The following is a 72089-nucleotide window of genomic DNA, read 5'->3' as shown; positions in this document are numbered from 1 at the left end:
GAGGGGCTTGTGCGTGGCTTACATTAAATTAATTTATGTTGCCACTCATTTCTATGTTTAACGCAGTCGAATATGAAGTAGTAGTAGATGGGTTCCATTTCTTTTTAGGTAACTTAGCAAAGGTGTCGCATAGTGACCAGAGTCGTTTTTCTTTCATTATATAATATTTTGTATTTGTTCATTAAAACTAATACTTAGCTTGAATTGAATTTGGAAGTGCACAATGTATTTAACGATATGATTTTATGTTATAACTGATAGTTGTTTTTGTCAGTTATGTCGGAAGAATTGCATATAGGTGAATCCATATTGCGTTTTGTCGTTGCCATATGTTTGTATGTTGCAGAAATTCGCTGCTATTTAGTTCTGCCTTGTGATTTGAATAGTTAGGAAATAAATGTAAAATAGGACATGTTTTAATATGCAATTTTTAAGGTAGATCATTGTAGTCGTATTCAACTCCCTACAAGCCAGGGATGTATACATTGTCACGATTTCCTCTTTGTATCTATCTCTTCTTTTAATGAATCCAGCTGCTTAAGTTGCTCAAAAATGATTTCCTAGATATATTTTTACGACAATCAGGCAAAGTGCAAATAGTTAAATGCAAATGCTTATTTAATCATATTAATGATTTCCACGAATAATCCTATATATTTGTTTCCTTAATTTTGCTAATGTACCTTTAACTTGCTCATGTTAAATGCCATATGTAATGTTATCTTAGGAAGATACATTGGTCTGAACTATTTGTCTGATAAGATCTGTTTGGGACCAGTTGTTGGTCATATCTCTTGATTGTAATAAACAGAATTCTCTAATGGCCTTTCACTATTATAGTGTGACCTAATTGTTGAAGGATGTAATTTTAGATTGTGCGATACTCATTTTTGTATTGACTGTAACAGTCGCAGGACAAATAGGGGCAGCGTTTGTCATAAAGCTTCGATCGTTCAATTATTCTGACAATAGACACAAACCATTTCCAATGATATTGGCTCATGGGATGCGCTGCCTTGCATCAGTATTTATTGCAATTTGGTGAAATGTTTGCCAACTACCAGCTTAAATCCATAGCAAGTAGTGACAGGATGCACATGTTTTGTATTATGGTGTAGCATTAGCACACTTTGTTGCAGCATTTCAGCATTTTATTCGAGCATTTACATATTTTATTTGCATCAATTGCACATTTTGTTGCAGCATTTGCATATTTTGTTGCAGCATTTGTACATTTGGTTGCAGCATTTTAAACATTTTATTTGCAGCATTTGTACATATTGTTACAGTATTTGCACATTTTGATGCAGCATTTAAACATTTTGTTGCAGCATTTAAACATTTTATTTGCAGCATTTGCACATTTTGTTGCAGCATTTGCACATTTTGTTGCAGCATTTGCACATTTCGTTGCAGCATTTAAACAATTTATTTGCAGCATTTGCACATTTTGTTGCAGCATTTGCATATTTTGTGGCAGCATTTTAACATTTTGTTTGCATTCGGATATCCAACGTTGTACTTGTTTTCAAAGGTTAGTATATATAGTATATCTGATTGTTATCAAATACTTAGGCTGATTTCTTCTCTTGCATATAACTGTAGTTTGAATGTAATAATTTGAATGTTAGGTTAATTTTAAATAACAATAAGTATCTGGTGGGTTACATGACTTTTTTCTACTTTTCTTTGAATGGTTACGCCTTTAAAAGGCTCTTTGTGATGTTCTTGTCAGAAATCCAATTCCCAATAAAACAATAATAGGGATTGCATTCCTCCTACTAATAACGTCATATTACTCATTATATATTTTAACTTGTATTAAAGAAATATTTATCGAACAAATCTACATACATTATACTAAATAACTCGTTTTGTAAACTATTATCAGTTATTTAAGGATTGTTAGCGGCCAGCATGTAAGCATCGGTGTACTTTATCAATATATAAAAGCTTTGTTTCAATATTTGTGTTTAGTATGTCAGACCCTAGGTCATAACGGTTATGCCCATGGGAACAAACTAAACCTTCGCTTGACAGAGGACTTATGGAAACTCATCCATACAGTTTACAATTTTGTTCTCAGGAATTATGTAAACATCAGCAAACTATTTTCAACGATATATGATCGTGCAATGCACTCCCATGCTGCAGTAGTTATTGTGTTTTAGAAAATTGTTTGCCATCTTCCAGCTGTAATCTCGACTTTATTCAAAGCATATATTGACACCGTGCCCAATTCATGTTTGTTTTTGTCGAAGAATTGAAATTCTTTTGATTTTGTTTGGATATTTACCGCATTGTATTTTATAAAGGTTAAAACATTTTATATCTATGCTATTTTTAATTAGATGTTTAAATATGTTTCTTGCAGATAACAGTAATTGTGCTAAATGTTGTTTATATTGCTAAACCTTTGTTAAAATATTGACTTTGTATATTCTGCCATATTCTATGATGGTAATTTGATGTTAAGCTACTACTTTTCGCTTGACGCATCGCCGTCTACATCTTTGTATTAAATGTATCTATTCCAGTCTTTGGCTTTTGGCACTTATGCTAGCTTCTTCATGAAAACTACTATGAACATTTGGTATTTGGTCTACCGAACGTATGCTTGCGGTTTCTATTGCATTTATACAAATATATATTGTGAGCTTAGGCCACACTCAATAAATATAAGGTTTTGGGATTCACAACCGACTCAAAAAATACTCTCCAACCGACCTTTATTTCATGTAAGACAAAGTAATTTATGAATGTTCTACTTATTTGGAATAATTTATAGCATCCATGTCATATGTTGATATCCTTTTTATACATAAGAATTTACAATATAATACTCGTAACCTTTAAGACATATACCTTTGACAAATTTATTATCTTTTCCAATATCAATTGTCTGTTGGGTCATAGATCTCTCGAATGTTTGAACGCTTCTATGACATTTTTGTCGTTCCTGTATTCATCCCAATTCCGTTTTTGCTCACTTTCATTGCTATAGGCAATTTCATGCCAACTTGATTCTATGTTTAGCCTCAGACGGTTTTTGATATTTGAAACCAAAAATATCCTTACAGTTTCCAAACTTAAACAAGTCTAGAAAACTGCATATACGACGCTTATATTTTAATGACACTACGAGTAGTATAGACATATTTCATCAATCATACATTATAAACGATTAGCGTGTCTGCTATGAGAACCAGCATATGTTTTGCTTTTAAGTTTTACATTTCCCGGTAGTTTTTTTGTGCAGATTATATCACTCTGCTCTTCAATGTCGTTCAACCCGGCCATTTTCCGAATTGTCCGCTGTGAAAGGTTCATTAGTATTTCGTCCACAGAGTTCATGGTTGTGTATGCTGTATTCCTTATACACAATGATTCTTAAAAAAGGATACCACTGAAATTGATGTTAAATGGCTTGACAATGTTTCGCCTATCATTACCGCTCTGTAATGTTTGCAAGGACCTCTTGCCCACAATGCAATTAATGTAAGCCTATTTATTTTACAACGAATGTAAAACAAGTTATTACAACACTGTATTAATCATTCTCATTAGCAAGGTGTTACGCGAGAGTGTGGTCTTGTGTTGGCGGAGAAAAACGGAGTTCCCGGGGAAACTCACCTGTCAGGCTTTTAGGTCACAAACTAAAATCACATGCGCAAGGCCGAGAATCTATCCCAGGTCATAGTTGAGAAGCGAGTGCGCTAACCACTGTGCTAACAGGACAACCAAATGTAATTGATTATTACTTTAATTTGTGATTATTCACAGTTCTATTAAAATAGACAATATTATATCATTCATTTTCTATAAGCGTATATTGAATAACTATTAGCACATCTTCAGCCGAAATGCCATTTGCTGATTCATCTGTAAACTGTTTTAAAGCATATATTCCAAATCCTTCCGGAAGAGGGTTCAATGAAATCAGACCTACTGAAACTCAGAATATATTTAATTAAATATATATAATTTCTATGTTTTGAAGGTACATCTTGTGTCTTAAACAGTACCTTGATTACAGTTAAGCCTACTGCGCTTGTTCCTGTAGTTTCCATTGTTTGTTCGATTGTTGTTGTTAAGGTTTTCAAATTAATGATCAAGTGTGCTGTCTGCAAGTGTTGGACACTGTGACTGATTTGATCATCGTTGACTGTTTGGAAGACAGACTCAGACATTACCCGACCTTTCGTTACCACTGGAGTAAGTAAACAAAACAGTTGTTGCTGTTTAAATGCGGGTCTTTTGTTTATCCTTTAGTTATCGCTATGTCTTAGAAGATAATACTGGACCTGTTTAAACACCGAACACCGAACAATTCGTGAATGCGACACTGTGAAAAACGTGTTAAGGATGGCTGTAGATTTGTAAAACACTTTGCGCTACTGTGTAATGTCGTTTGGTCTTTGTACATGTATGATCTTATGTTAGTTAAAAATTAAGAATAAAACAACTTGTGAATTAATTATTGGCGAATTTGAATGATTATCGAGAGCCATTTCGATTTTGAAATAAAAATAAATAAATATCTCTTTTTTTTCAAACTAAGTTTTGCTTTATCACTTGAGTATGGAATTGCCACCTTATTGGATGTACATCATATAAGGTGGTAATTCCATACTCTAGAGATAAAGCTATGTTGTAGCTGTACCACTGACTCAGAGCACGCCATATAAATAGTTTGCTGTTTGTAAATGCCTTTGCCTAAGTTCTAGTTAATTGTTTAACTTCATGTCTCCCATGTAGTTTCCATCATATTATTACTTTTTACAACATAGCATATTCATTTTAAACTTTAGTATATAACCACCGAATGGTCTTTTTAATTTGTAAGTTCTACTATATTGTTAGTAGTCAGTAATGCCTATCCAGGACAAAATGCACCCATTGACCCGTTCTTATTCTATATAAATGATGCAATCCTGTTCGAAGTCAATTTTTAGGCGCAGTCAAGCGCGACGTGTTATCATAGCTTATGACGCTTGATATGGTTAGGGTTAGGGTAAGCGTTAGGGTTATGGATGTGGGGGCCATTGTTTATAATTCATATAAATTGTTTTATGTACATGAAGGCAATTGATATGTATGTAACCCGTTGTTTGTTTTCAGTACTGTTTCTTCAATAATGTACAGTCTAATATGAACAAGTTTGTGATTCGCGTTAACGTCAACGCACTTACAATGTAGCCTTATTATATAATGAACAGTATCGTATTAACTAGTTTGGGGTTTTAGGTCCGCAACCTTTCAACAGCAGAACTATATTTGTAGCAGATTTTTGACAGCGTAGTGAATTAATCCTATGCTATAATCATTGTATCTTTACACCTGTATTTACCCGTGTCTTGTCGATTAAATATGCGGGATCCAAAATTTGTATTCAATAACCATGACGTAATATGTGCGCCAAATATTTTATTTTGAGTACAGACACTATTCGGTTCGTGTTAAATTGCTGCTTATGGGATAGAATAAAGGTAAGGTCCACTTTTTAATTGACTGTTCTTTCTACTATAGATTGATTAGATATTAATACACACATATACATGCAGGTCTTAGCGAATGCTAGTTGAGTAGAATGACTGAAATTTCATTTGAATCTCCCTCTCGCTGGTAGAAAAGTACGCCATTGGTCGTACATAATGTTTCGTATAGAAAACCGCTTCGTTGCTTTTGTGGTATGTGTATAGTATTATCATATTTGAAGCAACCTTATTTCAAATGATAGTTTGATAAAATTTACGACCATGCTTGATTCAATTGTTTTCGAATACTTCATTGTTTTTTAAAGCGAAATAGCATTGAACATGATACGATTTATCTGTGTTATACATATACATGGGACATGCCAGTAAATAAGAATAAAACGTACCACGGCAGTCCTTATTCCTCTAAAATGTATTTATACCAGTAATTAGCGCAAAAGAAAAAACATCACATTAATTACTAGTGATATACGCTCCCAATTATTCTTACATATCCGTATTAAGAGGACAATATTGTATGTCTTAAAATTGTCAAAATCACTCCAATCTGTTCACGATAATTTTAGTAAATTAAATTTTGTTGTTCAGCTTACATTATTAACACAGAATATCCCATAATTTATTTCTATTCTATTATTTATTTCCTCAATTTCACCGGCCTTTTGCTAACATGATACAGAATACAGGTAAACTTATTTAAAGTATGTTATTGTTAGCCGATATGGTAAATATGCATAGTTGTGCGACTGAGTCATATATACATATTGAACGTGCTTGGTTGAATAAAACTAGGCCAATATTATACTTTAACCTTAGGGCTTTAAACTGGCGCAATATTTGAATGGTTTTGTGATATTGAAACTTAAAAAGGCGAAATGTGATTATGCATATTAATCTTGTAAGCGTGCAATTATGTGTCCGTCCATACATTTAATTAAATGTAATATACCTTGCTTACCTAATGCTTCATTTGAATTTTATTCAAACGTTCGTTTGGTTGTTATTGGGTGGTTTAATTGTATTTCACTCATTATATACTAAGGTCATTGTATAACTCTAGTGCAGTAAATAAGTATATTCATCCAGTTCAAAAATATATTAATGCTCTATAATTTGAAACTATTTGTTCTGTTCCGCACAAGGAAAGGCTCATTTAAAACCCAAGTTTCTTTCATTGTCAGTGATTATTTTATTGGTCAGTATTATTTAGATAATAAAATTAATGTGCACTGGTAAATGTTTGTCGCCTGAGTAAAAGACAGTTTATTGACTAAGGGTTCAATTGTTAATAAATAGACTATAACTAATATGAGGTTTACATACTTTATTTTCACACTTTTAATGCAGTATACACAATTGAATAACGTTTTGGCAATATTGATATTTTTCATACATTTAAAAGTTTGATATCATACAACTTATTTACAATAGGTAGAATACGCACTTTTTACAATGTATGCCATTTTGCAGTTCTTTTATAATTGTACAGTACAATCAACGGAGTTATAATAATGACAAATGTTTATATTTTAAATGCTAACAACACAACACAGTCGGGAATTACTCAATGTCACTAGCATTTATCCAGCTATTAAACGTTTTAGGGTAATACTTCCACTTCAAGTATTGTTTATTACGTCCTTTGCCTCGGCGTTTTAACACGTTTTCCACTTTCCATGTCTGATCAGCATCCACGTGTACTTTCTGCAACTCACTTTCATAAAATGTTCCTTTAATATCATCGCCCTGCAGATCTTGTAGTCTGTAGATTGGTAGTATGCCTCTGTGGTACCTTGTATATACGCGAAATATCTCTCCTGAATACGTCTGATCGTAAGCTCGAGTAAACACCGTTTTCAGATGACTGATGCGTACGTAGGTGCCGATTTTAAATTTAAAAGGCTTCAGATTCGGCATTAGTTTCTTTCATTTAGGGTTTTGTGCAAAGTATGTTGCTAGTCTCACTTCTTCCTGGTTATTTTCCTTGACGTCGGCGGGTTGCATATCAATGGTTCTATGATAGGTATTGTTGTAACTATCGGCGATGTTTTGCAATACGGATATATAATTGTAATTGTCCTTGTGATTAAAGTAGCGATAGAGTTTCTGTTTGATAGTTAAAATTGCTCGCTCCGATGTTGAGGCCTTGGTTTCGTTCTGTGTTGGAAAGTAATGCACGTCAAACTTGCGCATGAGGTCCTGGACACGTTTTGCTTTAAACTCTTGTCCTGAAAATGCATACAGCGAAGTATAAGTTTTAGAATAGACCTTTTTAATGGATAATATTTGCACAATGTTAAAATGTTCACAAATGTTAACTTTTATATATACATAGGTATTCTGTTAATAACGTACCTTTATCCGTGATCAATTTTGCTGGATCTCGACCAGAGTTTTGAAATATGTCTGCAAACGCATCTGTCACTTCCTCAACCGTTTTCTGTCGCAAAGGTCGAAGCCATACGTACTTGGAGAACGTATCTATGACTAGCAGAATATACTTGTAATCGTCGTTCCATTTTTCAAACTTAACCATATCGACGAGGTCAGCCATCCATAAATCGTCTTTCCCCGCGCTTATAACATGATTTCTTTGAAAGCGCCGTCGCACGGGTTTTTGAAGACTGTACGATTCTTGGTCATGCAAAAATTGCCGTATTCTGTGCATGCCTAGTTTGTATTTACCCTCTCTTTGTACCGCTTTGTATAATTTCTGGGGACCGGCAAAACTAGCTGCGTTTGATGGATCGTAATAAATAGTCTTTAAATATTCCTTCCAAGGAGCCATGTCTGCACTGGTCGAGTTCATATATATAAATGAAGTTAAATACTTTAAGACTTCATATCTATTAGTCCTCAAAATCACTACTTTCATCGTCACTCTCTTCTCCGCTGTCATCCGAAAGTTCGAATAGGTCTTGAAACTCATGCTGATATTTCCTAAGGACTCTTTTTACTGCAGAAGTATTCCCATCTTGAAAGCATTTAATCCCGGTAACTACTTCTTCTGCCATTGTTAACGATTTATATCAAACCAGCAAATTGCAACTCTATGGAAAATCTCCTTAGTTGCTGAGGTAATTGCTATGGCAATCACGTGTCTAAAATTAGGAACATTCCTATATGTATAAATGCCGCTGTATCAAAACATGAGTTTGCAATAGTGGCTGAACATAGACTTGACCTGTTTCTAAAATCAGCTTATGTAACACTTTCTTGGACACTTGTGCCGATAATCGTTTTAATCCGTAACTGAAAAAGCGCGCAGACTATCAGATTAAGAGCGCTCTTTTAAGCCCGTTGTATGGTTTATGTTAGTGTTATAAAGTAATTGAAAAAGAAGTGCAAGTAGCTTCATGCAAGCAAATTTACCTCATTGTACACCACTTTAAAGTATTTTACCCACAACAATATTCGTTGATGTCAGAAACACAAACATGGCAATAACTATTGTGGGTTCAAATAATCTCGCAAACCATTATCATACATCTACTTAAAACTTATGATGTAGAGGAAAATTCCGAGGAAAAGTCATGAACACTTTCTATCCCACTGTAAAATAAACCGTCCTGAAAGTCACGTGGGTTTGCTGGAGAAGGTTTTGAACAGGGACTTGCGTTAGAGGGGCGTTACTTAGGGGCACAACTTTTTGGACATGATCCATCGAGTGGGCATGACATTAATATGTTTAAAATGTGGGAAGTGGGGTTTAGGGGTACTCCCCCTAGAATATTTGCAATATTTTTAGTCTGAATTGGTGCATTATGGCGTTATTTAGTACTTTTTTCTGAGAAATATAGACAAAAAAATTAACCTTTAAGTTTACTTGCGGGCCAACTGGGGGGACACAGGCCCTACAGCCCCCCCGCCCCACTGAACTACCCGCCCATGGTCCACTTGTAAATAAAATAAATGAACATTTTTTTCTTGCTTGGGTATATAAGTAAAATAAAAAACTGACAGTGGCAGTATAAATCTGGGTCCGGGAGCCCAGCTCAGATACACCCAACTGCAATTGACTAAATAATATGGTGATTTATAACCCATTTAGGAACATTGATCGTTAAAATAAAATAAAAGATGAAGTTAATTTTAGTTTTTATTGTGAAATAAAGAGAGAGTACTCGGACTTACAACCGGGAATTTACAGGAAGTAGGCGAAGATGTTATCTCCCTTGCTTGATTCGACGGAAATAAACGAAAGAAAATCGTGACATTGACCTACGAACAAGGTCAGTACATGAAAAGTTGATATTTCCTTTACGTGTCAAATACATATGGCAAGTTATTTTAAATTGCCACTGAACATAAAAAATACCACCCATACTTGACAACCTACACTGTTATGTCCTTATATACAGAATTCCCTTGTGAATAAACACTTTCTTTATCTTTCACCTTAGAGGTAGGGACATGGGTCTTGCGCACGACACGTCGTCTTGGTATGTGGAACACATGTAGCAAGTGATTTTAAAATCTGTCCATACAAGGGAAAGTAGCAGCCCTGACACGACAACCTAAACTCTATGTCCTTATATGCAGCACTCCATTGTGAATTAACACTAAGTGTGACCTTGACCTTTGAGGTAGGGACGTCGTCTTGGTATGTGGAACACATGTGGCAAGTTATTTTAAAATTTGTCCATACAAGGGAAAGTTACAGCCCGGACACGACAACCTATACTCTATGTCCTTATATGCAGCACTCAATTGTGAATAAACACTATGTGTGACCTTGACCTTTGAGGCAGGGACACGGGTCTTGCACGTGACACGTCGTCTTGGTATGTGGAACACATGTGGCAAGTTATTTTAAAATCTGTCCATACAAGAGAAAGTTACAGCCCGGACACAACAACCTATACTCTATGTCCTTATATGCAGCACTCCATTGTGAATAAACACTAAGTTTGACCTTGACCTTTGAGGTAGGGACACGGGTCTTGCACGCGACACGTCGTCTTGGTATGTGGAACACATGTGGCAAGTTATTTTAAAATCTGTCCATACAAGGGAACGTTACAGCCCGGACACGACAACCTATACTCTATGTCCTTATATGCAGCACTCAATTGTAAATAAACACTAAGGTTGACCTTGACCTTTGAGGCAGGGACACGGGTCTTGCACGCGACACGTCGTCTTGGTATGTGAAACACATGTGGCAAGTTATTTTAAAATCTGTCCAAAAAGAGAAAGTTACAGCCCGGACACGACAACCTATAATCTATGTCCTTATATGCAGCACTCCATTGTAAATAAACACTAAGTGTGACCTTGACCTTTGAGGTAGGGACACGGGTCTTGCACGCGACACGTCGTCTTGGTATGTGGAACACATATGGCAAGTTATTGTAAAATCTGTCCATACAAGAGAAAGTTACAGCCCTGACACGACAACCTATACTCTATATCCTTATATGCAGCACTCCATTGTGAATAAACACTAAGTGTGACCTTGACCTTTGAGGTAGGGACACAGGTCTTGCACGCGACACGTCGTCTTGGTATGTGGAACACATTTGGCAAGTTATTTTAAAATCTGTCCATACAAGGGAAAGTTACAGCCCGGACACGACAACCTATAATCTATGTCATTATATGCAGCACTCAATTGTGAAAAACACTAAGTGTGACCTTGACCTTTGAGGTAGGGACACGGGTCTTGCACGTGACACGTCGTCTTGGTATGTGGAACACATGTGGCAAGTTATTTTAAAATCTGTCCATACAAGGGAAAGTAACAGCCCTGACACGACAACCTATACTCTATGTCCTTATATGCAGCATCCATTGTGAATAAACACTAAGTGTGACCTTGACCTTTGAGGTAGGGACACGAGTCTTGCACACCACACGTCGTCTTGGTATGTGGAACACATGTGGCAAGTTATTTTAAAATCTGTCCATACAAGGGAAAGTTATAGAGCCGGACGGACCGACGGACGGACGGACAGACGGACGGACGGACGGTGCGATTTTAATATGCCCACCTTCGGGGGCATAAAAACACGTCTACATTGACAAATGTAAGAGATATTTAGTACGATTAAGAATCACATTGTGGGAATCACACGTCTGGACTTTTGGCAACGAATAGCCTCCATACGGAACAACCTGTGTAATTGTTTATCACTAGTAGAGTGCAGTAGATATTGCGAAACATGTATGGAAAGTATGGTCTTTTTCGCCACGTAACATTCTTGGGGTGTTCAAAATATGAGCGAAATACTTCTGAACTAACTTGTTTTGCTCATAAAGTAAATGCTTCGTGGTTAGCTGAGGTGCACCATTAGCTTGGGCAGGGATTCAAGATTCAAGATGCACAATATTCCTCATTCACAATGGTGCGTATAAAATTGATTGGATTAATGAACACGATCGTCATATGCGTTATATGTTTGCACACAAGCAACCATCCGAGCGGAATAAACACCAAATACATATTATTTTGGCGCCAACTGTTTTGAATATTTTGATGAAAAACTACAGAAACTAGTCCAGTTGTCGAAAGTTGAAACCTAAAATATCTCGCCATTGAAAGGTTTTACGGGTCGCTTAATCATGTTCAAGCTAAATTACGTACTTCAAAATTGCTGATAACTAACTAAGTTTCCAAACATTGTTTGAACATTTAAAACAAAATGAAATAGAAAATAAGACATTCATCTACTGAAAATATAATGACAACAACAGTGAGTACGTGAATCGAACTGGTTACCGATTCACTGAAATAATTGTTTGTGGTTTATTTGACGAAGACGTTGTTTTCGATCTACTTAAATAATCATCTTAAATAAAAAGAAACAGGACGAAATGCTTTCACGAGATGTGGCATTGTGTCAGATGCCGGCATGTTCGAAATACAAATATGTCTTGTATAAGCATATATATATATATGTTAAATGTCAGTCCGCGATAATCATTGTGTTTTTTAACTTCTTTAAACAACAGTTAAAAATTCAAACAAATAATGCACCAGTCAATTGTAACCACGGCCCCCCAAGGTCCGGTGGTATACCGGGGATAGCCGGGAAAATGGGCCGTGTTTTTACCTTTCAGGTGGCCCCGCAGTGCCGGTGAATGCGGTGGTTTTGTCTTCGCTTTAAATATAGCAGGGAATGGGACTTACCTAGGGTCCCTGGGTTGCGGGGGCATTTGGCGGGGATTTACCATCTGTTCGTCCCTGCAGGGCGGGGATTTTAGCCGGGGTTGGCTGGACCGAAAGTCAAAGTCCCCGCTATTCCCCGGACCTGGGGGGCGGCGGGCGGGGCTGTTTACAATTGACTGGTGCATAACTCTTATTTGTGACCTGGATTGCCCACGAAAGAAACAGAGATAAAATTTCTTCATAGAACATTCACTCCAGAAACGTGGACCTGTTTGTCCATTTACCGGGCCTTATTATCTTAGTAAGTACACATTTAAATAGAGATTGAGTGTAAATTATCTGATACATCAATATAGCTTTCCATAAGATTCGAATGTGAAAAAAAAAAAAAAAAAAAAAAATAAAGCAAGGAGATTTTTTTTAAAATACTAACATTTTACCTTGTCTTACATTTCTAGTTAAATCCGATCTCATTTCAATAGAATATTTACTCTTATAAAAAAAGAAACGTTTCTCTCTAAGAGTCTCTTAGTCTTTAAAGTCTTAAGTTTTTAATCGAGGACTTAGCGCATGATAGACCCAACTCTTTTTTTTATTAATTTAGTTTTGCAAACATATGTACGTTTTAAGCAGCTGCTCTCATTGTAGGTTTTTTGCATCATTCATGTTTTTAAAAACTACGTGTGTTTCTCTCGTTCGAAGTATGTTAGTCAATAGCCTTGTGCTTTTGAAACTTGGGTTGTGGGTGTAATTCGGGTAAGACTAAAGTGCGAAAAACCGCGAAAGCCGGGCTTTTCGTCAAAAGCCAGATATGAAAAATTAAACATGAACTTTTTAAGTTGATTACCTTAAGTGTTAGTTTTACATAATATATAAAATAGTTTTTCAATGTAAACGTTACAAAAATTATAAAGTTAACGGAGAGCGGCTTTTTAAAAAAGCCGGGCTGTTCGTGAAAAGCCATCGATGAAATATCATACATGTACTTTAAAAGTAGATTATCAGAGATAAAATTGACCTATTCGGTGAGCAGCGGACGCTTATACCAGCAGACAACTCTCACTCACACACTTGTAAATGATATTTTGAATGCCCTCGTACCAGTTTTACTCCATGATACATTGATGTGTCTATTATCAAAGAAATGTATATTTGACATCATCAATTGTTTAAACAAAGCAGTTCCGTACGCAAAGTATTTCAATTCTTTGCTGTTTCCCACATTGGAACAGCATAAACATTTACAAACTAAGCAAATTTAACTTTGATAAAACAACGTCCCATAATGGTTTAGTGATATATTTTGGTATTTAAAAGCAGTATTTATTTAACCATACCGATTACACACATTCAAATGGATAGAAATGGATAATATAGTACTAGGCCCATGAGAGTTTTTACTTCTACTTCCGTTCAAGGCGTTATGTAAATATTATAGAAACTCAATGGTGTCATTAGCAATTAACGTCAACTTTGAAACACATCGCAAATATTAAATATTTAAGCGTGAGATATTCAAATAAGAAGCATGCTGCCTTAAATACAATTTCTCATTTTTAATGATGTTATGACCTTGACATGTAAAGGATAACACAAAATGTTTTGAAATACATGTTCTGTATTTAAAAAAGCGTCTAGACTACTGAATCATTTATAATTCGTTAACACATTGTAAGTTTGTTTTAATTACTTCTACAACCAAATCAACTACATTTCAACTTTATCATATTCCATAGATCAGATATATTGCAAAATAAAACGCATATAATACAAAATCCTTCGATCAAAATCTACGACCGGTCAATTTGACTGTCCTAAGCTGAATGACTAAATTGACCAAAAACCCAATTTCCTGTGTTTCATATACCGCAACCTAGCTCTCAAAGAAAACAATACTCTTATTCGTAAATCAAGCTAAGAAAAATATACTTTCTTCCTAACTACTTCATTCACTCATTTTAAATGCTGTTGTTATGACCCTGGCTTACAAAATAACACTAACTGTTCTGAAATGCCGTAATAAATTAATAAATGTTATGATTGTCAACGTAATAAAAAGAACGGGGACTACATTTAAAAAGAAAACTGATAAATCTTATATTTATGCATATTATATTTTAAACAACAATACAAATAGTTCCAGGTAAACAAATAGCATATAAGTCCAAGACTTACAGATAGTCGTTCATGGACGGTCTTCGATATAACCATCTTTATAACTAAATTATTATATTTATCTGTATTACTTTTTTCAGATATATTTTTCGATTGTTTGTATTGTTGCATATATGTTTATTCATACAATTATTGTTAAATCACTTTCGGGTGGAAATAAAGAGTATATATAAGTTCCCAGATTGTTTAATAGCGATACAGTTATATATTTACACCTCAACTTCCATTCCTTAAATGAACTGCCTTCGGCAATTGCGTTCATCAATCGATGAACGCAACATCTTCGGATATGTTCGGATCGCAATTCATCGCATAACAATATACATGAAAACTATTGATCTTGTTATTTTTTGTATTGTATCAGCAGGTCCCGTAAAATATAAATCAACATTTTAGAAAGTGCTAAGTTATTATATTTTAAACGTTTTATTGCCAAAAGTGTTTCAATTTTACGTTTAAAAGTGATTTCATGTGGTTGATCTTTTCCCGCGTTATTATGACGTCATTTGAAAAAAAAAGATTTCGGTAACAGTTGGGTCGTCCTATTTACAAAATGGGTAAGAAAGGATTACTGAAAGGTAATCCGAAATGAAATGAAGTTTTTTTAACGTTTCTTAAATAAAATAATGAACTATTGGTGTAAATATGATGAATGAATTCATTCCTTAATTGGTTATTTTATTTGACAGAGTTTTGTTCATGTCATTAAAACGAACAGCCATAATTTGAAATACGACGTCAGTCATTTGCGTGACGAACGTATGGTGTTTGCAAGCTTACAAAAGTAGAAATGCTTTGCATGCAACATAATTAAACTAATCAATCGAACCGCAGTTTTTAAAAGTAAAGTGAGCTTCTTGTTAAAGATGGGCTAACGCATGGTTCAAGCTCCACTTCCATCGAAATATTTGAACAAGACAACTTCCTGTTATCCAATGACTCTGATTACGTGCATTCACGGCCTTACATTATGTAAAACGGACAACAATTGTCAAGCAGGACACTGGCGTTTAAATCAGGATTTAAACGGAAAGTCAAGTTATCAAAGGTAGAAACCATTCAAAAACGGTCTAAAATGGTTTATATATAACGAAATTATATATATGTTCTTTCTTATTCAAAAGCAAAGGGATGTACACACATAAACTTCTTGTTAAATGAGTCAGAACACGCAATCATTTCTAACTTGTGGGAACGAGCTTAACATGCTATGATTTTGTTTATTATTAAGTAAATTTTTGTTCAACCGTATCAAACTAAAGTCCCGTTCAGTCGTATTGCATCAATTTCCATATAATATCCAGACACGACGATGGGAAAGACCTCTATCCTTAATCGGTTGGAAACACAAGGTGCTGCCTGAAATAAAACACACACCACAGTGAAACACTGCCATATTTTAAAAGAAACAGGTGGAAGTAGAGGGTGCGGTACTGATTTTTTTTAAGCACGCAAAACACCAATCTTAAGCCGATGAATAATTGTGGTAAACGCCACTGACATGTGAGTTCAACTAGTAGTAGTTGAACCATTACGCGTGTACCATGCGAAGTATGTTAGAATATTGTAGCGTGTGAAAATGAATTGCCGTTAATTGCCGTTGTGTGTCATTGACTGTACCAATAGTATATGAAGGCCGCTAGTCGTAAGTTTTACTGCATGTATTGCCACACATGTGTATTAAATACAATGAAAACTACAGGGACGAGCCCAGTGGCCAAACATTCAAATATAAACCTTGTGTAGAACAAAGTATAAGGGCCCAAACGACACTGAACGAGAGGCGCATGCGCACCACACTCACATCACAATACCTGTATCAATACAGCATATGGGATTACCATCTTAGAACGGTTAAGCCTAAGCTGGTGTTTAATAAAAGCTGGCAATTATGGATTCATACGAATACATCATACCAAAATGGGTGAAAATATTCTTGCCACTTCTAGAACAGTAGCTACACCAACGTACAGAGATTGAAAGCATTTAATCCCGGTAACTACCCCTCCTGCCATTGTTTCGTAGATCTCCAGCGATGTTACCTTAACAGAGTTTGAAAAGGCAACCTGAAAATGCAGTTAAATGTTATTCGAAAAAGGAATATGAAAGAACGAGATCAATTATGTAATAAAAATTTGCCCTTAAAATGCGATGTTCAAACTATGGTACCAACTGGTAAGTTTTTAAACAACACATGCTGTCTGTTTTATCATACGCCAAATAAACTTAAAGCATCAGACACATATGAAATGAGAAACTATGCATATTGATGTTAGAAGCAAATTACATTAACATATTGAAAACAGAATAACATCTCTTCACTTATTCTATAAATTGTTGCCGGACTTCAACAGACACCGTGTCATATCAATTGCAACGTGTGACAGTTAATATTTTGCTATTCGAAATGAAAACATGTTCAACCGATATAATGCACCTGATGTCAAATGTGTTGTATTATACTAATGATTTTTGATTGTACTTGCATAACATGCACCACTTTGTAATTCTCTGATAAGTTCGGGCCGGAGACATTGTACTACCATAACGTTATGTTATGATATGTTAGAATTTAGAAGAATACAGAGTAAGCAGAATTTCTGTGATGTTGATCGGTAACGAAAGTGATCTACTTTAAAGGGTGTTGCTTTCGTCAAAAGTTTAATACCCATATTTGTTTACTAAAATGACGAATTGAAAATAACATTACCTCATGCATGGACCCCATGCATTTCCATCAGACCGGTATGCCGGATATACATCTGGTCCTCCCACGATCGTACCTGCTGCATACCTAACCGAGCAAATCAAAGTAAAATAGAGGTCAAGGCGTAAGTGTATTCATTATTAAACGTATATCTCACGGCCTGTAAACGCCAGCTCCACCACTTTACGGTGTCGACAGCTCTTTTTCTTTGCACCACCGTAAAGTGGTGGAGCTGGCGTTTACAGGCCGTGTATCTGTAGGGTAACCAAGTATCGCTTACAACGCTGTTATCGTGGTTGCGTACATATCCCTTTCGTTACATTGTACGAGGCAACTCATGTCTGTGCGTCATATATCGTTTTTACAGGCGTGCTTCAAATGTATATAGTACCTATATATATCTGAATGATGTTGTACACACCAAAAGATCATATGTACAAATACAAGAACAAGTAGCCTTTCTTATCATCTATAGTTTTTGACTTGCTACACCATTATAAATATACTTTTTTGTTTTGGAAAATATATTCAACCCATATCATCACATCACAGTTTTTTATATAACGTAATCGTATTAGCCTCATAAACATTTCTTCGGCGTTTGTAGGGCGTAAATAAATTCTGTTATCAAAATTACAGTGTCGTTTTTTCTTGGCGTATTTCGGTCATAAGACTTGATTGCCGCTTTTCAAACGGGTATATATGTTTCGGTCATACTATCATATGAACTCTTTTTACGCACTTAAATATATGTTCTTCATACTTTAAATTAGCGCGTTTATAATTAGTATAGTTCGCTCATACCGTTACTTTACGTCACTTACGTTTTTCCTAAGTTTAAATATAGTATGTTCATAGTCAAAGGTTACTTTGCTAGTTATATGAACAGGATATGGAATGTATTTAAGGTTTGATCGCATTCTTCTTTGCGTTAATGCTGAATGAACGCAGTAGCGTACGCGAGCAAATTCCAGGGTGCGCGCTAGCGCTTCTTGGTCATTTGCTCGGTTGCCAAAGGTAATAATGCCAAAAAAAGAAAGATGCTAATAGTCTCATGCAAATACATTTATCGTATGTTATCCCACTTAATTCGTTATAATGCATTAACGTCAGAAGCATTTGCATCGCAATAAGATTGACGGGTCAAAATATGAGACTCTCTTTTATGAGATTTCTTTCCCAAATCAAACATTCCCAACCATACTAATACATTAACTTAAAATGTACGTTGTGATGGAATATTCCGAGGAGAAATCAAGGACGCTTTCAACCCATTGTGAAACAAATCGTCCTGAAAATATAGGGCATTTTTTAAGAAAGTGAAACACATATTTATGGAGTCACAGAAATATCTGCTAAAAGCTATCTGAAGCCACTCCGTATGTTTTTGTCTAAGTGTGTTAGTCGAACGGATCGGATTATTAAATGATTTGTTTACACATATATACAATATTATTCGTTCATTGTTCACACTGAAAAGTGATTGGTTCACTAATAATGTCGACGAACACAACTTGTGTTTCTTTTGTGATTAACCTTAAGATCAACCTTCAATATTGCACATTCAAGTTTTCTGTCATCATGTTAACCAAACAGGATAATTAACTAATGCGTTATTGTCTGACAAAGATAACCCAGCTATATATTGATTTAGACTTGTGAAATGGGATAAGTGTGAGGTTGTGCACACAAACTAGTTTAGACCCCCAGTTAATTTACATTTTACTGAACGTTCCAAGGCGGTACTTAACATATCTTGATAAACACCCCTTGTTTTTAATATATTATATATGTAGTGTGTTGTTTGTGGAGTATGGTGCTGTTGTTCTATGTTTCTGGTTTGTTTATGTTTGTTTTTGTGTTCTATGTCTTTGGCGTTGGCCCTGTGCCATTAAACGGGGTTTATGTTTAAACTTTCGACTACTTTACTTTTTCTGTATTTTTTTTTCATATAAAAATTGAAGTGCATACCTCTAGTGTAACTGTTGTAGTAAAATGACGAGCCACATTGACATTATGACCACAAACAATGCGGCCAAGTTTAATCAGAATTAAATACTTAACATTTAACTGATTAGTTATATCGGGTGTACGGAGAAATTAAAACATATTTTGATATATGTGAATCATTTTTAGTTTACAATGAAATATTTTAATAACTTACCCTGTAGATTAACGACACGGTATGAGAGATCCGACACCGAAATGATGTCATAACTCATATCCTTCCTAAGAAAACACGTCTTAGTAGGTTTGTGATATCCGACCATGTTGCAATTACCTTACATGCATTTGCCAACACAGTTAATGACTGACATGCCCCGTAGAACTTCTGATGCAGTAGAAACATTTGCTCCCTTTTCTTCGATCAACGTTTTACCTTCAATTATCAATGCCGACGTATCAGAAATTCTTACGATAAGCACAAATAGTGTGAACAGCCCTGTCGGCATAATGATCTTTCACAGTAGACAGCAGTATAGTTCAATGCGTGGTCAGAAAAAAAGAAGTCTTTTTGGCCAAGTAAACCTCATTGGGCGTTCAAAATATAAGCGAACTACTACTGAACTAAAGCACAATGTCACCAGTCCTGTCGGCAGTATGGTGGGGTTTGGATAGTAGAATGCATTATATATCGCGAAACATGCATCGAAAGTAATCTTTTTGGCCAAGTAAGATTCATGGGGCGTTCAAGGTAATGCGAAGCAATGCAACAATACTATTCTACTTAAACACAAAGTTATTACTTCGTGCTTGGGTATGGGGCGTCATAAGCTTTGAAAGATTTTCAAGAGCATGGGTGCAAGGTGCAATTTCAATTCCCAAATTAGGTATTTTGATGAGAAAAAGTCCTTGATTAGTTACTTAGCACGATTATCATACATGCTTTATCGGTGCTAGTGCAAATAACCGTTGAAGCCAAATAAACACCGCCATAAATTGTTCTCACAATACGTTGTTGTTGTTGTTTGTTAAATTAAAACATATCACACAATTACTAGGCTTAACAGGTCACTGAATATTGTTCATGTTCTTATTGCCTTCGTATAGCTTTTGTCAGTATGATGTCCCGATGAAAATGCTCATCATGACATTATCTGAAACCCTCATTTTGTCGCAATAATCTGCGCTTTATGATGATTATAACAACGTTGGTCTCAGTATGCTCATACCTTATGTTAACAAAGGAATGGAAATACATAATTGATAAAGTTATTGGTATCTTTATTTTCATTTCTTATTTTAACTGACGTCTTTTGACCTTTTTCAAAATCTTTCAAGGCCAAAAAAGCATGCATGTAATATTAGTTTTCTGTATTTGTTTATATATTGTATATGTATTTGAAGGCAAATGTATTCAGGGATGCAAATAATTATACATTTTTAAAAATGAACTATTTGATAGAATACCACTTAAAACATTCCATTAATTGACGGCCAACATAAATAACAAAAACTTTATATTTTTGAACGCCCCCCCCCCCCATCCCCTCTGTTCCAGTTATACTCCATGGCACATTCATATTTCTACATGTATTATGAAATAATAAAAATAGAAAACAAACTATTTTTTGAATGCGATTGAAGGTTAAGTGTAAACAAACTTTTCCCGACAAAGGCGATGCTTCCTATGTTAAAAGAAATTACAAATTTAGGTTGCTTAACACTGTAAACAAATCATGTCGCCTATGAAATGGATACGAATGGGAAACACAAAGGTATCAAAGGAAATGGTCCCATCAGATAAAAAACCGACGCCAAAGGCATACTGTACTATTTAAATACCATGAAGTAAAAGCACCATAGTCTTTGTATTCATAGATTGAAAGTTCATGCATTCAACATAAATACATACAATGAAGTAGGTCAATATTACCCTCGATGATTGACGAGAAATAATATGGTTTCAAATATACATGGCAATCGGCGAGTCAATTCATAAAACGAAAGAACATTTAACATCTGAGCACACATTATGGCATTTCATAGTGGAAACATAAATGTGGTAAATTAGATTCTAAGGAAAATACATGCAAATTAGACCTTAATATGTCAACAGTTATCACGTTTTCAAAACATTTAATACTTTTTTAGATTTTCAAATATATTCAACATCATAATTACTTGTAAAATGCCAATACAAAATATCATTCATAAACATGTGTTAAGCTTCACGGAATCATCATTTCTCATTTCGACGTTATTCACATTCCTTGATATAACAAACTCTATGGTTAGCCTGATAATTTTTGATGTTGACAATGATATCTAGGCAAGTAGCTTTGTCTTACTTCGGAATACATTTAAAAAAGTAAGATCATCTTCTTAAATGTTTCCAGATAAACATGTATTATTAACAATATCTCTACCATTTTCAACACTTCATCTATGAGTTGATCATTTTAATTTGATGCGATCATACCTATACTTCTCAATATGAACACAATTTTAATAAAACTGAGAATCAAATTGAAAAGAATATATAAAAACAATGGCATAGAAGACTTGTTGAGACTACCACGAACATTTAACCAAAACAATATGTTAGACTTTGTTTAAAAAGTAACAGAACTTCAGAGTAATCTCCAACACTTTGTGATAACCATACACGATCTAATCCCAATGTACAATGTTTAGCACGGTTACCTTTGAAAGGACGAATTGTATGTAACATAAGCTAATCATGTTTTGTACCTTACGTCATAATATCTAGTATTCCTGTTTCTGCTAGGACCAAATCATTTCGTGTACTACATGTAGGTTTTACATATTGTTTATATTTAATATTATTTTGATATGAAACATCCTCATAGAGCTCTACACTTCAGACCCGTAAAAGGTGTGGTATATTCGTGGTGTTTGTATTTGTGCATTAAGTGTTTATATGTTTGTGTCTTTAGTTCATTGTCGTCTGTGTCTTTAGTTCATTGTCGTCTGTGTTCATTGTCGTCTGTGTCTTTAGTTCATTGTCGTCTGTGTCTTTAGTTCATTGTCGTCTGTGTCTTTAGTTCATTGTCGTCTGTGTATTTAGTTCATTGTCGTCTGTGTCTTTAGTTCATTGTCGTTTAGGCCCTTGTATTGTGCCCTTACACGGGGTTTAAATTTTGAATTATCGACCACTGGACTTGTCCCTGTAGTTTCAATGGTATAATTAATAAGTTTTTCATAGAGGTTACTTTATGCTTACGAGTAATATTAACAAAACAACTTAATTGCCTGTTGCGTTTCACCAGGTAGGGTGTTTGTGGCCTTCATAAGTGAACCTCCTGTCGTATAAACTATTCCCCAGTACATACAATGTTTTCAATAGCGGTACAATCGTTTAAAAATATAACGCCCTATGTAGTCTTCCACCTTTCTCTGAAAATTATACTTTTGTTATATGTGTATTGACATTCAGCTTCTATTGCCATTACCCGCACAGTTTATCAAGATTATGTTGAAGTGCCTCCGTATAATTGGCAACACTTACAATATCGTCTCTATAAATAAGTAAAAAATATTTCAACAATCCAGTACCGACTCCTTAGGTACTTTCTTCATTAAATTAAAAAAGCAACGTTAGTGTACAGAGTAACATGTATTATAATTGTTACCGTATTGAGATGTCGTGTTATAAAACGGTGTGGTAATAAGAAACACGCGTATTTGCGTATTTCATCTACTGTTCCCTTTTCCGTTTTCTGGTCCTTCAGGAATATTGAAAATAAAAGCCGATACAGGAGAGCCTTGACAGCGTTGCTAAGGCCGATGCAGGAGTGCATTGAAAGTGGTGATAAAGCCAATACAGATTAATAGGCGTTTCTCTGATGAATCCAAGCTGGCAGCAAAAAGAGTGGGTCTAAAGTAGGTCGCGATGTGTCTAGAAATCATGGACACAAACCAGCAGTTCACATTGTTTGTGCCCGTGTCAATTCCGGATAGATGTAGTGCTGGTGAAACGTTTTAGAACGCTCGTTCGAGTTGAACGCGCCTTAGGTTTCGGTCACGGCACTATGCTAGGTGATAACCTAGTCGGATACCCCAGTGCTTGATTTCGGTTCGCACTTTCATCAAACACATGCATAGAAAAGTTGTATGTAAAACTAAAGCCTTTTTAAATGATTGTGAGAAAAAAACTGTATTTCATTAATTATGCAGAAAACGTGTACGAGTATACATAAGGATTGCAATTCATTTTGAAGGCATATCATACTAGCAGCGTGATTATGGTTTATTTCAAAAGAGTGATTAATGCAGTAATAATTGAATGGTAAACAAAAGACAAATTCTCGACGTTAATATCTAAAATGCCCAAGCATCGTTGCATCCTTATCATGGATGGCCTTCCTTATATTGTTTTACTGAACCAAGATTTCACAAAATGTATAATCGTTGAGTGAGTGTGTCGGGTCGTAATGGACAAATATATAATAAGTCCGTGTGGGTGGTGTTCTATGAAAAAGCTATTCAGGATCATCGTGTTGCATAAAATTTAGCATAAAAAGCCTTAAAGCAACTGATTTCCGATATAAACAAACAACCCGATTCAAAACGGTATTGATTGGTAATCTCCATAACTTGCAGACAGCAGAATCTATAGAGCGATACAAATTGGATACGAATTGAGGAACATACATGATTTAATAATGTTCTTTTGAACTGACTGCACTATTCATGTTTGTCATAATGTCATGCGTTTCTTTCCAATCAGTGATCCGTTAAAGGTAGTCTAGACGAGTCAGATAGGGCGATCGAATCGACCGATTGGACTGAAGAGCAAAGCGATGACTATGTTTATATCCTTTTCGGGGAGCAGAATATAAATCTTTGGTATGCTTCCGGTGCGGATGTGAGTATCCACGTGCGCAAACCGGTCAGAAGGCTAGGCGAGAGTTGGAATGGGTAATCTGTAGTAAATGTTGGTATCTGACATCTATTTTGCGTAGCTTGTACTTTCAGATGTTATCAAATTAGATGAATTTGCAAATTTAGACCAATACGGACGTGCGTAGTCGTTTACTGATCACTGTCATGACGTGCAGTAATTTGAGGTCACCGTTGTCGTTCAATAGTTTCTAGGAGTATCACAGTTATTTAGAATGAATATTTTGATAACTTAATTTATTGATAAAATACATAACTATTCCATTCAGCTATTTTAAAATATCATCATTTAATTTTTAAATTGTTTCAATTGGCGCGTTGATGCGCGTCGCTCATCCTACATGAGGATTGGAAAATCGGAAACACGTTTCTTGCACTGAATGGTACAGAAATTACCGGTAAATATGGCCGTGCTTGAAATCAAACGTCCGACACCAACATGCCCTACGAGTCACCCGCAAAAATGAGACGCGTTTGCACTTCCCATGAACCAACTGTTTAAAATTGGTATGAAAGCTTCGAAGGCTCTCCCTTGAGAAGGATGCCGTACTGGCGATTTATTTGTAAATAAAGATCAATTTACTGGTCCAGTTTGATATATCAGAAGTATCCGCGTACCTAACCTCGGCATCCAGAACACTGCCAAAACTGGCCCGTGATCCAGCGTACCTAAAAGCATCGTGGACCACCCTTCAACAGTTCTAATAAAGTCCCCCGGTAATAATGCAATCATTCATAACCGATGCTGCAGGAAATTGCAGTGCTGCTTTATAATATCTGTAAATCAAACTAAGACTTGAACTGCTGTTTTATACGTTGTATGTTTGTTTTGCTTCCATACGATTCGAAGCTACTTCAAAGTTTCCTTGAACTATCATAAAAGGCCAGACATTCATTTAATTGTACTATTAGATAGAACTATTTCAAGAACTGCCAATCCTGTTTGTATTTTGGGAGACTAATATATCATGAAGCTATATCGTATTTGCCAAATCGATTTTCTTATATTTGTCTTATTCAAGAGGGATAGATAATAATAGAATATTACATGAAAACCAGTTGTCTAGAATTTGGCAATAAACATTTTGCCTGTATTTAGGAATTCTTTTCTCTTATGCTTATGAGATAATTGTCATTATAGTATTGCATGAACTTTCAACAATAATATTTCATGCTTTTCCTTATAATTTAAACATGCATAAGACAAGATTTTGCCTCTATTACAATGGTTTAGCACAATAATAAATCGTGCCGAGACATACCATTAATATGAGTGCATCGATGTAAGCAGCTAAATAGTTAGGCATGATTTCAATGTTTGCCGTTAAATACGACATTACACATGTTAGCTGGTGAACCTTTCTCCAAATTAAATTAAATATTGCAGAAGTGCAGCGCACTGCATGATTATAACAATGAAATTATAACAAAATAGAGCATAACGTTAGCGCTAAGTGGACTTTTCTGAATGCTATTGTCAGCAACTAAATCTTTATTGTTTTGTAAATGCACGAGCTCTATCAAGCATTAATATAAAAGGTTTGGAACGGTACAACTAATAAAGGGGTGAAACAAGTTCACCTTAATTATTGAAAAACGATGTAGTTTATCACGCTATAAAACGTAACACATTTCTGAACGTTCGGTCCAAGTTATAGAATTGCATTAAGGCGAAAAGTATAGTGATTTGATTTTAAAATAGGTATGTTGGCCATATTACATTTGTCAATGTTGGTGATGGTAAAACAATAAAGTAAATGAGTCAATGGTCAATGTTCAGTAAATAAGCAGGCAAGTGTTTTTACCCCAGCATTGTTATTGTAAACGCACGTATAACTCCCGCATGCATATTCAACTGGTAAAAAATGACTTTCTACATCAGCGCATCAATGAAAAACCAAGAACGTATTTTAGAAGCAAACCATGTTTCTTTCTGCTTGGGTGAAATTGTCTACGTTTATTAGAAAATAAGGATAATTAGGGCATCACACCAAGCGGGTGTTGTTGTTTTTATTTATTATTATTTACACATGTCAGTGAATCAAAGCATGGTTACACCATATTAGATCATTGGCTACCTTCCACATGTTAAGCATGGTTATACCATATTAGATCGTTGGCTACCTTCCACATGTTAAGCATGGTTTTACCATATTAGATCGTTGGCTACCTTCCACATGTTAAGCATGGTTTTACCATATTAGATCGTTGGCTACCTTCCACATGTTAAGCATGGTTATACCATATTAGATCGTTGGCTACCTTCCACATGTTAAGCATGGTTTTACCATATTAGATCGTTGGCTACCTTCCACATGTTAAGCATGGTTTTACCATATTAGATCGTTGGCTACCTTCCACATGTTAAGCATGGTTTTACCATATTAGATCGTTGGCTACCTTCCACATGTTAAGCATGGTTTTACCATATTAGATCACTGGCTACCTTCCACATGTTAAGCATGGTTATACCATATTAGATCGTTGGCTACCTTCCACATGTTAAGCATGGTTATACCATATTAGATCGTTGGCTACCTTCCACATGTTAAGCATGGTTTTACCATATTAGATCGTTGGCTACCTTCCACATGTTAAGCATGGTTTTACCATATTAGATCGTTGGCTACCTTCCACATGTTAAGCATGGTTTTACCATATTAGATCGTTGGCTACCTTCCACATGTTAAGCATGGTTATACCATATTAGATCACTGGCTACCTTCCACATGTTAAGCATGGTTATACCATATTAGATCACTGGCTACCTTCCACATGCTAAGTATGGTTATACCATATTAGATCACTGGCTACCTTCCACATGTTAAGTATGGTTATACCATATTAGATCACTGGCTACCTTCCACATGTTAAGCATGGTTATACCATATTAGATCACTGGCTACCTTCCACATGTTAAGCATGGTTATACCATATTAGATTACTGGCTACCTTCCACATGTTAAGCATGGTTATACCATATTAGTTCTGACCAGCGGATGTAGGTAGGGTAGGGTACCCGAACCAAATGAATTTTGCGGCCGTATAGTTTAAATAAGTATTTATTTATTTTGCTTTGTTAATGAACCATCACTTAGCAACCATTAACCAAAAGTATTCAATTAGAACTATGTTGTACGTGACCAATCTTCCATGGGAGGTGCAAGATCTATTTTAACACACTGTTCAGATGACCGGAAACGCATGTACAGGTATGCAAGAAAACGGTAGTGGCGCGTCTAACTTACACGTCGGCGGTCAGAGGTTCGAGTCCGACAGTCGGCACATCTGTTTTACGACCACTTACAAATATTGGTCCAATAAAGAAACACTGGAAAGTGAGTTATATCGCTTTTTGTGAACATATATCAGTAGTTTTATTCAGGGCATCTAGAATAATATGAGCTCGTTTCAAAAGAACGTATTTTGAAGTATTCCGTACTAGGATGGTAAAACTGCAACAAAAATGCAACACATTGTTTAAAAAAAAACTTACACGTGTAAAAAACTAATATTTGTTATCATATTCGGAAATGAAATTTGCACATGAAAAAGGAATACGAGTCTTTTCAAAGGCAATGGATACAAACTTTTGGAAACAAAGCAATAATTCTTGACATATTTTATTATTATTACAATATGATTAACAGACAAATAGCGAGAAAATATTTTTTCTGAATTTTTCAGTTAGACCATTTAAAAAATAAAAAAATTCATATATAAAATAATTTTGGTCATGCATGATCTAGGATGTCTTATATGTTAAAAGGCTTTTTGCAATTAATCTTATATTCAAGCAAATATTCCTAGTTTTAGGTGTTTATCCTAGCACTTTTTTATTTCCTCCAAAATCTCATTTCAATAATGTTTTCATGAAGATCAAAGATCCAACAACGCTTCCTCAACAACTATGTATAAATCAACACAAACGTAGGAACAAAACAATGTTTTCCTGATCCATAAATTGTGGGGTTTATTGTACCTCCAGGAGAAGAAATGTTGCTTCAAATAGTCCAAATAGTCCTTATTCGCTTTAAAATGTAGTTTAAAGCATCACTAATACATATAAAGAGCATTATTTCTTGGCAGTTTGAGTTTTTCTGTGCTGTTGTAGACATTTGGATGTGCAGAACTTGTTGTCACAATATTCAAACGGAACTTTTCCGGTCATGTCAGCTCCACACTGAAAACACCGGCTGAAATAGATATCAATATAGGAGTTAAACATCAGCTTCATAGGAACTTATTTTATTGCTCCTGATTTGGTCAAAAGTAATAGCCAATCGAAGTCTAAGTGTGACCTTGGCCTTTGTATCGTGTGCATGAATGCTATGCATGACACCCTGTTGCAGTACATTTCTGTGAAGTTTGATTGCAATTCGAAAAACAATGAAAAAGTTAAAGGTGTGAAACGAAAGTAGCGGACGGATGGATAGGTTGACCACCTTGAAATGTGTACTTTCATATACAACATAATGTTTTCAACTTAATAGTAGTTATGATAAGATTCACGCCAAGTTATTCAAAATGATTAAAATAATCGCAAATCGACTTAACCTGGTTTTCAATGATTGACAGGCTGATTCAGGCTGTGTTGTGAGAATTATGAGTATTTGTTGATAGCTGATTTGTTGCGTTCTGTGTGTATGTATAAGAACATGTCCAATTGGTAAGAGGATATACACAGAACTTAGTCACACTATGTCAAACCAAACTAAGATATTCAGTTTCAACAGGGTTTTTTTTATCTTAAGAAACAGTGTCATTGACCTAGTTTCTTTTTACTGAGTTTGTTCACAATTATTTTAAAGTCAAATGTAAAGTCAAATGAAAAATATTAAGTTTCAACCATTTTTCTTGACCTAAGGGGCAAAAGAAAGCATTACCAGGAACGGTCTCCATATACTCATCGTATATACCAAGTTTGGTAACAATGGGTCACCCTTAAACTAAAGATATTCGGTTTCACCCATTTTTCTATTTTTAGAAACAGTGACCTTGACCCTAGGAGGGCCCTTAGACCCAATCCCAGTAAAGTATCCATAACCTCCTCCTTACATACCAAGTTTAGTAACAATATATCAACACAATGAAAAGACATTCAGATTCATTTGACGCTGCTCGATAGATTTTACATATATGGAGCTATTTAAAGGCTTGTTAAAAGAAAAAGTGGTGGGGTTAAATATGTTAAAAGTGTTCAGATTAAATTGTTTGCCTGTAGTATATACATATATACATATTTCTAAAATACAATGACAGCTGTCATTGAATGTGATTAATACCCGAGAAAGCGGCCCTCATATGAAATGGTGGTAAATGGTGGGGGTGGGGGGGGGGACATTGTACATCGTACAACCAATTTCTGACTTTCACTTTCTTTCTTGAATTAGAACATTTTTATCAAGGGAGACGAATAAGGAATAACACAACAAATGTGCACAAGTGAACATCCTTTGATTTGCATTTGCTTATTTTTTTACATCAATGGGTGTGGGGGGCAATTTGGTAACGATTATTGGAATGATGTTTTAAATAGGGTTATGCCAATCTTTTATTACCAATAATCAATCATTATAATTTATTTAATAAATTAATTATAATTAAATTGGCATTTTCTTTTTTCACTACTAAGATGTTCTGAAGTAAAAACAAGAGCTGTCACAGTATGTGACGAATGCCCCCGAATGTGACATTGACCTACGAACAAGGTCAGTACATGAAACGTTGATCTTGCATTTACGTGTCAAATACATAATTATGGCAAGTTATTTTAAATTGCCTCTGAACATAAAAAATACCACCCATACTTGACAACCTACACTGTTATGTCCTTATATTCAGAATTCCCTTGTGAATAAACACTTAGTGTATCTTTCACCTTAGAGGTAGGGACATGGGTCTTGCACACAACACGTCGTCTTGGTATGTGGAACACATGTGGCAAGTTATTTTAAAATCTGTCCATACAAGGGAAAGTTACAGCCCGGACACGACAACCTATACCCTATGTCCTTGTATGCAGCACTCCATTGTGAATAAACACTAAGTGTGACCTTGACCTTTGAGGTAGAGACACGGGTCTTGCACGCGACACGTCGTCTTGGTATGTGGAACACATGTGGCAAGTTATTTTAAAATCTGTCCATACAAGGGAAAGTTACAGCCCGGACACGACAACCTATACTCTATGTCCTTATATGCAGCACTCCATTGTGAATAAACACTAAGTGTGACCTTGACCTTTGAGGTGGGGACACGGGTCTTGCACGCCACACGTTGTCTTGGTATGTGGAACACATGTGGCAAGTTATTTTAAAATCTGTCCATACAAGGGAAAGTTACAGAGCCGGACGGACGGACGGACAGACGGACGGACGGACGGTGCGATTTTAATATGCCCACCTTCGGGGGCATAAAAAAACTATCAAGGGAGGATACATTTAGTTATGGTTTTTGTACAAACACAAGTTCACATTGTCATTTGTCAATCCTTTAAGTGACATCAAAATTCTTTTAAAACTGTTCGTGTTCAAATGAAAAGTACATTGATATGCTAAACTGTTGTTTTACAAGGGTCATAAATCTGGCAATAATAAGCTGGAGTGATATAGCTTGTCATCAAAAAGAACATTGTTACTATGTGCATATATATCAAGAATATAGTAAATATATTTAATGGTTAAAGATACTTAGAAAGAAATAACATGAAAAATGTGGACAGACGGACAAACAGACAGGGTGGCTACTAAAGGATACCTGCATTATCATTGTGAGTGGGGGGCTATAAAATATTTGCTAAATTGGCCAACCCAAATAATGCAAAATAATTCTTTGGCTTAGTTAAGAAAATATGTTACTGCTGGATATGATCTTACATAAGCACAGGCTTGTCTCCTCCCTGTGTGCTACATTGATTCAACAGACGACGTTCAGCAGCCAACGCTCTCTGAAATATAGAATGTCCCAAATGATTCAAATCCACGATACAGGTACATGCACCGGCAGTAATAACGAGGTCAAAATGATATGTCTCATTTCAAAACTATCAATAGATCCAAACATTGTAATGAGGTCATTTTTACATAGCCCCGGATATTTGCAAGAATGTAGAAAATATTCATTTACAAGAGAAGTCACCGGTCTTCAAGATGACCATCAATTTAACCATTTTGCAACTGTTTTGTCAAGTTTCTTTGTATCAATCTTGATAGGATTTGAATTTACCAACTGAATTTAAGATCTAACTTGTACTTGACAAGATATTGCACACAGCTTATCAGTAATCCTTTCTTCTTTTTAAAATAAGGTGGTCTAAGTGACATTTTACTACTCTAGGGTAAGAGGTGGTTGCTATACTAAAGCAATCTGAAAATATGTTTCTTTGCAGTTGGCCGGCTCACTTGCCAAAAATGCTCAATAGTTGATGCCTACTCTTCGAGACCACTAAAGACAAAAAATGTTTTTACAGATGGCTTCAACATTTATTATTATTTCACATTTTATTACCAATTGTTATTCTTAACTTTCCATTTGGCAAATTAACCGGTCTTTATTTCCCTCACATTTCTGCTTTATGTAGTTCTTTTTTATCGCTATATTCTAAACTTTCTCATACCTCCTCAACATATTCTTACCTTTTCTCTGTCCGACATGTTCAGGTATCTCTGTTTCTCTCTGTCTTCTGCCTTTTGTTTCTCCTCTTCTTCTTTCTTAGCTTTCTGTTGTTCTTGCTTAGCTTTTTTCTGGGCTTTCTTTCTCTCTTGTTCCTTTCGCTTCCTTTCAGCCTCAGCTTCTTCAGAGAGAGGTTCTGGAATCTGCAATCCGAATAAACATGAGCTTGAGAATCTAAATTTTATCTCCTGTACATCTCATTTTCTAATTAATATCTTTTCACTATTCTACAGGAACCTTGATTTGACATTTACAAGCCGTTATCTTGATTTTTTTCAACTTTCTTGGAATATTTGTTCAGCTGAAAGAAAATGTGATACTAAAACATGTTCTAGATTAAAATGCCACACAAAATTTAATCTTTTTTACAAAACATGAGTGTAAAAGTTGGAAGACTTCATGCATTACCAGAAACTGACTATTTCAATATGATTTAACAACATTAAAAGGTACATGTAGCAGAAAAAATCTCAATCTGCATCCACATCAAATCCTACCTGTGCAACCTTGTAGTCATATCTATCCGGCCACTTTCCCCTGAATCTTCTAAACTCATTTCTTGTTGCCTTATCCTTGCTTGCCATATAGGGTGAATGACCGTTTCTGTCCTTCAGCACAGGACTAGCGCCCGCCTCCAGCAACAAGGCAACAATACGTGCGTGCCCCTCTTTAGCTGCTACATGGAGAAGGGTAGTGTTGTTATCCCCTATCGGTTCACTTACAATGTCAGGAGATACAAAGACAGGAGTTAGAGGGTCTTTATTGCCAGTGGAAACAGTTGGTTTTGTTCTTGGTGAAAGGATTGGAATGGTCTGCGGTTTTAAAATGGAAGGTGTATCTGGTATTGCGGTCGGATGTTCTACCTGATGACTTGATATGTTCACTGTAACTTTCTCTTTTGTTTCATCAAGATCTGTTGTATTAATATCTGTATGAGTATCACATGCTTTCCAGTTGGTGTCTACAAGGAGACTTTTATCTGAATTCATTTCTGTAATGCATTCAAGACTTGTAGACTTTTCTATATTAACATATTCCTTTGAATTTTGGGCAATTTCTTCACCATCTGATTTCTTAACATCAACATTTTTTAATGTGTCTGTTTGTTTTATATCAGCAATTATTCTATTATCACTTATCTCTGATGATTTTAGACAAATGTTGTCATTTTCATTACCTGCTTTAACAATGTGGTCATTCAGTTCACTATTATCAACAGCAGTAGGAATAGTTGCTTTATCAAACTCATCAACCTTTTTCTGACTTTCAATGTCCTCAGCATTGTCATGCTTGGCTTCTGAATTATTATCAACAGCAGCAGGAGGGGAAAATATCACAGCAAGAAGGCTTTCAAGGCTTTCTTTGTCGCCTGTTTTACAAGCTGTATACAGACTGTTCCTTAGATGGTATAGTTCTTCATCTGTTTGAAATAAGGAGTTCATATAAAGGGAGGATAAAGAATAAAAATTAAACATAACCATACTAGTAAAATCATACATGCTAAGGGAAATTACTATCAAATGAATTTTTGGCATTAAACTTTGAAATATTTTCATTATCTGTTACAGATAAGATTTATAATACAAAGTGTATAAACTTGCTTGAATATGACCAGAACAACATATTTATATCAAACATATGCTAGCCATCTAAAACATTTTCAATAGACCAATATCTAAAACAATAAGAACTTGGATTGGTTGTCATTTTTGTCATTTGGTTAAAAGGCATACCATGACGAATACTCAAGCCAGAGTAATGTGCTTTGAAAGCATTGCCATGGGTTACATGCTTATATCCTTTTAAATGTTTTAATAACTAGTTTGCACTTGATAGAGGCCAACATGAACACGATGACAATACCTAAACAAGAGCTGTCACAGTATGTAACGAATGCCATCAAATATGACATTGACCGTTGTACAAAAAAAAAAAAAAACACATAAAAAAAGAGAAGAAAATAGCAATGAAATCTGTCCATACAAGAGAAAGCTACAGCCCGGACACGATCACCTATACTCTATGTCCTTAAAGGCAGCATTCCATAGTATTCCAACACTATGTGTGACCTTGACCTTAGAGGTAGGAACGCATGTCTTGTACATGACACATAGTCATTATATGCAAAACACATGTGGGAAGTTATTTTAAAATCTGTCCATACAAGAGAAAGTTATAGCCCGGACACAACAAAATGGCCTGGACACAATGAAGGACGAACGGACGGACAGATGGTGCGATTTTAATATGCCTTACTTTGGGGGCATAAAAAATATCTTCAGATGAAGATCAAGATGACCTCAGAAACACAAGACAAAGTAAATACCCATAACATTTGAATCCGGTTCATTCTGTCCTTTCAAGGAGGGTCTTCTTTTCCGTGCACTTTTCTTCTTTTGTTTAGGCTTCTTCGACATTGAGTACTCTGTAATTGTGGTGTTTATGAGCAAGTTCATTATTTGCCAGTTGCATTTTATCAGAGATAATACAGATATAATCTACATAACAAATGTTTTCTTTACAAAATGTACATAATGCCTACAAACAGTGTAGAATGCAGCTGTGGAGATTACTTTTATATACTATTTACATGTAATTATGATTTTAAGGTAGAATTTTTCCAATAAAGTCAAGATCATTTTTACATGTGTTCACATGGATATGGTTGCTAAAATTTTAACATACATTATATTTTTCAGAAAACAATCATTCCCATATCCATTTTAACTTGAGAAGTATCTTACCTTTCAGATCGGAGAAGTGAATGGTTGCCATGGTTTCTATCAACTCTGTGTCACTAGCTGTAGATGTTCCCGATGACATGGTCTCCTCCTTTATGTGATCTGAAGAAAAGATAAAACATTTCGTTGTACATAAATATATCAGAAAACACACAATTAAAGAAAAACAAAAGGAAACTTTAATTTCAGATACAAGATCCGAGCCCTGAAAGAGATCAGAATAATATTAATTCTTGAACAATTTTTGTTGAAAAGACTCAGATGTTAATGATAACTCCTTTATGTATCAACTGGTGGGCAGTAAAATGACATTTAATGTATTTTTGATGTTTCTTTCTTTCAAAATGTACAGTGATTCAATAATGTTTTCTGGAGCAAAGTGTTATCTTTAAACTTTTGCACTTAAAATTCTCATCAAATTATTTTCAGCACAATTCGACATATATATCCTACATTCTTAATATACTTTACAAGTATAAGAACAGCTGACAGAAAGCAGTTTTAAAATACTAATCAAATATCAAATTATAAAACAAACCTGGAAGAAAAGGCTTTGAAGACACAGTTTCCTCTTTATTCGGCTCAGCATTCTCCAGATCACCGGAAGCTTTATTATCATTTGTCTCATTCACCAAGGGGCTTGCACCGATCTTTTTATTCAGAAGCTTGCGTTTCCTTGGTGATAGCTGGTTCTCATCCCGCGGTTCGAGGTTGCCGGTTTCCGGGTTGAACACCTGTGGTGGAGAAATGGGAACCAGATCCTGGATTTCTGATTCATCACCTGAAAACAAAAATTTGCAAATATGTATCAGTTATGATAATACACTAGCAGATTATCGCCTTAGTTTACTTTTCATGTAAATGTGGGAGAAAGAAAAAGTAATAAATAATCTCAAAATGCACCATCTCAGACTAATTCTTATTTGAAATTTTCTAAGACAAGGATAGTTTCCCTACACCCCCATACCATGGTTCTGAGAGAGGGGCACATGTCAAAAGGTTGTGCCTATAAGTTAAGCCCTGTTTAATGTCAATTCCTGGATCTGCCATTGTATTTAATAGAAAATATTCTAACATTACACTCCAGCACTTCTTCAACAAGCTTTATATCTGTTATAGATCTAAGTTATATGTTTTATTCAGTTAGGTTTGCATATAGTTTTTCCATTCACTTTAAATAACAACAAGCTTTAATGTATAAATGTTTACAAATAGCAACATTTTTATGTTTTCTTTAATTTTGAGTCATTTCATCTAGATTTAATTTATTATGACTACTTTATGTTTTAGACTTAACCATTTGTTTTTAATCATTAACAAGCTAGAAATAATTCTCTCAAAACATGGTTGTCTAAACCTTTATAGATGAGGCATTTTAGTTTAGCAAATCTAATTGTCTGGAAAACACAGAATTGTAATGGAAAACTTATTTTTCTATCAAATCAAGCAACACACTTAACCAAAGGATATTGCCTCCTTACCGTAACATTCTATCGATGCCAACATCTCAAACACCCGTCTCACTTCATTATTTGTGGGTCGCCTTGTCTGGAACGGTATAAGGCGTATCCTCAAGTCATCTTTCTTAAATGCTGGGACTTTCCCAGAGTAGAAGATCTTACGGTTAAAACTTGGAGCGCGTAAGAAGATGAGGTCACATTTCTCGAGATGTGGACGCCAAGACGCTATCAATTCTTGTATTTCCTGAAGTAAAGTGGTGTAAGAAAAAAATGAAATTGCAAATGACATCGACACATTTTACTAAATACAAAATTTTAGGTATAAATGTAAAAGATCTCTGTGAAAATAATTTATTTCAATAGTCACAGTGCTGCAGAGCTAATGCTAATGCTAGTCTTTTTTTCAGTCAAAAAGAGGCATCAATCAACAAAGTATTAAAGCCAGTGTTATGTGCCTTGCTGTACACATGTTTCTGGCAACATGTGTTGACAGGTTATATTAAGTTTCATGTGAATTTCTTGTATGGTTTGATAGTTTACTCATCAAGGTTTAAGGCACATGACAATGCTAAGGTTAAGACAATACAGATGAGATAAAAATAATATGGAATAATAATAATTGCAAACCTGTGTTAGAGCAGCCTCGTTATACCTCCTGAGTGAGGCCCCTCCGGACTTGGGGGCATTTCCCTGACTGTCACGACTACCCTGTGCTGTACCTCGCTTAGCACGGACAACATAGCGGTGAAATGTTTTATGGACAACCATCTCATTTCTAAAAATAATTGAACATATTTGTTACATATATCAGATCTTTGTCTTTGCATGTACATATATAACAAAATCATTTACATTTTACTTATTATAACAATGACTAGGACATCATGAATTAAATACTTAGTACATCTTTCAAGTATTGTACCCACATTTTCTTACCTTCTATAAACAATAATGTTATTACAAACAAGATGAATCAACAACAAGAGCTGTGACAGTAAGTGACCAAAGACCCTGAAGTGCCATACAGTTCAATGGATAATATGCCTACATTCAGGAAGAGCTAACACAAACTATAAGGAAATGCCAACCCCCATGATGGTTGATGTCAAATGTGGAGGAGTCATGTAGTACGGAAATGGGTTTTGCACCAACACATTTCCTTTTTGTACCAAACATAGGTGGAAAGTTATTCTAAAATATCTAGACCTGTGCATGACACACATGGATACTCTATCTACATGTATATATGCATATATGCATAACTCCTTAATGGTAAACCAGTAAGTGTGGCTTTGACCTTTGTGGTGGGAAGGTTGATCTTACCCGCAATACGTCATCTTTACACATGTACAAAGTTATCTCTCCATGCATGAAAAAGTAACAGTGCTAGCCTGGACACAACCAACTATCACTGATGTTCATATAAGCAGCATTCCATAATGATAAAACTCTAATTAAGACCTTGAATTTAAAAAAAAGTTGTGGGTCTTGCACGCGACACATCACCTTTACATACCTTAACCACATGTGCCAATTTATTTTAAAATCCCACTGTGCATGACAAAGTTACAGCCAGGATACGACCAACTATATATATATATATATATATATATATGCAGCATTTCATCATGATAAACCTAAAAGTGTGGCCTTGACCTTTTTAGTTTGGGACGTGGGTCTTGCACGGGACATGTCATCTTTATGTACTGAATACATGTGCCAAGAAATTTCAAAATCCCTCATTGCATGACAAAGTTAAAGCCAGGACATGACCAACTATACACTATGCGCATATATGCAGTATTCTGTAATGATTAAATACCAAGTGTGACCTTGTCCTTCAAAACAAAAGATATATTTGAATTTCTAAATTCAATTAAGCATTTAATTCTATGAAAGGAGGAGGGTGCCCATACTGGTATCCATAAGGGCAGAAGGATGCTACCAAAGAAGTACAGGGTGCAGCACCCTTCCATAGTTCTGAATTACAAACCCTAGCAGAATGGTGCACATGATGTCAATGTTGGCAGCTAACAAAAAAGGACAGGGTGCAGAACCTGAGCCCATAACTCTTCAGCTCAAATCCTAAGCAAGGTGGCCGTGACTACTATTAAAGGACATCTTTTCAGCGATAGTAACTCTTTTTCATGTTATTTGTTAAAATGCTACTTACTTATTGAACACCGCCCCAGCAAAATGGCCCCCTCCGGCCATAAACACAGCCCAGTTCATCTGATCTGGTATTGTAGCGGCCATTGAAACCAAGTCTTCAGTGTAACTTGGGTGGCTCTGATATAAACATGACAATTTTGGATGTATTTTTTTGCAATCATGGTTTGCTCATAAATGACTCAAAGCCTTTGATTTTCCAGCTGGTTAGAAAAACTCTACGAGATCATGTTTTTTGCATATTGTATTGTCACTTTAAATAAATCTTATTTAATATATTATGTTGACATTTTAAGCAAGCTATAGTCACCTTTTTATGACAGAGCACACATCTGTAGATGGATAGGATTTCTCCCTCATGGTTGCTGAAGTAAACCTTTGGCAGCCTTCTTGCAATGTCTTCTGTCTATGGGTAAACGACAATCATTTGTTAGATATAAGTGTATATATATACGTACATGTATGTGAACTGTCTATTACTATCACAGGGCTTTTATACCCAATTTGAAACTGAAAATATGAACCTCTTTGCCATCACTTCGGAAAGTTTTTCTTTGTGTGGAAGTTTAAAACCACCAAAACACTAAGAATTATACCACTATTTGCCAACTTTTATGTCAAAACTTAAAATAATAATTTTTGACTTATAGTTGCCATCTTAACAAAATTGTATTAAAATAATCATTTTACTTCAAGAATTACTGAAAATGTGGTCATTCAAATAACATTGACACAAGATTTTGATACTTTAAATGTCAAAGCCTTCACCTCTGAAAGATTTTTTCTTCAATTTCGAAAGTTTTAGCGTATTTTTAGGGGGTAATATATTTCCAACGTAATGAAAGCACTGCTGAATATCAGTTACATTTTTAACAAACCTACATGGACATATATATATTGAATGATTTTATATACTGTATGTATAGTCACAGAGTTTGCAAAATATGTCCAACACATTGGGCCCAGTCTGGTAAAGTCTGTGCATGATGCATTATCAAAGTCATGTTGCTTTAGAATAAGGATCAGTGTGTGACTATACCACGTGATAAATTACGTCATATATGCTACGTCGAAAGGCCACATTTTGCTTAAAATGAATACTTAAATCAAAGATAACTTTTCCTTTACTACACCATTGTAAATTAAACAACAGGCAGTCTATGCCGCTTAAAAAGCCCCGCCTTCGTTTTATAACCGAAGTTTGATAAGGTGATTAGTTTCATCAAACACCTCAAAAAACCTGTTTTCAAAATAATGTTTTGACAGTGCTCAGTCAGATGGCCATATTCTGAAAAGGTTTGTCAAAGTGTTTTAAGAAACTAAACCCTCAATAAAACTCTGGTAAAAGACCGAAGGCGGGGCTCAGAGCAGCGTAGACTGTGCTATGTTTCGTTTAAAATGGTGAAGAAAGTTATCTTTGTTTCAAGTCTTTATTTAGAAGCAAAATATTGCCTTCCAACATAGCTTTATGACGCAATTTATCACGTGGTATATACATCAAATAAATTATATAGAGTATTACCATGAGAACTTTGTTCAGGCATTTTGGTAAAGAAAGGAGTTGGGGGTCAGAAAGAAGTGACCCCTCCTTTTTGTAAGAACAAAGTCTGATTTTAAAAGCTTTATCTGCCAACAGTGCAATTTGATGTATGTTTCAAGTCAAAGTAAACAGGAGTCTGGTAACAGGAGACTCATTTAAAATGTTTCAGACCACCTGATTTTTCATATAGGTACCTGTCTTCTTCATTTTATTGAACATTAAAAGCTAAAAAAGCTTCGACATTGGGCGAAATACTGCTTATAAACCTGTATTTTCTAATAAATTTCTATTGTGTCTAAAATAATATGGTAATACAAAAACTTCCTACCTGGTTCCCACTTTCAGATTCACTATCAGTGCTGCTGGTGTTACCCCCTTCACGCACCAGTCTACGCTGAGTACCAGGCAGGAGTTTGTTGGGTCCAGTTCGGGGCTGGTTGTCAATGTCTGTGTCCCCATCTGTATCAGTGTCAGAACCCGACAGACTAGAGATGTTACCTGGAAAGAGAGCCACCATTTTTTTCAAAAGTGTAACACATCTAAGCATTTTTTTAATGAATTGAAATAACTTCCTAATGCTTGATTTTACAAATGTAGTTTATTAAACCATTTCCTTTAAAAGATTCAAAATTTCTTAAAAAGAGAATATCACATGATTTATACCAAAATACTGAGTTTGATTCTTAGTGTAATAAGGGAATTTAAATGTTCAAATCATTGGGGCATGGATCTTTTAACAGTTTAGTATTCACAAGTACCGGGGTAATTAAATACTAGTAAATCCTGCAGTCAACTTTCATAATTTTAAAATGATTGTCCATACAGGTTACACTCAGACTGCTATTCATTTCGTGCATTTTTTTAGATGAGCAATACATTTTTAAGGAATTGTCTCTGCTACAAACACTAAAGTCATAGCATTATATTACATAGTCAGTACATTATTCATAAAACACCAAAATTACACTTTGAGATGAACAAGCCTAGACTCTCACATTAGACTAGTGATTGGCATCAAAAGCCCAAATATAATACTAGATCTATGCCAAACGGCAACATTTTGACCCCAGACACAGACATATATATATGTGTTATTCAATGCAATGGCAACACAGAACAACATGGCGTTGAACAGTATGTGGAAACGGTGACACTACGCCTCATCATGGTAAACCTCATGGCAAGTTTTTGAAAAATCTATAATGCATGGTCAAAATACAGCCTGGACAAAGATCATTTCAAACTTTGACTTCTTAGCATGACCTTGACCTTTGAGGTATACACCTGGGTCTTGTGCTTGACTAGTACCCTCATCATGGTTAACCTTCATGGCAAGTTTTTCTGAAAATCCTATAATGCATTGTCAAGATACAGCCCGGAAAAGGATCATTTCAACCTTTGACCTTTATGCATGACCTTGACCTTTGAGGCACAGACCTGGGTCTTGTGCTTGATATGCCAACTTATCATGGTGAACCTTTATGCCAAGTTTTTTTTGAAAATCCTATAATGCATGGTCAAGATACAACCCAGACAAGGTTCAGTCTGTACGGATGATGGATACACACACACAGGCACGCACACGAATCCGCCTTTGTGACAACTATGTTTCACTCATTGCACATACCCGACAATAAAAGTGGAATATGATCCCGCCTGCAAAGAGTTTTACAGATGCAAGGCTTGTTGGGTTGTAAACTATTTTGAAAATAGACAATCTAAAAAGACAAGTAATGAAAAATCTTACCAAAACTATCCTCAAATACATAATAACGACAAATCTTACCACACATATCCTCAAATAGATAATAACGACAAATCTTACCATACATATCCTCAACTACATAATAATGACAAATCTTACCATACATATCCTCAACTACATAATAATGACAAATCTTACCACACATATTCTCAACTACATAATAGCGACAAATCTTCCCACACATATCCTCAAATACATAATAACGACAAATCTTAACCACACATATCCTCAAATACATAATAACGACAAATCTTACCACACATATCCTCAAATACATAATAACGACAAATCTTACCACACATATCCTCAAATACATAATAACGACAAATCTTACCACACATATCCTCAAATACTTCTTCAGGGACACTGTTCTTCCCTTTTAGCCTAAGTTTGAGGTTGTATCTGTGCCAGTCAGACCTATAGTGTCTTTTCTACAAAAAAGGATGAAAAACAATACATACTCTATATATTTATAAAAAAACACACCTCAAAACAAAGCTTTTCTTTATGAATAAGCCAAGGCAACACATATATTTCATATAAACACATTAAAAAAGCACATCCAAGACCATGTATAAGCCCTCGCTGGATTAAGACTTTCTTCAATCACAGAAAATGTATTGGATATCATCATCAACACTGTTTTTAAGTTGTTCATAATAGTTTTCTATGTTTAATAAGTAATAATAAATAAATACTGCCTGATTAATCAAGTTATTGAAATTATAAAAAAAACATAAATCTATGAAGGTTGATGCTGTAACTGTACTATATTGTTTAGCTTACAGAGTTGTTACAGTTATGCACCAGTCAATTGTAACCACGCCCCCCCCCCAGGTCCAGGGAATAGCGGGGACTTTGACTTTCCGTCCAGTCAACCCCAGGTAAAATCCCCACCCTGTGGGAACAAACAGATGGTAAAATCCGCGCCAAATGCCCCCGCACCCAGGGACCCTAGGTAAGGCCCATTCCCCGCTATATTTTGCGCAAAGACAAAACCATCACATTCACCCGGCACTGCGGGGCCACCTGAAAGGTAAAAACACGGCCCATTTCCCCGGCTATCCCCGGTATACCCCCGGACCTGGATGGGCCGTGGTTACAATTGACTGGTGCATTAATTGCATGCTATAAATTGCATTGCAGCAATACTACTCCAGGTTACCAAAAGAAAACACTTTCCAAGATGATACAAATTGAAATTATTCATTAAAGACACACCAGCTTTCCTTATATTAAGTTATTTATAGTTAAAACTTTACCTGTTCAACTCTGTGTGAGAATGAAGTGTCACAGTAATTACAGGCCATCACCTCTGACACTACCAGCTGTGAAGGATCTGGTACTAATGTCTCTTGGGGAACATCTAAAATATAAAGATCCAGGTACTCAGTCGTTGAGCTAAGTATGCCCTATTAAGAGCCCAGATCAGTATATGAAATGATCAGTAAATGGTCTAATCATCAGTAATATTACTGATCAATGAATTACCAATCATTTATCGAAATGTTTGATATTTTTTCACAAGGAATGATTTAGAACAAAATAAAATTTGTATCAAAAACATTACTGATTTGTAAAACTGCAGATAATCAGTCAATCATCATCCTGAATCTGTTTTTGACTTTAACTACCTGCTTCCTCCTGTATCACAGATTTCCCCCTTGATGCCGAGTTGCAGCTTGCGAGTGTAAGACCCACAAGTTTGCATTGAGCCTCCTTGGTGTTGTAGAGTTGACATGTAGTATACTTTTTGGGTTTTACCCTTTGCACTCTCTTTGGAGAATTCGTAGCCATATTCACTGATTTACATGTAAATGTTAAAATGGCAGTTGTCAACTGTGATTATCAAGATATTAAAGAAAATCTGTTTTAATGTCAAATATTAAGTTCTATACCCTCCAACTATTTTTTTATGTTTAATTTGTATAATGTTCGGTTTTAATACTACCAAAATAACAGCATATTGCAAAACTGATGATTAAATTATGAAAATATGTTGTGCAATATTCTTGCGCCATGGGCGCGGCCATTTTGAATTTTACGTAACGAATTGAAAATCAGTTATCATCACATCTTTAGCTGCATCATCATCATCATCATCATCATCATCATCATCATCATCATCATCATCATCATCATCATCATCATCATCATCGTCGTCGTCGTCGTCGTCGTCTTCGTCATCATTATCATCATCATCATCATCATCATCATCATCATCATCATCATCATCATCATCATCATCATCATCATCATCATCATCATCATCATCATCATCATCATCATCATCATCATCATCATCATCATCATCATCATCATCATCATCACCACCACCACCACCACCATCATCATCATCATCATCATCATCATCATCATCATCATCATCATCATCATCATCATCATCATCATCATCATCATCGAAACTATTACCAGCACCAGCACCATCATCATCATCATCATCATCGTCGTCGTCGTCGTCGTCGTCGTCATCGTCGTCGTCATCATCATCATCATCATCATCATCATCATCATCATCATCATCATCATCATCATCATCATCATCATCATCATCATCATCATCATCATCATCATCATCATCATCGAAACTATTACCAGCACCAGCACCATCATCATCATCACTATCATCATCATCATCATCATCATCATCATCATCATCATCATCATCATTATCAAACTTATCAACGCTGCCGACGCCGCGGCCATCATCATTGAATGACCTGTCACGACCCTGTTCGTAATTGTACAGGCCCCTATTCCTTGAAACATTTAAAGTCCCTTGCTTAGCTCGCTATTTTTGTCTTGATATTATTTGTGAAATATTTCACATTCTTAAGAGTATTTAGGCTGTAAATGGAAACTATCTTCATGACAATCACGATGAACAAATTTTTATTTATTAAAATCAAGATAAAAGTAAGAAATAGTGCTCAATGAAATATGCTACTAAAGCTTGTTACTTTCGAGAAATCGTGGCCCGGGGTGTTTGTTTGACTGCAGAAACCGGGCCGATGGCGTGGAGCCCAGACATAATTATTCGGTTTACTTTATAGTATATGTTGTCATTTAGTCACCCTAAAGGACTTCTACTATACACAACTTAACATACGATATCGCTGATAACGCGGACTTGATGTGATAGTTTGATGAACAATTGGATATTTAGGCCATATTTCAATTTAAAAGCAGGTGAGACACTTACGCTTGCTTCACGGTTTACTTCTATTTTTTATGATATGTATGTTATAACGAATTTTAAACAAGTTTGAAGCGTTTTCATGTATATCCCAAAAAAGAATGAATAACAATAACAAATGATTTTTCGAAAACATGATGGATACTGAGTTAACTTTGAAAGAAATGTGCATAGAATACGGTATTTCTACCTTTGATATGAGGCTAAACTAGATCACTGTTAATCGTTTAGGATTCACCAATCATTTACTATTTCTGTGTTTTCGGCTATTAAATACACGGTTACAATATTGTTATCATTTATAAGTATGTTCCATATATGCATTATTTAGTAAGTAGTTAAAGGTTTACCAGTCACAATGTATGTTTGATATATATGTCTATATGTTTTGATTTTGAATAATTAAGAGTGTCACTTTAACTGTATGGAATGTTTTAATGATATATTTAACACTGACTTTAACCTTGTATGTTTATTTATTATTCTGATTCTATAAATTGATACAGTCATGTAGACCTTGTGTGTAATTAATATTATATGAACAAGTATGTTGATATCTTAATAAGAAGAAAGAGTTTAAAGTATGTATACCATGCATGGTCATTTCAGTAAAGAGCTTTCAATTTTGATAATCTGTGTCAGAGTCATCAAGCTTTACTAGTATACTGAACCAATAATAAACATTAACAGCTATATTATTCATATTCTATCTAATGTAAGCTTCATAAAATTACATAATATAGCCTGGGAGTAGGATTTGTTATTGGTCCCAGATGGTGCATATATGTATATGTTTCAATGCAAATATCGACAGATCGAAAACTCAGCACAATGGATCAGGCGACGTACGTATCCGGTTTCCATGACAACGAAGCCGTTGCTATACAACGTCCTTGGCAACACAGGATTGACTGTATCAGCACTGAGCCTGGGTATATTAAACTATCTAAAGACACACACTAATTCAATTTATAACACCGTCGTCTTAACTTCTAACTAACTATGGATAGCTTCGAAAAGTATACTAGTATTTGACCCAACAATTACATGTGTAATTTGTTGTCAATATGACCCTCTCACGTCGACTCATCGAGCTTTAAAAAATCCTGTGTGTAATATCAATAAAACGCTATTACTAGATGTACCTAATTAAAAGTGATAATAATCTCCTTTTAAATACTGTTGATATTAAATAATAAAATATCACTAATAAAACAAACACATTCAACATATAGGCGCTTCGTCTTTCGGTAGCGTGTTCCGGTCGACGGACGATTCTGAGAGCGTGCGCGTCCTGGAGACTGCCATCCGCTCTGGCGTCAATTTGGTGGACGTGGCGCCATGGTATGGCCACGGGAAGGCGGAATCAGTCCTTGGCAAGGTTATTTCGTTTACCATTATTATAATGAGTTACACATATGCATAAAGAAACAATACTATATGTTTTAAACTGCGGCCCTTTGGGCGGCACTGACTTCGTACACATGTAAGCAAGGCTATCGGCTGTGGCCATTTTTATATCCACATTAGTTTCAAACAGTTCTAATTAAGCGGTTGTCCGAAACACTGGCCACTCCACTGTCACCTCAAAGAAATGCCTGATTTAACTACCTGTCTTAATTGTTCTTAATCTTACGGTTAAAAAAGTGTCGCCTAAAAAATTAAAGAAACAAGTTCTATGATCATAATTGTTACACACTTATGGCCCAAATGCAATTTCTTTACTACCAAATTTATTCCAAGTTCAAACTCTTACTTACATGTTTCCTTTGACAAATAAAATAAATCTAGATATAACAAATCATAGGGGTTAAAATAAAAAAGTCAGTGAGTGAAGAATTGCAGCTGATCCATGAGAACGTCATTGTTTCCTTTAGCGTAATTTGATTACTTCGTTCAAGGGATTGGTCAACATTCCCCGGTCATCATACTACCTTACCACAAAGGTTGGCCGCTACCAACCGGAACCGGAAGCTATGTTCGACTTCAGGGCGGAACGCGTGATCAGCAGCGTGGATGAGAGTCTTCATCGCCTTGGCCTGGACTTCGTTGACGTCATACAGGTGACGTCATGTATTCGATACTGTTGTACCTGATATTTTGTCAGTTACCAATTTCCTTCATCAAAATTATTTGGAAAAAAAAAATACTTCTTGATGAGTATGTCTGTTAGTAGAGGTGATCGTCTCTATAGGCCAATCTGCTAGGAAGAAATTTTCAAGAGGATGTATAATATAGATGTAGGAAGGTTTACTTCTGGAAAGTTTCTTCCTCCCGAAATCATGAGCCTGACTTATACAATATATATGGGAAAATGGGTGTCTGGTATTGCTTCCCTCTGGAAACTTTAAAAAACCAACAACATCGAAATCAAATGAAAATGAAATTAAAACAACATCCAAACTTAATAAATGGAATTAGATACAGATCTAAATGCCTGGTATTGCTTCCCTCTGGAAACTTTAAAAAACCAACAACATCGAAATCAAATGAAAATGAAATTAAAACAACATCCAAACTTAATAAATGGAATTAGATACAGATCTAAATGACAGAGTTTTACAATTTAAAACGGTTTGTAATTTCTCCAACTAGGTTCACGACATGGAATTTGCGCCGAGCCTCGATCTCATTATCAACGAAACTCTTCCGGCTCTTCAGAAGGTCAAGGACGCCGGAAAAGCGCGGTTTATTGGCATCACCGGGTACCCGCTGGAAAACTTCCGGTAAATGCATGAGGTTAACGTTACAAAATTGTTTGTTTGCATGTTCGTTATCATTTTGACTTATTGCATCAAGTTGCACAATCTTCAATGTTGTCTTAGCTACATTACAAAGACAAAAAAACAGTAGAAAAAGTATTCCTGAATGTGAAAAACAATAGAATTGTGTTAGCGGATTTAGAGGGGGCACACCCGGCGCCCCCCCCCCCCAAGCTTGTACAAGTTTACTTTCTATGTCAACATCGGGGGGAAAATCATAAAATACGCTCATAATGCATCATTTCAGAATACATTTTCTTGATGGAGTAACCCAAAATCCTCTTGCAAACTGTTTATGCCGTATACTTTCGGTTCTGAGGGAGGGGCGCATGTCAAAAGGTTGCTCCCTAAGTTAAGCTCCCTCTAACGACACTTCCTGTATTCGCCCCTGAATTGTAAACATCAAAGAAATCCATTTTAACAGTTAGGTTAAAATTATAGCAAAAACCTATTTATCACACTAAACTTTGTTTCCGGTTTAATACATGTACATGTATAACAATTTTTCTGTATTATATGACACGACTTATGACGGATCCTATATATACGTTATAAGGCATGATATGATTGTATTTCCAGAACAGTTCTGACAAAAAGTCAAGTGAAGATAGACACTGTCCTTACATACTGCCGAGGCTGCATGAACGATAACTCTCTACAGGGTTATATGCCCTTCTTTAAGGTAAAGTGAACGTTTAGAAAAGGGATTGTAATGATGCATATTATTATACCGTTTCGCAATTGGACTAGTTTTTGACGATCTCATCTACTATGTAATTACTGCGACCCGATTTAATGCGATCGAATGTGCTGCATTTTGATTTATGACGATCGATAATACTGCGATCCGTTTTAAAGCGATCGTTTTTTTGTGATCGTGATCATATATTTAATGCAACATTTCACAGTTATTGCGATGCATTAATTCTTTCTCAACACCAACGACCTCATTCAAATGTATGAGCCGCCTTTAGCAAATTCCTAGAAGCTAATAAGACATGCAAATAGTCATAGGTAATCGTCACATAGCTTGGACACTAAATTATATGACCATTCAGTCCTTGATAATGTTTAAAAAGTAATAATATGACATTTCGATAATATTCTAAGAGTTTTACTTGTAAAAGTACCATTATCTGTATCATTATCTATTTTATAATAGTTTAGTGTCCAAGCTATGAGACGATCACATATGCAAATAGTTGTTTTTAATTTCCGTAAAAATCAGTATATACGAGTATTACGTACAGTTTTTACCAACAGGGCCGGTCAAGATTCAATTTACCAGTCAATAAATCTTGGTTTGACTATTTGTCTATGTACTTTTGTATAGTTTATAGCTGTACACAATCAGCATGTGTGTGTTCATATAGAAAATACATGTATATGTGATTCTGATGTACATTGTACACATATAAGGGCATTATCTGTAACGATCTCGTTATCATGTGTTCAGGAGCGAGGGGTAGGCGTGATCAACGCCTCGGCAATCGGGATGGGTTTGCTGTCCAGTCGAGGCCCTGCAGCCTGGCATCCAGCAACGCCCGATATCAAAACCACATGCGCAGATGCCGCAATGTATTGTCAGGTATGTTGGCACTTATACCAGGATCAAACCCCGCAGCCTACTGCCAACTGACAACTTTGATATGTTATCCACTGGTAAATTGAAATCTAGTTTTATATTTTATTTTTTTAATCATTTGATAAATACTGCCCAAACCAATATTTTGGTTAAATTGGACTCAACCAGAATTAACTAGTTTTATACAATTGGCATTATCTTTATTCGGACAAGGCGTATTTGGACTTTTAAAGGCCAGTGTTTGTTTCGTAAAATCAAGTTAAGTCGGTATTTTGGCTAGGTAGAAGGAGATGCCAGGAGCGGCCTCAGGATTTGACGTTTGAGGTGGAGTTACACTTAGGGGGCGTGACCTTTTGACTCCTCCTTCACAACCGAAATATATTTGGTTGAAAATGTCGGCAGTGGGTTGTAGGGTACTCCCCTTAGAAACTTTAACACATTGTTGTCCGAAATGGTGCATTCTAGTGGATACGCTAAAGCTTTTTTGAGAAACTGGGGCTTGTTTATCGTCTATTCTATTAGTTCATCAAATAATACATTACATTTCGTTGTTCATGGTAGAAGTTAATAACTGTTAGCAAACAAATCATAAATTCAATGTTTTGTTTTCAATTTCTGATATAGTTTTCCATATTTACATGCAATGTTCATGTATTTTAATCCACTTTGATGCGGAAACCAACTTGTGAACAATGGTCCATAAAACAACATTGTATGAAACCCCGAAAACAGACGGGAATATTTTACATTTGCAGAACGAGGGAGTGGACATTTCACGACTTGCGTTAAAATTTACCGTGGACCAACCGGGTATTGCAACAACGCTGGTCAGCACGGCCAGGTTCGACCGTACAGCCGGTTATTCAAAACTTTGTTAAAGTTAATAACGTTGTTGACTTCCGTGTTGTTAACTTCCGTGTTGTTAACTTCCGTGTTGTTAACTTCCGTGTTGTTGACTTCCGTGTTGTTAACTTCCGTGTTGTTAACTTCCGTGTTGTTAACTTTCAAATACTTACTGCTCAGGATTGTTCATGGATACACGTGTGATATGCAGTATTTGTAACAATTATTTGTTTCAACTGTAGTTGTTTTATTTTAAAATGAATATTTCACCTTGAAAGTGTTAACAGCGATAATGTAAACATATCAACTTTAACAAAGATCTGATCACAAATTCATAGGATAAGTCCAGTCTAATAGAGGCAGAAATAATATTTGAATATATTGCAACGTTGATTTTGTAAGTTTATCTAAATTATTTAAGAAATATGAGCCATAATATAGATTACAAAAGTGTCCGTGTATAGTCTGATTTTATGTATAACTGTAACTCTTATTGTGGCTTGATTTCCAACAAGAACAATTTTGGTGTTGTCAAAAAAACATCCCAGTTACCTTTTTATTTTCAGCGTTGAAAATATGAAGAAAAACCTTGAATCAACGTGGACCCCGCTGACACAGAAAGAGCGGACAGTGCTGGACACTGTTATGGACAAGTGGGTGTAGCTTCAACTTTCCCAGTCCCTTTTAACAGAATTAAACAAAGTTAACTTTTTGTTTGGTTAAATTTGTGTTAAATTGACATTCTTGAGGGTCTTTGAAATTTTAAAAAGTAAAAAGTAAATTATCTATATAATACTCACGATTAACTATTTTGTAAATGGGCATTATGTAACTAAGACATTTGGCTTAATGAAATAAGCTACTTATTCTTTGTACCTTAAATAACTTTCGAGAAATTAGGGTCCAAATCCAATGTTCCTAAATACATCAAATAAGTAGCCATGTCACTCTGAGGCCATGTATGGTATATTGATGGCAATTATTTGGATAATTACCACACGCCACAACTATCAATTTTAATAACGAAACAGATGCTTTTGTAGTTTGTTTTTCTCTTTGCAAATGATCATTTCCATTATAATGCTGTTCACGTCGTTTTAAAGTTACTATTATACATCAAATAATTTTGAAGTAATGCGGAAAACAATATGCCAATACAGTGACGGCCGAGATCACATATTGTGTCCAAAGGTCCCATACAATATCTCGAAACCCTACAGTTGAGGTTTCATATTATATATAGTATTGATGTATAATGATTAAGATGATACAAATATACTTATTTTTAATTTCCAGGTACATGAAACCTCTTCACAATAGAAACTGGGAAGGTATAGAGGTTGCCAACTACTGGAAACAGATCAACGAGTTGAAATCGCCATCGACCTAATACAGTAGTCATTCACTGTTCATCAGACTGATACATACACATAAGTTGTTTGAATATTTCTCTTTCTCACAAGTTAAATTCATTGTGTTTTGATATAGTTGAATAAACTTGCTTCCGAGTTTCATAAACCGTATATGATTTTGTTACAGCATTGTTATAATACAATGACATGCGTTTTCAAAAAAGGCTCAACAAATATCGATTTTTGAATATTATAATGCTACTTAAAAGAACGAAAACATATGTATATATTCATACTTTTCACTTCAGGTCAAGAGCTTATATGTATAATTCGGTTACTATAAAAATGTTTTATAAAAGCTTACCGCTAATGTCGACCTATCAATAGAGAGATCGCAAAACACCGCTGGTACGGGTACGTGTACGTGTTGACTTCTTCCAGGCTGTGCACTGAGTCATAATGTGCACCAGTCAATTGTAACACCCCCCCCCCCCCCCGAATGCCCGGGGAATAGCGGGGACTTTGACTTTCGTCCCAGCCAAGCCCGAGTAAAATCCCCACCATGCGGGGACGAAGTGATGGTAAAATCTCCGCTTAATGTCCCCGCACCACAGGGACTCTAGGTAAGGCCAATTCCCCGCTATATTTGGCGCGAAGACAAAACCACCGCATTCACCCGGCACTGCTAGACCACCGGGAAGGTAAAAATACGGCCCGATTCCCCGGCTATTCCCGGTATACACCCGGACCTGAAGGGGTGGGGTGGGGTGGGGCTGGGGGCGTGGTTACAATTGACTGGTGCATAAAGGTATACATTGTACACGTTTAGAATGACATGTACGATAGCACGATATATGCGGGTATCAGGGAGCCTACAAGTTTACAGTAAACATTCGCAAAATAGTCTTGTTTCACATTACCTGTCCTAGTGTACATTGCAATCGTTGCTAGTTGCAATAACGTGTTAACAGTGAAAGACATGTGGTCGAACGTTGTCTGAAGTTGAACTCTTGTGGTCATACCTCAAGGTTTGTTGAACATCTCTTACAGTTTCCCAAATCAATTAACCAACTCGCTAGTTGAATGTTGTATGTCATGGTTATTTTCAAACACATTGCAAGACACACGAATCTTTATTTAAAGTTGGGTATATATTAACTAGAAACATTAGCTCAATGAGCTATTTTTCGACATGAATAACGAATATTTATTATTTCGGTATCAAATCACAAACAAGTTAGCCGGTTAGCGCAGTAGTAGGCGCACTCGCTTATCACCCATAGGAACCCGGGTTCGATTCCCCTCCTGGGCGCTTGTGGGTTTGGTTAGTGGTTACCAAGCTCGACAAGTGGGTTTTCTCCGGGTACCACAACACAAGACCACACTCTCGCGTAACATCGTGCCAACGAGATTGACTCAGTATAAGTTATCATAACTTTCTTCACAGTCGTTGTAAAATATATTAGGTTTAAAATAAATAACAAACGCAGCTACAACACTTTTTCTTATTCCAATCAAATTTTCACTGCGATTTCCCATTTTTGAATGTAAATATGATGGATAGTTTCCGCATTGGCGACGGATATAACCTGGAACTGCCGAAAGTTGAAAGAAATAATCCGATTTGCATCATCACCTTGATTGCCATATTTCAAGACATTCGGTCTTTCTAGGTGAAAACATGTTTATAGGCTGAGGCTAACAGCCGGTCACAAACAATGCCCCATTTATATATATTACTATAAATGTGTGTATCAAACGGCTTTGAAGCGAGGCGAATAGGTAAGCAAAATATACCAGCGCCGTTGGCACACTGAGGCACACCGAGGCAGCTGCTTCGGTTAAAATTTGCAGAGCAAAAACATAAACTGAATAAGTTGAATAAAAAGCAATGAAAAACAAGAATATCGACATCTGAATTCAAGAAACGACTACAATGCTTCATTTAATTATTCAAAGATACCGTAGGAACAGACACGGAGACAAACCGAGGCAGCATCCTCTCTGTCATTAAGCATTGTCGGGAGTCCGTACTCAATGTTGGCAGAGCTGCTTTGTTTGCGCACTGACGGCACGCACTATGTATGGAATGGATCTCCGTATTGCTCAAATGTTTCCGCATTAATGTTGCCTGCTTAAGTCAATAAAGTTTGTACAGCGAATACAGAATCAATAAATGTTTCATTGAGCACAGCTAACTCCAATAAAATAAGCGAAAACATACGTGTTCTTATGGCCAAATTGAAGTTTTATTTAAACTTTTATCACGAGGGATTGCCCTCAGAAGGAGTTCGTTAAAAGACCAACACCGCGAGGACAGCAATTTAAAACTTCTCATGACCGGATAAGCGCATATGATGAAAGTCATTTTAAACATCTGAAAAGTAGTCCAAAGATTGCGAAGTATACATCGCCGCAATATTTAAATGAAATAGTTTATACTTACACGTATTGATGACTTTATACATGTAAGTGATGTTTCTAAATCCCAAATTGTTTTAGCATTATAAGAGTCGAAACGACTGATATAAGTGTTACAGAATAGATGAGTTTTTGTGTACGGTATATTGTAGGTAAGGAAATCCGTGAATATTCCATTGGTTTTGTAGAACTTCCGCGGACTTATGCAGAAACTATTACTATTAAGCTTATTGGATGCCTAAAACAATGGATCCTAGACCTAACGAAGTAGCCATGAAAAGGGTTTGACGGTGCATCGCCATTGAAAGACGAAGTAAGTTGCGTTCAGGCTATGATAACTGACCTTAATCAACATGCTAATATCTTTACGCATTGTAAGAGCCATTGTTTTAGCCGTAGTTCTTTCAGCATACACTCAGGTGCCACCAATTCGCAATAAACACATTTCAGCAACTTACTATCTTTAATAATTAATGGGAATGGTATTCTAAATAGATACATGTCAGGTTAAAGCGCAATGTCCGTTCGTTTAGTCGATGTACCAGCATGTTAGGAGGAAAACAAATGTGTCATATTTCAGTGTGGTTCAAAACGAAAAACTCTCTCTATTATCTCAGATACGAGATTGTTATCAAGAATAGATTCCATTAGCATTCTATGAATATATATATATATATATATATATATATATATATATATATATATATATATATATATATATATATATATATATATATATATATATATATATATATATATGACGCACTGAGTGATATTGTTGACGAATTATCTGGTTAGTCAACTTCTAATGCGTCAAGTTATTTGACGTCAATGGAAAACTTCGAGGTAGTTGTTGTGGCATGTTTGACGCAATATATATGTTGGCATTTATAAGTCCACTGTATGTGGACTTGCAAGCAAATGATTATGACTTGTTACGGGCTCACATTGTAGCTAACAACCTTGCTGATATCCTCAGAACTCTACGAGCCAAATCTAACTAGTTTGAAGAAAAAAAAGGCCAGTGAAAATAGCTGTACAAATAAATATAGTGCCAGGGAAACGACGGATCGTTGATAGACAATATCACAGGGCAAATGTCGGTGATAATATATCAGTCAATGAGTCATGGACCATTATACGCTTCATCATTTTTATAGACCATGTAATACAGCACCTTACTTGTCGCTTTCCTGCATTTGTAACCTGGAAATCATTGCCACTTTACGTGTAGCATTGAAGACGCACCCCCTAAGCCAAGTAGAAACCGAAGTTATAAGATGGTAGCACTCTAAAAAAAAAAGGCCGTCTCTCAAAGAAGGATTAAAATGTGTGACGAAACCTCCTTCTCCAAAGAATGCAATTTTCAGTTAATTTTAAGTTAACTTGTGTGTACCTATTCGCGAGAACGCAGTTTCAGCGCTTAAAGAATACTTAAGACTTGGACACGATCAACCATGATAAACTCTCGTCTTAATGGTTTGGTTCAATGTTTTCCATAAAAAACACATTCCCATAGACCGCACGGATATTTTGCGATTGTGGGATTTTCCCGAACATACAGGATAGTTTAAGCTTTTGATTCTGAGAAACAAAATTAATTGAAAATATATCTGGTGTATTTAACTCGGTGTTTACTTACTTCATTTGTCTTGCAAAAACGAGAAAATCAATGTACCCCAACGTTATTTCGGAGAGCTTGTAATCGGATCATAATACTAAGGGCGTTTTTGTTGATACCAAACTAGTTTCAGTTTTGGTGTCAATGGTTTCAGCAGTTTCGAACTCGGTTTTGATAGTTTGGCTTGAAGTAACAAATGCATGGTTTTGTGTACAGTTTAAACAACATGGCGGAGCTACTGCATGTAGCCATTATTTCTAATTATAAATATAACCTTTATCATTTAGCTCATTTGCCCATTGTAAGGCATTGTTATCAAAATGATTGAGTTTCAACAAACGTGGTTGATCACTTTCCGCCATGTTGGTTTCAAAGTAAACTAGTTTTCGGATGGAACGAACCGATGAAACCGCCTCCGGTAGTGGTTTCAATAGTTTCGAAAACCGGTTTCGGTTTTCGTTAAAAAACGATAACACTGGTTTTGGTTTTATTTGAAATTGTAACAACAAATGCACAGTTCGTGAAACCGAAATAAAACCGAAACCAGTTTATAACCAACAAAAACGCCCTAATCTATACATCTATGAAACTTGTTTCTTCTCGCTCGCTTGGTAAATTATAGTGCCAATACTAATACTAATGTAATTTATGGTGGTATAACATGGCCGAAGTGTAGTCAAGGAGGAACAAGAGAAGTCATAGAAAATAATATTCCAGAGAGCATGCCCGGACCGGACCCCCTAGACTGCCTCGGTTTAAGTATATCTCTGGCTACGGACTGTATACGTCGCTTTTTGTTCTGCAAATCACATTTTAATAAGAAAATGACGATCATCAAAGCCATATATATAAACTCATATCATCATTTCAGCCCACCGCAATAATACAGTTACTTAAATAGCATATACTATTCTTTGAAGGCCCGGCCGGGTACATAATGAGATAATTAAAGTTGTTAGAAAACAAATTATATATCTCAATAGGGGTTGATTTTAAGATTGAAAGTGGAAAATGACACTAGAAATTTAATTTCCTGTCATGTTCGGGGTTAAATTAAGTTCACTGAACATCAAACAATTTTCCAGAAATATCGTCTTCAGGCGTTCATGGTCAAAAGTACAAGAAACTACCAGACAAAGGCCAAATTCCGGACACTGTTCCTTGTATACGATATTATTAGAATAGAGGAGTATAAAAATACTTCAGATACAGAGAAGATTTTTGTTCATTAAGTGACTTTCAAGTGGAATAAAACGACAGCATATTAGTTCATATTAAATTTCTTCCAGGAGATATGCACATTTATCATGTCCAATAAGTTTCCTTTAAACTTTATTTATTTTAAATGATTGTCAAAAAACTTTGATTGACGCATGCTATGTCACTCTCGTTGGCACAATGTTGCTCGGGCGTGTTATATCACTTTACACGCATGGTTTAAAGTTTAAAGAACAAGATAAACATCATTTATAGAAATGATACAAATGCTGCCTAGATTTATTGTCATTTTTTATGATTAATCCCTTAAGGTAAAGATCAAGAAAAATCAGATTTGTTTTATAACATGTGAACTCTAGTGTGACTGAGTGATGTACGTGAAGTTAGCTGCCTAGCGGCATAGCGGCCTACCGGCGTGAAGTTAGTGGCTTAGCGGCATAGCGGCGTAAAGTTAGCGGCCTAGCAAAGTTTATGCGTTTTTTTTGGAAAACAATGATAAATCAAAGTTTTTTTATTCATACTTTAACATAGCGGCATTCAATTGTTTTCTATTCAGATAATTTTTATATACGTTTTCTTCTTAAACATTGATAAATAAACTGTTCTAATGCACAAATTATCAATCTGAATCGATTATAAACGTTTTTTTTTGTTTTGTTTTTTCAAAAAAGTCGATCAAGCAGTTCAGCGGCCTAGCGGCTTGGAGTTAGCGGCCTGGCGGCCTAGCGGCCTAATATGGTATCGTTTTTCAAAGCATATATACATGCCTTTTCTTGTAAAACAATGATATATATATATATATATATATATATATATATATATATATATATATATATATATATATATATATATATATATATATATATATATATATTAACTGTTTAGTTATCACTCTGAAACGATTATCAACATTTAAAAAAGTCAATCAAGCACTTCAGCGGCCTATTTTTAGATAATAACTTTTAAGAAGGCATATTTTCCGCTTTTTCGAGTCCGGTTTTAACATATTTTTCTTTAGAAAATCTCCATATGTTGTACATGGCCTGGTAAGTTATTACTTTTATTTTGTATTAAATAAAATGTAGTGGAATTGCAGAATAAACCTATCTTGTGCTTTATTAATTGGAAAAATATTAATACTGTTTCAATTGTTTCAATTATGTTAATAGAGGATATTTGTTTATTTCAGTGTAAGATCGTATTTTATTTCACGAGTGTCATAGAAAAACATATTTTCACGATGCTTATTCTCCGAGTTTTATAGAATTTTAATTTGTTTTCTTATTTACCCCCTATTTTGAAAAGGGTGTTATTTATGCCGTTACCCGTGGGGCACCCCTGATGCAAAATTATAGCTTTCAATTTTCTATTTCCGGTTTGTTGAGAAAAGTTGTCTGATATTCTGTTTTATAAATTATTATTCGCTCGTATTTTAGTACAACTATTTTATGAACGGTTATCAATGAAGTATTATAAGTACATCCATGTTCCAAAAATAACGAAAACACTTTTATTTTATGCGTGGTATGAATACATAACCTAATTACTACGCCGCCATTTATTGAATGAAAATTTGAAAGGTCGAATATGTAAGCAAAACAATTGCGGATAATCATTGGATATAAAACATTTTTCCCAGTTTTAGAGTGTGATTCATGTAACATGGATATTCAGTCATCTTACTGTCAGAGACCAGTCTGTTTTGGTTGAAGACAGGTCGATTTCCAGGTAATGATGAGGACCACGCTAGTTTGTTGACAAATATTTATTTGCCAACATTTTCTGGTTCAAAGTGAAGTGTTCTGTTTTGATCAAGTGGACGTAACTACAATGGATTGTAAAAGTACTTCGAAAAGTTGATATTTTTACTCCTTATTTTGCAGTGAAAATATCAGATTGATTTTTGAAATCATTAATTTTCTTTTATGCTATTCGATGAAATATGAATATTTACCAGTGTAATAACAACAGTGAAACTATCAATCTGATACCAGTATTAATTATTGAGACGCATGCAAAAAAGTGACTACTCAGTATAAATCGTGATTAGAATTAACTCTGATAAGTCACCTTTCAGATTAATTACTCAAGAATATCTTTCAAGGTTCCACAAAAAAACAGCATTGTCCGCAAATCCGACCTAGCCAAATTTTACTTTACCTTCACTATACATTGTCAAGGCAGTGCTTTTTCATATATTTAATTAATCTTTTATCTTTCCAAACTAGTCTTAACCGGGTAGTCACCTTAAACCCTCGGGCTATCAGTACTGGCCACATTTGCCAATTATGGACAAACCGAGCACAGTCAGTAAAACAAATGCTCTTTGCAAAACATAAAAGTGATTTGATTTAATAATATTTTATTGCATGAGAACACATTTGACAATGAGAATATCAATGCAAATTTAAACACAATATTTAAACCAACATTATAAAATCAAGCATGCAAAGGGATTGGGCCACGAGTAATTTGCCAACATCAGTTACGGCCCTCTCCCGAAACGTCACATTCTATACCAAGCAAAGGTGTTTTATAAGCAAAATAAACAATAAGAGTAATATCTAATATATATTGCATTGTTTAAGTGAAAAAAACCATGATACTACAGTGTAAAAGTGTATTATAAAAGGCATTCCAATATCTACTGGAGTGATTAATGTACATGTACATGCCATTAAGTCTAGCATATAATTACAATACTTAAGTCTTTGATTAAATGAGTCGATTTTTATGTTTGATTCGTTGCTGAACCATCGTCTATATAAGTTATTGAAGACAAGGCCGTGTTCACAGTCTTCTCGTTTCTTCGAGGTGTTAAAACAACTGAACATTGAAAATAGCATCGTGATTACAAGAGGTTATGACAGTTCCCATTCAATATGAATAACACGACAAATACTTCTTGGAATGGACAACAAGAAAGACTTGAAACAGAGACGGTTTCTAAATTAATTGCTGTTATCATTGGTGTGCTTGTGTTGGTACTTAACGGTTGTTTTACAATTTACCTCGTTCGGGTAATAAATGTGTTCCGAACCGACGAAACGAAATCGCTTTACGTGCAGTTATTGTTTATTTCCGTTAATGACATTTTGACTGGTGTTTCCTGTCTCATTATGGGAGTGTTTAAAGTTTATAACGTATTAACTTCTATCATATGTGGATATGGTTGTCTCCTGGTATTGGCATTAATTATGACGTCTCACACTAACGTGCTCTTCCTTTGCATTCTCAGATACGTCTCCACAAGGAACATTACACGATCTAATCAGAACTGGAAATACACATACACGAAGGTACTTGGTGTTTTGACAATTCTTCTTGGAATAGCACTGTCTCTCGCACTCATATTCATAGGAGGTGAACCTGAATTTAGACGAGAGGGCATATGTGCACTAAGTTTGAGTTTTAAACCTGAGGCTACCAGGAGGGTGTTTGTCACAAGCATGATGTTTTTAATATCTACACTCATCGCCGCCGACGTTCTTTCTGTGTGCTCACTTTATAGTGTGTATAAGGCACAAACAACAGCCATACATCCTATTTCCCAAGCCGGACAAAACAAGGTTAAATCTTACCAGACTCTTCTAATGCTTGTTGTAAGCTACAACATCAGTCTTGTTCCTTCGATGATAATGTTCATCATAATAGCCACTGGATCGGACCCGACATTACTTGTACGGCGCATTTCGCTGTTGTTGATACAGTTTAATGGTTTAATCAGCCCCATAGTTTGTTGTTGCCGCATTCAGAGGATTAAAACCATTCTATACGATGACGTAAACACTATTAAACAAAAATGCTGCTTCTGAATGACGATACGTTTTGGCTGTGATTAGAGTTCAACGCGCAACTGATAGTCACGTGACTAAGATGCTTCACAATACAAACTTCATCACTGAATCGTTGACAGTCACTTGATTAAGTTGCTGCATAATACATACTGCGTCACTGGACCGTTGACAGTAACGTGACTAACTTGCTTCACAATACATACTGTGTAACTGGACCGTTGACAGTCACGTGACTAACTTGCTTCACAATACATACTGTGTAACTGGACCGTTGACAGTCACGTGACTAACTTGCTTCACAATACATACTGTGTAACTGGACCGTTGACAGTCACGTGACTAACTTGCTTCACAATACTTTCTGTGTAACTGGACCGTTGACAGTCACGTGACTAACTTGCTTCACAATACATACTGTGTAACTGGACCGTTGACAGTCACGTGACTAACTTGCTTCACAATACATACTGTGTAACTGGACCGTTGACAGTCACGTGACTAACTTGCTTCACAATACATACTGTGTAACTGGACCGTTGACAGTCACGTGACTAACTTGCTTCACAATACATACTGTGTAACTGGACCGTTGACAGTCACGTGACTAACTTGCTTCACAATACATACTGTGTAACTGGACCGTTGATAGTCACGTGACTAAGTTGCTACAAAATACATACTTCGTCACTGGATCGTTTGTTCAATTAACTAAAAATTTTGTTGGTGTTCAGTTTTTTTAAGAGCGAACATCTACTGCAATAAAGACCAAACCAAGATAAAAAATTTCAACGAGGCTTATTTCCTCTAACTGATCTTACGATCGAAATAATGAATTACTATGTGTGATATATATCTATAACGAGACTCTATGTCTTATATTTAGTTATTTGTTAGTTTTGTTTTGTTCTATGTAATTCGTATAACTATCTGCCACTTTTGTCTAAATTGTGATGTTTTTATTTCGTATGTTACATTATGTGTTCGTATTTTGTGGAAAATACCGTTTAAAGCGCCGGACAGAGTGGTCAATACACTGACGCCAAATACAAATGATCCCACAGTAAAAATTAAAGCATGGACTACATGTTCCATTTATGGCATTTCTTTGATGATGTTCACTCGTATGTCATGTTAATGCGATTGATTATTCTCAATCGAATTAACGAACGAAAATGTTCTGTCTAACAATTTTATAAAAGATTAACAGTTGCCACTTTGTAGTTTTTCTACCATCCTTTATATTCCAATACGTTTTAATGATTAAGCACATGGATGGGGCCATCCCTAATTGAGAACAACACCTGGACGGTAACATCAGCCGTTGATAAAATAAAACCCATTTTATACGCCTACACTTGACATTTAATTAGTTGGTCGCTGGACTGACCTGGCCTTCTGCGGACAGTCCATCCATGGACGGCTGTAGAGGAGGCTGATAATTTTCAAACGTGGCGGAAGACATCAGTCGTGGATACATTTAGGCACATTTAATACTCCTTCACTTGACTTAAAGGAAAGGGTCGCTGGACAATCTGAGCGTTTTTAGCATACCGTATGTTAATGATGATGGGGGATTATTCCGACTGGTCAAAAAGTAAACGGACTTGCGATGGCCAGTACCGTTTTATTTTTAAATGTAAACTTAAATAATAGTCAGTTAATAAATGTTGTTGTTCTAAACTAGATTGTTCGTGTTTTATTGATTGTTCTCTGTATAGTATGAACGTGCTGGAATTGTTGTATATGAATGGCCTCACCTCATCAAAGGATCGACTGCTGTGTCTTACCAAAGGCCATTCTACGATTGTGTTTGCTCTTTTATTTTATATTTTAAATCAAATCAATATCAATTAATACGTATGAGCGCTATTCCTAGGTTTTGTTACGGAAATTTGCTTTTAGCATTCTTGTTTAATAAACGTTATGGATATTATATATGCTACGCAATAAACGATGAAAAGTCAATGAGGAAAACTGGGAAAATTGTGTCCCTTTTGGAACTAACATCGCCACCTATCTGTATGCAGTAATAAACGTTTACCCATGTGCATATGTGCCGCTCTTGTCCAACGGTTTGACGGTGAATATTGCGGTGCTTCGAAAGAGGACAAACTATGTAGACTGTGTTACAGACTGAATATGTAAATAAAATGTTTTCATATAAATGTTTCTCTACATAAAATGATATGGAAAAAGTGAGAAAACAAACTGACGTAGTATTTGTTATGTTTCCTTACAGTATGGTATCTTCAAGTATACTCCTTCAAAATGAAACGATCAGTAAATGTTTATATGTAAGCTGTGTTCCGTGAGTTTTATCTCAATGCCTGCTCATATATTGCAGAAAAGAACGAAATATTAACGGGTCATAACTCTGTCAAAATTAAACTGAATTTTTAGAATTTGCGTATTTGAGTTTGAAAAAACGTATCGTATATATCACACGACTTTACCACTTGAAAGCATTTGCTAACAAATTAAAGAACTCAGCATACATGTTGGAATTAAGCATAAATGTACCAACTTAATATTCATGTTTTAAGTTTCATAATTAACATGACGCAGCCTGTCAGTCAAACTAACTGGTCGATGACCGATTGACCAATCAGCGTCCTGATTAGGCGGGGCTTATCAGTTGCCGTTGCTATCCGCTATGACCTCCGCCAATCCTCACATATCAACTGTAGTGTAATAACGCTGTTTTCTATATATTAAACACAACTTATGTTTCTCATTACTAAGAGATATTAAAAGACAGTTAAGGAATTCCAAAATACTGACTTCTTCCCTTAATGCTACTCAAATTATGCATTTTTTGAATTTATTTGATAACAAGGGACATTTTATTAGACTATTTCAACCCTCAAAATGTCTTAATGTAACCGTATAAAAAATAAAATATACGTACATTTTCCATTAGCCTTATAACAAGAAATCTCATTTTGCGAATTAGTGTATATTATTGACGATATCTTGCAATTTGAAATTTGTCTCCTCTTTGTGTGTAAAGTTTTAAATCCGGAGCATATACAATTGCTTTTAAGTTGTTTCGACATATTAGTGAAAAGACAACTCAGTGGATTTAAGTTACATTTATAACTAAATATAATAAAATATCTGATGTGTAACTAAAGGTCACAAGAAGTATATACCTATAGATCAAACAAAATTATCTTTGCAAATGACGCAAATCAAAGTAAAAACCTGTGCATTTATAATGACCAAGGTCGTATCTAACTTCCATGTTGCTTGTGACAACAGTTTTGCATTTCATTTAATACGGAAATTAATTCATTGAGAGGAACATTAGGGTAGTTATATAAATAATCATAATTCGTTACACTTGTAAAAAAAACATGTGACTGGTAATGGAGAAAGGAAGAAAAAAACAGCGATATCTATTGAGTTTTGACAATGGATTTATACAAAAGTCGTTTTTTGTTGACTTTCGGGAAGGAAGTTAATATATGTTTTGTTTCCCTTTATTTGGGTTTTAAAATAGAGACTGTTATTCTACTGAAACGATATTTTAAGGATTTAAAACATAACTATTCCAGGCCTGTTTGAACTGGTATTTTAAACAAGTTTCGACTTGATTCAACAAAGATTGTTTTGAAGCAGTATAATATTAGTTCTGCCATATATAGCTCAAACCGCATTTATCAAGAATTGCTTTGACATTACTAAACCTCCATAATAATGTTCATGAGCAGTAAAATCATTCAATAGAAACTTATACAGAATATATGACATATTGTTATGGTTATGGGTCAGTTTATACCAAAATCCTACTATGCGTTTTTTAATCATAATACTTAAAGGGTATCGGCCAAGATCATCATATAACATTATATGAGGGGAGCGTTTTTAACATTTAGAATATGCTTAAAAAATCAGCGTGCACCTTCTCTATTTAATTAAGGTCGCCGTAGCCCCAATCTTCACAAACATAAAGTAAAATAGGTGCAGCAGTATTGCCAAATAACTTAATTGGCAATCTAATACGCAGACTTAGATTTCTAATATATACATAAAGACAGAATAAAGCTTGTCTAGCTTTCAGTTGGTTAGCCGTCTATATTTTGAAAAAGTTACACCAAGATATTTGAAAGCGTCTACAACTTCAAATAGTTTGTTATTAACGAAGATATTTCTATTACGTCTTGATCTATCTCCAAATACTAAAACTTTTGTCTTTTCAGCATTAATATCAAGCTTCCATTTATCGCAGTACTCAGCAAAATTATTCAATGAAGAAATTAGCTCATTTTCTGATTTAGCAAACAGTACTGTATCATCTGCATACAATAATACTACTATTTTCTAGTATATATCAAGATCAACATCATTTATATCAATACATGAGTTGCTTTTACTTAGCATATAATACTCTAAATCATTAAAAAACAAAGAAAATAGTACAGGTGATAAATTTTCGCCTTGTCTGACACCGCTGCAACATTGAAAATCTTTTTTGTGTTATTATTCAACAATAAACATTATTTAAGATTATTATGCATATTTTTATGACATTAATCAATTTCCCATTTATATCATATTTAACCAGTTTTGCCCATATGCCCGTTATCCAGACAGAGTCGAACGTCTGTTTAAGTCAATAAATCCACATAATAGTTTGGTTTTCTTATGCTTACACTATTCTGACAATAAAACAAAATTAATATATTGTCAATATTGCTATGTTTTTTTCGAAATCCATCTTGCTTTTTAACAACAATTAATTTTCTTCAATGAAAGTTGTAAGCCTTTCATTTAATATTGCAGTAAATAGTTTACCAAGGCAGCTTAAGATTGTAATTGGTATGTAGTTTTCCGGGGACATCATGCCTCATTTATTTTTATAGATTTGTAGTATAACCAACAAGTCAAGATCTGGTAGAATATCCAATGATTATTAGCAATTGTTTTGCTAACACGTTCGACCTTTCAAATGTTCATTCAATAAATGGAATTTAAGGACTGTCTATACACCGGTTTCTGAAAGGAATATATTTGTGCATAAAAATATGAGATTTTGTGTAAAACCAGGTTTCCCATCAAGATCCGACGAAATTACGCAGTACAAAATGTTTAAAAAATATAAAAAATATGTTTGTATTCAAAATCAAGCTGACCTTTCATTTTAATATGTAACGCACATGAGTTTTATGTACCAGTATTAATTATTGAGCATGCAAAGAAGTGACTACTTAGTATAAGTCGTGCTTAGAATTAAATATATATGATAAGTCACCATTCGGATGAATTATCAAAGAGTATCTTTTAAGTTTTCACAAAACAAAAGCATTGTCTGCAAAGCCGACCTAGCCAAATTTTACTTTACCTTCACTATACATTGTCAAGGCAGTACTTTGTCATACATTTAATTATCCTTTTATCTTTCCAAACTAGTGTCTTAACCGGGTAGTCACCTTAAACCCTCGGGCTATCATTACTGGCCACATTTGTCAATTATGGATAAACTGAGAACAGTCATTAAAATAAATGCTGTTTGAAAAACATAGAAGTGTATTATAAAAGGCTTTCAAATATCTACTGGGATGGTTTATGTACATGTACATGCCATTAAGTCTAGCATATACAAATGTAATTGCAATAATTTGATTAAATGAGCCGATTTTTATGTTTGATTCGTTGCTGAACCAGCGTCTATATAAGTTATTAAAGACAAGGCCGTGTTCACAGTCTTCTCGTTTCTTCAAGGTTGTTAAAACAACTGAACATTGAAAATATCCTCGTGATTACAAGAGGTTTATGACAGTTCCCATTCAATATGAATAACACGACAAATACTTCTTGGAATGGACAACAAGAAAGACTTGAAACAGAGACGGTTTCTAAATTAATTGCTGTTATCATTGGTGTGCTTGTGATGGTACTTAACAGTTGTTTTACAATGTACCTCGTTCGGGTAATAAAGGTGTTCCGAACCGACAAAACGAAATCGCTTTACGTGCAGTTATTGTTTATTTCCGTTAATGACATTTTGACTGGTGTTTCCTGTCTCATTGTTGGAGTGTTTAAAGTTCACAGCAAATTAACTTCTATCATATGTGGATATGGTTGTCTCCTGGTATTGGCATTAATTATGACGTCTCACACTAACGTGCTCTTCCTTTGCATTCTCAGATACGTCTCCACAAGGAACATTACACGATCTAATCAGAACTGGAAATACACATACACGAAGGTACTTGGTGTTTTGACAATTCTTCTTGGAATGGCACTGTTTCTCGCACTTATATTCATAGGAGGTGAAACTGAATTTAGACGAGAGGGCTTATGTGAAATAAGTTTGAGTTTTAAACCTGAGGATACCAGAAGGGTGTTTGTAACAGGCATGGCATTTGTAATATCTACACTCATCGCCGCCGACGTCCTTTCTGTATGCTCACTTTATAGGGTATATAAAGCACAAACAACAGCCATACATCCTATTTCCCAACCCGGACGAAACGATAACAAGGTTAAATCTTACCAGACTCTTCTAATGCTTGTTGTAAGCTACAACATCAGTCTCATCCCTTTGGTGAAAGTGTTCATCATAATAGCCACTGGATCGGACTCGACATTACTTGTACGGCGCATTTTGCTTTTGTTGTTACAGTTTAATGGTTTAATCAGCCCAATAATCTGCTGCTGTCGCGTTCAGAGGATTAAAACCATGTTGTTAGATGACTTAAACACCATTAAACAAAAATGCTGCTTCTGAATGACGATACGTTTCGGCTGTGCTTAGAGTTCAACGCAAAACAGATGACAGCCACGTGACTAAGTTGCTGCACAACATATACTGCGTCAATGGATCGTTGACAGTCACGTGACTAAGTTGCTGCACAAAACATACTGCCTCACTGGATCGTTGGCGAACGTTTTTTTCAATTTACTAATATTTTTGTTGGTGTTCAGTTTTTTTAAAGGGCAAACATGAACTGCAATTATTACCAAATCAAGATACACATTTTCAACGTGGCTTATTTCATCTAACTGATCTTTCGATCGAAAGAAAAATATTTTACTATGTATTAGATATATCTATAACGAGGCTCTATGTCTAATATTTTGTCATTTGTTCGTTTTGTTTTGTTCTACGTAATTCGTATTACAATCTGTCAGATTTGCCTAATTTGTTAAGGTATTGATTTGTGTTTATACCGTATGTTACATTATGTGTTCGTATTTCGATGAAAATACCATTAAAAGCGCCGGACAGAGTGGTCAATACACTGACGCTCAATACAAATATTATGCTTGAGTTTTGACCACTGTCCGTGTAATTTTCATTTTATTTATGACCTTAATTATTGATTGAAATACGTGATAGCTGTAAATGTGTAATAACCTAAAAAGGTAATATGTTGAATTTAAATCAAAATTCAGTTCGACATGTTCGCTCCATCCATGCTCCGTTAATAGTGTCTGTATAACATAGTGTAGAACTTGCTTTTTACCTTTTCAGTTTAAAGATGCACTCTTACTCCCGAACAGATTTACCACAATTAAAACAATTGGTTTTATTTACCAAAAGGGATGACTAAATGTCGAAGACAATGGTTCTTATGAAGGATATCGAGTTTAGTTTGAAAGAATGGTGCAGAAAACACAGTATTTCTACCTGATGAGACGTAGTAGATCACAGTAAATCTTTTAGCATTCACCAATCATATGATATGTTTGCATTTTCAGCTATTAAATATGTTCTATATTACAAATGTAATTTGTATTAAATGTATTTACCTCTTTTCACATACTGTATGTACTGAGTGTATAATAAAACTGTTAAACTGTAAATAAAAGGTTACAATCTTGCTATCAGTAATTAATATTTTCCATAAATGCATTAATTAGTTGGTAATTAAAGGTTTATAACTTAAGAAATTATGTTTGTAATATATTTGAATGTACTGATTTTGAATAAGAGTGTCACTTTAAGTAACTTGACTTTAGACACACCATTTTATTATATCGTTCCTTTCATGGATTGCTGTCTTAACTTTCTATTATTGGCACTGAACAAACAAGTTATGCATTTGCAATCTTATGTCCATTGCAGGCTAGTTTACTAAAAATAATAATGGTCAGTGTTTGTACATGTAAATATTTATTAATTCTTTTCTATTATTTGTTATCAGCAAATATTTATTTTAGAGGACTGATCTACCCAGTGAGATTATCTCATCTGGGGACTTAAAATTAAATTTATATGTTATCCCTATTACTGAATTGTATGATTTATGATGCAAATCATTTCTTAATTAGTTGTTGTTATAAATGTATTGTGATGAAGGGCAAGCCTTATTAGCAAAGGAGGTACTATATTTCACATAACTTTTGTAAGCAGCACTATGAACTTTTCCTTGACAACAACATTTTAACCAACCTAGCTTTGTTGGCAACTTTTAAAACAGCAGACGATAAACTAGAAGAATAAATGAACGAGAAGATCAACTTAGCCGAAAAAATATCAACTTCACCAAAAGAAGTTCAACGTATCCAGAAGAAGAAGATAAGTTTTATCAGTTTTGTTAAAATGATAGACACCAACTGACTGTCCCTGTTAATAATAAGTTAAGATACAACTACATGCTCATTTACACCTGCTAACTACGTCCAAGAATTTATATTTTTAATGGTCTTTTATTGAGTATCCTATAATGTAGACAATTTGACAACTTCGCTCATGGAGGCATTGTGACGACGAATACAGTCGCAATACTTTAGCACACAACATCAGTATTATATATCACTTGCCCAAACATGTCTAAAACTGCAGAACCATGCAGCACTTTGTGTTTGCCTGCTTTCACCTCAGTTAATACGTGTTAATACACCATTTAGATTAATCCTTTGGCTTGCCCGGTTCTAATGTTGTATACACAATCACATCACATATTTTTGACACGGTTTCATTTACTGTTTTGAGTAACCATATTTTATGTACAGTTTCGGCTTTCTGAATCAATAGTATTCCTAATTGCTTGTTCATTCTTGGTTGTCTTTTCCCCTCTGACTCTGCCTGTCACATTTAATTTATTTTAAAATTTTAAAATAAAACATAGGTAATTGTTACTCCCGTCCCATTTCGCATTTCGTTAAATGAAATAGTCACATTTCCATTTTACACTACATGCATTTCGTTGAACTACATACCCGTGTTAACAGCACTGGTGTTGCAAGGGGGATCCTTTATAAATATTATAATAACAAAATTGCTAAAATTAATCATTGTACAATATAGCATTGTATCTCTGAGAACCATATGATATTACGTTCTGTTTCCACATCGGATATGCATTCCCAGTGAATATAGCCACGCTGGAAAATAATTCAACCTGGCATACATTATGCTAGATGAGTCAAGGGACATTGATTTTTATTAGCTAAAAGCGTTACTAATGCTCTAAGAAAATTGAGTGTTTCTTCATAAAACATCCATTTTAGAACGTAAATGTGAAAAACTGCGATCTGATGTTTTGTCAACAGTCTTATATCACTGGTTCCCAGACATTTACGCAAAAATTGACTCATTCCTAAAAAGAAGAAGAAGAAGTTGTCAAAACGGTCCATCTGTGAGAGTGCAGCTTATGTGCATAATTGCTCAACCACTTATTCGTTTAAGGACCATTTATTCCCGTTTAAATAGTTAATTCGAGATATCCAGTATGACCTTCATAAACATGCTCATCTTTAGATTGGTTTAAACAATATTTATTTCGATATAATATTTACAATCTTTAGATTGAAAACCCACATTTCATTGATAATTAACTAAGATAAATATATGTCAAAAACGTTTAAGTAACATTAAATGTAAATTAAGTGTGATATAAAATAACATCGTGAATTTAATTCAAACATTGTACCTACATATATTCATACATATATGGCAATACAATAGGACACGCATCGACGCATTAAAAGCATGATCATAGCAAAAATAGGATAATTACGTTATAATAACAAGAGCAATGATTGAAAGTTGAATAAAGGTGAATAGACCCAACAAAGCATTGGTTTACCCCCTTGTTGAAAAAAATATTTTTTTGCATCATCTCTATTTGTGGGGAGTTAATTAAAGGACATTTGAAATTGAAGAAATAATCTTGTGAGAAACTTGTATCTTATAACATTTGAATACATTCATAAAGTTAATTTTCGAAAAAAATCAAATTGTGTATGACAAGGTATTGTCCTGTTTGTAACCATAGTTTGCATTTTTTAGTATGAATTTGTGATAATATATATTCATAGTCCTGAAACGTAAGTCCCATGTTTGCATAAGCATACATCAGTCTAAATGTGGATACTTCATTCTTCCTCCTCATGTTGATATACATACATATACAATAAGACTAATTCACTGGTCACACTTGAATTTGAGTATTTTCAAGCTTCCTCAATTGCATCTCTCTTCCTCTTCCTCGTTTAAACACGCACGTATGAGGTCGTGGGTTAACTTATAGCACCATTGAAGAAAGGAAATCAATGGTCCGTGTAAGGACTGTTAAAATTCGCTAGTGAAATTCACGTAGGAAGAATACTATAGGGTCTGACCTCTAAAAAGTACCAATTTGATTCAAAAATATAATAACATAAGCACTCACCTAATTGCATTATAAGATTCTGTGTTTCGAATCTGAATGGTGTTTAATACCGCTGTCTGAATAACAAAGTAGACGAGGTGGCATTGCTAAGCTTTTATACACGTACATATATCCTATTGATGTTGTTGCATACATTGTAAGCTGAATTTGTTTGAATGATTGTTTTAAGAAAACGGCAAATTAAAGCGTTGACAACATGTTTCATTTATAACATATCTTTGTGTCACGCTAATATGATTAGTTATTTTCAACCTTATTAACGAAGAAAATGTTCTGCCAAACGACTTTATAGTTTTTTTTACCAGTTCTTTAAATTCCAACCCATATGAATGATTAAGCACAATTTAATATTATTTTGTTTTGAACCAGGAAGTCTAAAGGTTAAACTATTCATGATAGTCATACACGGATCGTACTTAATGTAAAACCACAGTTATGGTAATTTAACTGCACTGTGAAGTTATACAATGGAATGTGCACTCAATATAAATATTACCCGTGCATTCACACCGGTTGATTTGTCAATAAAAGTTTAAACTTAAAATCGAAACTAATTAATTTCATGTTCCATTAAAGACATGAGTACATACGACCGAGCTAAATATGGCAAGTTAACAGAGCTACACGAAACGATAATGACGTCATTGTCACTGTTGCGCAACAATTAGGCCCAGCAGAGAGTTTCGCATAAACATCAAGGTAAAATGCCAATTATACATCGTTAGGAGCGAAGTATTTTCAGACGTCATTTTTATAATGCTTATATATAGCGGCGGTGATTACTGTTTCAGTGTAAGACAGCAACATATTTCACCAATCGAACGTTAAAGGAATCGATCTTCATGCTGAATTAAGCTCTCTGTATATGCTTGCTGAATTAGTGTTTTCATATTTACATCTACTGTTTTGAGTAGTGATGACGCTACTGCTGTTGGCACTGA

General features: G+C 35.2%; 3 protein-coding genes across 3 annotated transcripts; 1 reads left to right on the top strand and 2 right to left on the bottom strand.

The window, feature by feature from the left end:
* Window positions 1–7424: 7424 nt before the first annotated feature.
* On the bottom strand, window positions 7425–8286 carry LOC128227719 (uncharacterized). The gene is made up of 2 exons (XM_052938499.1): window positions 7854–8286; window positions 7425–7726 (listed from the first exon to the last, which is right to left on the bottom strand). The coding sequence occupies exons 1-2, from the start codon at window positions 8284–8286 to the stop codon at window positions 7425–7427; spliced, it is 735 nt and encodes a 244-aa protein (XP_052794459.1).
* A 19692-nt stretch (window positions 8287–27978) lies between these two features.
* Window positions 27979–43737, bottom strand: LOC128237081 (ankyrin repeat and zinc finger domain-containing protein 1-like). Its single transcript, XM_052952324.1, has 15 exons — window positions 43342–43737; window positions 42970–43073; window positions 42042–42138; window positions 40271–40440; window positions 38713–38808; window positions 38407–38522; window positions 36861–37008; window positions 36255–36477; window positions 35312–35554; window positions 34777–34875; window positions 34359–34457; window positions 32530–33452; window positions 31996–32175; window positions 31237–31307; window positions 27979–28554 (listed from the first exon to the last, which is right to left on the bottom strand). The coding sequence occupies exons 1-15, from the start codon at window positions 43502–43504 to the stop codon at window positions 28434–28436; spliced, it is 2853 nt and encodes a 950-aa protein (XP_052808284.1). The 5' UTR covers window positions 43505–43737; the 3' UTR covers window positions 27979–28433.
* Window positions 43738–45755: 2018 nt separating this feature from the next.
* Window positions 45756–51627, top strand: LOC128239470 (uncharacterized). The gene is given in 10 exon segments (XM_052956121.1): window positions 45756–45805; window positions 45807–45856; window positions 46160–46305; window positions 46826–46987; window positions 47520–47650; window positions 48266–48368; window positions 49143–49274; window positions 50027–50112; window positions 50681–50767; window positions 51411–51627. Coding segments are annotated over 10 exon segments (1041 nt in total). The 3' UTR covers window positions 51505–51627.
* Window positions 51628–72089: the final 20462 nt, after the last annotated feature.

This window comes from Mya arenaria, chromosome 1 (genome assembly GCF_026914265.1).
Source record: "Mya arenaria isolate MELC-2E11 chromosome 1, ASM2691426v1".
Lineage (NCBI taxonomy): Eukaryota > Metazoa > Mollusca > Bivalvia > Myida > Myidae > Mya > Mya arenaria.
The sequence above is the reverse complement of the archived record's forward strand: the minus strand, read 5'-3'. Positions and strand labels throughout refer to the sequence as shown.

Coding starts and splice junctions, on each gene's coding strand:
- LOC128227719 (XM_052938499.1), bottom strand. CDS start 8,286: ATGGCTCCTTGGAAGGAATATTTAAAGACTATTTATTACGATCCATCA. Junction 7,727..7,853: donor AAAATTGATCACGGATAAAG/GTACGTTATTAA, acceptor ATGCATTTTCAG/GACAAGAGTTTAAAGCAAAA.
- LOC128237081 (XM_052952324.1), bottom strand. CDS start 43,504: ATGGCTACGAATTCTCCAAAGAGAGTGCAAAGGGTAAAACCCAAAAAG. Junction 42,139..42,969: donor TCTCACACAGAGTTGAACAG/GTAAAGTTTTAA, acceptor CCTTTTTTGTAG/AAAAGACACTATAGGTCTGA. Junction 40,441..42,041: donor AGTATTTGAGGATATGTGTG/GTAAGATTTGTC, acceptor CTCTCTTTCCAG/GTAACATCTCTAGTCTGTCG.